Source organism: Artibeus jamaicensis, unplaced genomic scaffold, assembly GCF_021234435.1.
Source record: "Artibeus jamaicensis isolate MK-2021 breed Jamaican fruit bat unplaced genomic scaffold, CSHL_Jam_final contig_700, whole genome shotgun sequence".
In the NCBI taxonomy this organism is placed as follows: Eukaryota; Metazoa; Chordata; class Mammalia; order Chiroptera; family Phyllostomidae; genus Artibeus; species Artibeus jamaicensis.
This window is the reverse complement of record NW_026521930.1, coordinates 4,927,746-4,995,630: the sequence shown is the minus strand read 5'-3', so window position 1 is coordinate 4,995,630 and position 67,885 is coordinate 4,927,746. Positions and strand designations below refer to the sequence as shown.

The following is a 67,885-nucleotide window of genomic DNA, read 5'->3' as shown; positions in this document are numbered from 1 at the left end:
TGGGGATGACTGCCACTCTTCTGCACCCACACCTCCTCACATTGCCCTTTCAGCTTAGCCTAGCTTTCCTCCTCCTCAAGTTCAACCATCCTTCAAGGCCCTCCTTGAGTGCCACCTCTTCTGAAAAACCCTCTTGATTATGTCAACTCTCAGCACTTGGGTATTTTGCCCAGCTCTGAGGCATGTATGTGTCTTTGCCCACCTGTAGCAGCATACCAGTTTTGTGTGGATAAATGATCCCTTCCCTTTTTTGGTGGAACTGTCCATCATGTTGTCCACTGACCTCTGTCCTGGGTGGGACAAAAACCCCGACTGGGCCAATCAGCTCCTGTCTCCCTCCAGGGCAGATCTTGAGATGGGTGACAGAGAACTGCTAATGGACAACAGCCGGGAGCTCCTACTGGCCAGGCTCCCACGCTGCTCTGATCCCAGTTCAGGGCAAAACTGACTCTTCACCTTCTCCTTCAAGTCTCTGAATGCCCCTGAAACAGAGATAGTTAAGTTTACCAATTATTCCATTTGTCTCCTTACATTTCCCAGCCACCTGCAATTAAGGTAGACCATGTGACTAGTTCTGACAGATGATATTAGAGTGGAAATAACACGTGTCATTTTCAGGCTGAGGCAGTAAAAATCCCCGTGTAAACCTCCAATCTCTAGAGACCCCTGCGTGGTCATCGAGGAGGCTTCGTGTTCCTGGTTTTCAGGTGACGTGGATCCTCTGTAGGCAGAGTCCCCGAGTGAGTGCAGAGCGGAGCCTCTGCAGACCCACCTGCCACGTGTATGTAGCATGGCCGAGAAACAACGATTTGGAGGATGTTTATTACAGCACTGTAACCTGGCCTGTCCTGAATAACACATACCCAATACTCTTTCAATAAGCTTTTTTTTTTCTTGCTTAAATTACCCAGTGTTAGTTTTTTGCACATAAAATTGCTTAACTGATCAACTCTAACAGCACTTAGCCATTTCTTCTTATTGCATTTCCTAACATGTGTCTCTCTTATTTTTCATCAGCAGCTGAGAGACACCTGACTATTGGGACGATTAAGGTTTATCTTTGCATCCTATCACATTATAAGACTCTTAATAATTATTTGTTAGGATGAATGCAAAAAGAAATGAAAATGAAAAATTTGATGAGTCAACTAGATTTGATGAGTCAAGGTTGATGAGTCAACCTTGGTTTCTATATCAATTTTCAATTGAGAATTAATTAAGAGATCCTAAAATATGAATGTACCTTTGTTTTATGATTGATGGTGGCATATATTTATTTTCAATCATATTATAATCAGTTGTCATAACTTCGAAAATGTTATTGAATGCCAAAGGTAAAATACCTTTGAAACATCCAAACAACAGCAAAATTCAATGAGCTCTTAACTCCTGACAGACACTACATGTAGGGTGTTCAGTTTTTCCTCTTCTTGTCCTACCCCACTTCCATTCCTGACATTTAACATTGCATTGTAGAGAAATGAAGAAACAGCAATTTGGAAGTATTTACCTATTGTTCCTGAAGAAATTAATAAATTTCAAATCAGTAAAAAAAAGTGTTTTAGGAATCTGATGGACTAGTGAAGAAGAGCCATGGAGAAGAAGGGATCCTTCACTTTTGTCCATTTTAAAAGAAATATGTATAAAGTGAAAATGATTTACAACCTGCTCCCAGTGAAAGAGAGAGAGAGAGAATGTCTTTGTTGGAATAATCTTGAAGGTCATGGGACATCAGATATGTGAATAAATTTAAGTGTGTTCTAGATCTGCGCTTTTCAAAATGACGTGTGCACACAATTCACCTGGGGATCTTGTTAAAGTGCAGATTCTGCTGCAGGAGGTCAGGGTGGGGCTTCAGACTCACCTGATGCTGCTGATCCACAGATCACCCTTGGAAGAGCAGGTGTGGATGCTCCTTGTGTAATAAGAATCATCAATGCAAATCAAGAGCTCCTGACAGGCCTACTGAGGACCACACTGAATTTGGGTTTTGATTAAGTTACCCTGAATTCAACTGTTGATTGGTTTTCTTTAAGTCTGTTAGGACTTGACCACCACCTTTTATCTTATCTTGAAACCACTTCTTGGGTAACTTCACTATCTTTTTAGAAACTAGTCAGGAACACAAAAGCAGGCAAAACAGAGCCCCCCAAAGTGAAAAACGTATAACAAATTCTACACACCAAAATTTGTAGTAAAAAATGTTTTACTGATATTTAGCTTTATTTATTTATTGTTTTGCCCATTTTTTCCAACAAGACCGGCCATTTATTTGCTCAGGCCAGAGGTTGTTGATAGAAGGCAATGATAAGAAGAGATTAGGACTGCTGGTAGCTTGACAGAGGGGATAAAGACTATGAAAAGCTGAAGCTATAATTAAAATGAAAAACTTATCATAGCCTTGGGATAAAGGCATAAAGCCTGAAATTTAGAATTGTCCCCAAAGACATCCCTGTACTCATCAACTCATTCTTTAAGACAGCAGTAAGTATATATTTTAGGATTATTAGTACAGAAAATAGAAAAACTTTTGAAAATGTTGGTGCTTAAAGGGATACTCTAGTTCTATAGAAAACTCACTAATGTATAACAATTCTCTGATGATGCTGGATAAATATAGCCGTAAGTGTATCTCAATTTTATATAGCATCAATTTCCTTATATCTAAAATCTTTATAATCACAGAGTCAATTTATTTTAAAAATAATATTTCTTTTTAAAAAAGATTTTATTTGTTTATTTTTAGAAAGAAGGGAAGGGAGAAAGAGAGGGAAAGATACATCAGTGTGTGGTCATGTGGTCCCACCGGTGACCTGGCCCACAACCCAGGCATGTGCCTTGACTGGGAATTGAACTGGCAACCCTTTGGTTCACAGCCCGCACTCAATCCACTGAGTTACACTAGCCAAGGCAAAAAAAAAAAAAAAAAAGATATTTCTTATGATTATAAAATAAGACATGTTTCTGGAGATAGTTGAAAAACATAAAAAGGTAATAAGAAAAAAATTTACCTATAATTCCTCTAATCAGGAATATCCGTCAATATAATTTGGTATACGAGTCCCGTTTGGAAAAATTCCAGCCATCGTTAATATAACAAGAATAGTTCTGTGTGGCATCAACATAACCTGGCAGCCAAGGAGAGTGGATTGGAATGCCCATGTGAAAACAATGACGATGTCACTGTACTAGTCAGTGGGGGCAGTAGACTCCATTGAGTGAGCATATGTACTGTGTGGCTGTCCCATTCAAAATGACTGAGTGAGTAGAGCAATGAGTCAGCATCAAATTTTGCATTAGGCTTGAACATTGTTCTATGGAAACCATTCGGATAATTCAGCAAGCCACTCATGCATCATGTCTTGTGCAGAGTATCTCTGAGAAACAGATTTGGCACCCTGCAACTTCTGGCTTTGCCCAAAACTAAATCACCCTTGATAAGGAAGAGATTCCAGACCATGGATGACATTCAGGAAAACACAATCAGGAAACTGATGGTTACCGGGAGAACTGTGCAAGGTCCCAAGGCGCCTACTTTGAAGGGGACTGAGGCATCTTTATCCTTTGTACAATGTTTCTTGTATCTTGTATCTTCTTCAATAAATGTCTGTTTTTTATATTACATGGCTGGATACCTTCTGGATAGACCTTGTATATTCTTCTAGTTTTCTCGCTTTCTTAAGATATTGTGTTATGTTTTTTCCTCTAACCTCAGGCATTCTTTCAAAACATGATATTCAGTCTACACGATTCTGCAGAATTTTTACTTATTTCAGCCATTTTCCTGAAGCAATGGAGACATTTGAGCTTTTGCATTTTTTCCCTGAAAGGATCAAGGCCATGATGCACATCTTTGCACATTTACCTTTGTGAGCATCCCCGATCATTTCTGCAGACAGATTCCCAGAAGTGGAATCACCAGGTCAAGCAACATATGTCCAGGCTCTTGAAGAGCACAGCCACACCGCCAACTAGAAACACTGCATGGTCTACACTGCCTCTAGCAGTGCGCCTACTTCCCCATCCAGGGTCTGAGCCTCCCCTGGACTTTATAAGAATTGTTTTTAAGGATGACCTTTGGGCTTGTCACCATCCCTCTCAGATGAGGAATGAGTAGAGGGGAATCACTGTCCCTCTCTGCTCCACCAGCATATACCTATCAACTCCTCTGGATCAAACTGAAGATATAATAAATAAAAAAGCATGATTTCCATAATCAGCTTTATTTTTTTTCTTGTTTTACTCATTTTTTTGCCTTTTGCTTTATTATTATTTCCTTTCTCTGTTTTCTCATGTTTTGTTTTTTTTTTTTTACCTCAACACAAAATTAAATTTTGGGCTTCTTTTTTGTTTTATCATAAGTACACCAAAGCTTATAAATCCATTCTAATTATTGTTTTAGTTGGATCCTACAGGTTTTATTATGCAAGGCTTTTATTGTTATTCACTACTAAATATTTTATTTCCATATTGATTTTCTTTTTAAGCTATATGTATTTTTTAGTTTCTAAATGCATATTCTTTTTCTTTTAAAGAGTTTATTTATTTATTTTTTAGAAAGAAGGGATGGAAAGGAGAGAGAGAGGAAGAGAAACATTGATGTGAGAGAGAAACGTTGGTTGCCTCTCATACTCACCCTGACTGGGAACCGAACCTGCAAGCCAGATGTGTGCCTGACTGGGAATCAAACCTGCTGCCTTCCATTCTGGGCAATGACGCCCAACCAACCGAGCTACACCAGTGAGCGTGCACATTCTTTTTCTCTTAAAAATTTATCATACAACCTGTTAACATATAAAAGTGTAAAAATATAATGAATATCCAGGTAAGAAATAAAACTAGAACATATGCTTATAATTTATTTTATTTTTATTTAAGTCATAGATGTACAAGATAAACAAACATCCTGTCTTCCTGGCCTCTCCTCAGAAGTAACTGCAGTTACTAATTTAAGGTATGCTCTATGAATTTCACGGGGTTCTTTGGGGCTCCTTCTTGTTGTTGATTTTTAATTTTACCCCCTTGCGGTTCGTGAACTTGATCTATAATTCTTCAGAATTTATTGAGGCTTCCTTTGTGGCCAGGACATAGTCAATTTCTGTAAATGTTTCAAGTATGTTTGAAAAGAACAGATGTGCCGATATTCTTTTTCTAAAATACAGCCTGATCTCATCACTTCCTCCCTGAACTTCAATGATCTTCAGGTGAAAGACTGAATCCCCTGGCCTATTATTTGGTCCCAAGCTTCCTCTCTAGCCAAGACCTCAGCCAACCTCCCTATGTACAGAAAAATGTATGTCCATGTAGCTCTTGTCCCTTTTAGGGTCAACTTTCAGAAGAACATTTGAACTGTCAGAACTGATTTGTAGCAGACAGTCCAATGTCTGGCGCATCAAAGGTTCAAATAGAATCTCTCTGAGCCACCTGGAGATTGGGTTTTCTTCTGAGGGTGGAGTCTTGCTGAGACTGGACAGTTAGTCACCTTATAGTGGGTCGCTCCCTCATTGCCAATTCCAGTCTTCACTCTCTACTTTCTCTTCCTGAACCCAGTGCATCTCACTGAGACCTTTGGTTGCTGTGACCCTCCCTGCTAATTTCACTGTACATCTCCTTCCTATCTCTACCTGCCCATGTTGTCCAGTTGCCTTTGCCTTCTAGAGACAGCTGCATATGCCCAATCAAGATCTAATCCTGGTTGAATCCACACCGAGTTTCTGCTCTGAGGCCCCTGGGATAGACATGGAAGATCGTGGGGGAAATCAGGTAAGTGACTGTCTTCTCTATATACTTATGGTTTCAACCTTAGATGGAACCTCACTTTTTTCCTTCAGCATCTGTTTCAAACTTTTTGATCCCTCTCAAATCCCCAGCATCTCCCCAGCTCCTTTATTCAGCAGAATGATAGTTTGCTACTTTATGGAGAAAGTAGAATACATCGTGGGTAGGCCTTCATCTAGTCTTTTCCACCTCCTTTCCTCCTGTTTTGGAAGTGTGTCTCTTTAGGGTAAGGGTAGTCCTGTCTCCATATGCCTTTGACTCCATCCTCTCCTGTCTTCCCCGATTTTATCTATTGATTATTTCCTGTGCTCCTGAGTCTCCCCTTCCCAAACACTATCCTTTCTCAAAGTAATCAGCACTCCCTCAGCCTGCATGCATTAACTCCTCTTGGAGGCTGATGGGCTCTTATTGACCATTCAATTCTCAATTCGTGTGGCATGTTTCTTGGCCTCTTCAGAGCACTGACAGTCCTGACCACACCCTGCTTCTCAGAACTTTCTCCTACTTATCTACCTGTGACACCACTCAGTCTTAATCCCTTTGTCCTCTTTCTACTTTCTTGGCCCTTTGATCCAGAAATGTCAGGGTTCCAAGTGTTTTTTTATTCACGATCCTCCATTTTAATTTCTCTATATACCAGGAAAGCATGTTTCATCACAAAGGGATAGAGTTTCTACTAAGCTCTGAACAAGTGTGACCTTATTGTCCCTACATTGGTCCATTTATCAAGAGCAGTCAGATACCCCAGAGTTTTATGTGGAACCCCTCACTTTTAATATAATGATTTGAAACATATACCAAATTGTGCAGGGCAAACAAAACACAGATGGTCCTCCTTAGGGTTGTTCTCTTATTTGACTGCCCCAAGGCAGTTTATAAGGTACTTTATAAGCAATGGCAGCTCATACTTATCAAGGGCATGTATGTGCGAGACACTCTTCTAAGTGGTTTGCATGAGTGAACTCATTTAATATTAACAACAATATTACCAACAAAGTGCTAGTATTACCCCTGCTTTATAGATGAGCAGACTACAAGGGATGGCTTCAGTACTTTGTCCTGGGTCACACAGATACTTAGTTTAAGAACCAGGATTTAAATCCAGGTGGTTCAGCTCCGGAGTTCAAGCTTTTAAGCACTACACTCTATTGCTTTCTTCATTCAGCAGATCAGGAAACTAGGTCCTAGGAAGTTCTGAGGCTGTACAAGGTCACAGGACAGAAGTGGTAATTCGTGAAGTAGGGGTTTGAAGCCATCGCTACAGAGATAGGTACTTGCACTTTTGGCTGTTCCATATTAGCTACCCGTTTCCCCTGCTGAACTGCGACCAGTCTTCGGGTCTCAGACCAGGGACTGGAGTACAAATCTTTGTAGCCTGGGGACTCAAAATAGTCCATCCACTGAATTCTGTTAATAACTGCATTTACTTCTCACAACAATCCCTAGGCAGGACAGCAGCTACCATTCAATTAGCATTTCCTCATAAACACATTATTCACCTCATTTTACAGAAGAAACTGAGGCTCAGCGCCGCTCAGTGACTTGCTCAAGATCCGGCTACTAGTAAAGAACAGAGCCACGATTCTATTTGGGACATACACAACAGAGTCCTCATTCTTGGCCACGAGCTCACACTACCGTTTCTACAGATGGGGAAACTGAGGCCCGGGACAGGACAAGAGCTTGTGCCCACCGAATCGCGGCCACGGGGCTGGGGCACGGTGCATTCCTGCTTTTCCTCTTTTTGAATCGCGGGCTGTCACTTCTAGGCGGGACGCGGAGGGCGAGTTGCGCGGGGCGACGCGAGGCTGTCTTTTCCGCCTGGTGTGCGGAAGGAGGTGAGGGAAACGCCGAAGTCCGGACCCAATGGACGCGTCCTGTGGCACCATGACAACGGGGTGGGCGGGAGAACAGGAAGTACGTTTCCCAAAAGGCGGGACGAATTCTTCCACCCACCAATGGAAGCGCTGTGCCTACGTTCGCTCCGCCCGGAAGGAGGAGTTGATGCCGCTTTTCTGCGGACTCCACGGGCTGTGTAGCCTGCGCTTGGGCGTCGCGGTGGGTAATTCGGTCGCGCGCTGGCGAGGCTGATGGGGAAGGGCGAGGGTCGGTCCGAGAGGCGAGGGTTGACCGGAGGCTGGGTGGGGCCTGAGGTCGGCCCGCGCGCTGTGCCGGGTGTGGCGCTGGGGGTTCGGGGCCCCGGGGGTTTCTCATTTCCTGAAGGGGGAACTGAGGCCTAGAGAGGGACAGTAGAGGCAGATAGACCAGAACCTCGTCCCTCTCAACGAGACGTTTTAAAATCGTAATATTAGGTGAAAAAAAAAATACTTGTAATCACATTAGGTGAAAAAGCAAAACACAAAATATATCTGAACTGAATACGTAAAATCGGCTTTCGCCGAGCACCCCTCAGTTACTCTCGCTGTACTTTGTGCTCCTCTCCATTCTGTGTACCGAACTTCCTTGTACAAGTGTTCAGCTCCTTATTTTAAAGCCCCGAGGCAACTTGTGTTAAGAATCCCGAATTTCTCCGGTTATCGACAGGTGTTGTAGTACATATATTCTATGTCCTGTCATAAATTCAGCGCGGCTTGGGGCAGCGTCTGTCATCAAATACACTGATATTTTCTTAGCTAAATATGTTGTTTATTTACACCAAAGGGGATGAAGAAAACCTTAAATAGCCTGACCTTAGATCAGATCGAGTTTAAAAACATAAAAATTTGGTTTTCAGAAAAAAGTCTTGAGAAGTGCAGATAAGGGACCGGGATCATAATTTCGTTCACTCACATTTCTCACTGGAGGTTCCAGAGTTCCTGAACCGTGCTTTTGTATTGTAGTCTCCGGTTTCCATCACTAACTGGGCGGGTCACCTTGTGTCCTCTCAGCCTCAGTTTTCTCATCCCTAAAATGGAGTCAGTAATGCCTTCCTAGTAAGGGTCTGGTGAGGAGTAAATGAGACCCTGCACCCAAAGCACTGACACTATGTGGAGCACATGGTGCAGATGGTTATGATTGAGATTTACTTATTCCACAAACATTTCTTATTTTGAAATTATTTGGATAGGCAGTAGATGTCCATCGTTAACCTCCTCTACCCAAACCATCTTCACAGAGATCACTGATTTCTGTACAAAAACGAGCCTGTCTGTATCTCTTTCACCTGCACTTTCCTCCGTCTTTCCCCAAATTATAGCATTCTGTGCCATTCTATACTTCATTCTTTTTTTTTTTTTAAAGATTTTATTTATTTTCACAGAGAGGGGAAGGGAAGGAAAAAGAGAGGGAGAGAAACATCACTGTGTGGTTGGCCCCCCCCCCAGGCCCCTCACCTGGACCTGGCACACAACCCAGGCATGTGCCCCCTTTGGGAATTGAACCCATGACCCCTCAGCTCACAGGTGTGCGCTCAATTCATTGAGCCACACCAGCCGGGGTTATACTTCATTCTTATTAGCACTTATTTTGAATGTCACTTAACACATTTACATATTTTTCTTATCTATTAAGGTATGTAACATACCTATAAAATGTGTAAAATGTTAAGTTTGAAGAATGAAAATTAAATGAACATCTCCAACTTAAGAAATAGACTTTCATATCCTCAAAGTCCCCATTAAATCTTATTCTCCCTTCACCAAATATAACCACTGTCCTGAATATTGTTACTTCTCTCTTGTTTTTCTTTGTTTTTCCTGTTGAGGTATCTCTAATGAGTGCAATGCACAGTTTTGCTAGCTTTTGAATTTTATATAAGTGGGAACCTAATATACATTTTGTAGGAATTAACTTTTGTATATGACATGTATATTAGATGCCTCCATGTTGATGTGAGTAGCTCTGAATTTTGTGGTATGATTGATTATACATGCTTTAGGTATACACACATCCATCTTGTTTGGGACTCTCTGTGCTTCCCGAATTTGTATGTCTATTTCCTTCCCCAAGTTAGGGAAGTTTTCGTTCATTACTTTTTCAAATAGGTTTCCAATTGTTGCTCTTTCTCTTCTCCTTCTGGCACACCTATGATGTGAATGTTGGAATGCTTGAAGTTGTCCCAGAGGCTGCTTACATTATCCTTGATATTTTTCCATTCTTTTTCTTCTTGTTCTGACTGGTGATTTTGCTTCCTTATGTTCTAAATCATTGGTTTGATTCTCGGCCTCCTCCACTCTACCATTGTTTCTCTGGAAATTGTTCTTTATTTCAACTAGTGTATCTTTTGTTTCTGACCGGATCTTTTTTATGCTGTTGAGGTCCTCATTAAGTTCCTTGAGCATCCTTATAACCAGTGCTTTGAACTCTACCTCTGATACATTGCTTATCTCCATTTGTTTAGTTCTTTCTCTGGAGTTTTGATCTGTTCTTTCATTTGGGCCAGTTTCTTTGTCTCCCCATATCAGCAGCCTTGTGTTTGTTTCTACGTATTAGGTAGAGCTGCTTTGACTCCCTGTCTCGGTAGTATGGTCTCATGTAGTGGGTGTCCTGTAGGATCCAGTGGCACAGCCTCCCCTATAACCCAAGCTGGGTACTCAAGGTACACCTTTCATGTGGGCTGAGTATACCCTCCTTTTATAGTTGAGCCTTGGTTGCTGTTCGCAGGTCAGTGGGAGGGACTTACCCAGACCAGTCAGCTGCAAGGATTGGCTGTGACCACTGACCATGAAACTCCACCCTCTGTGAAGGAATAGCTGTGCAGGGGCAGGCTGGTGGTGCTCCAACATGGTCTGTAGCTGTCCACTGGGTGTGCTGGCCCTTGGGTTTCCCAGGTGGTGCAGGCCAAGATCAGCCCCCACCTGTGTCTTGCCCGTAGCCATCCTGCCTGAGTTATAAAGCAATCTGAGATGGCTGCTCCTTGTGCTGGGCTTGGAGATTTCCAGGTGAAGCTAAGCTGTGAATCCAGGCTGCTAGTTCTGGGCCTGGGGCTCACTGAGGCCAGCTGTTGCTTGTTTGAGAGGATGTAGGAAGTGGTCAAGCCTGGGCTAAGACCAGCCATTCATAAGGAAAAGCCACTGTTAACAGCTTGGGTGGATTGGTAAGTTGGGTGGGGCAGAGCCTCAGGGGATCTCCAGGGTGGGGCAAACAGTGTTAGGCTAATGAGTCTCAGATAAGGCACCTGCCTGCTGGTTCTTTGGCTCTGCAGGAAGTGGGGGAGGAGGGTTCAGAAAAGGAACAATGGCCTCTGCCCACCTTTCTGTCTGAGAGAAAGCTGTCCCCCAGTTCTTGCCTTGATGCCAGACCCTTCAGTTCCTCCCTGTCTGCCACTGGATTTAGGAAGTTGTGAAGCCTGGGCCAAGACCATCCATTCATATGGAAAAGCAGCTTGGGTGGGCCAGTAAGTTGGGTGGGGTGGGGTCTCTGGGCATCGCCAAGGCAGGTCAAACAGTGTTAGCCAGGTTGATGGATATTTAGATAAGGCACCAGTCTGCCAGATCTGTAGGGGGAGGGCACAGAAGAGGGACAATAGCTTCAGCTCTTTTTGATGCCAGATACCTCAGCCTCCTCTTACATTCCACTGGTGGCCCTCAAGCCTTCACCCTGGTGCCAGAATGCAGAGGGAGTGAGTATGAGTAGGTGAGTCCATGTGTGGGGTCTTCAAGAGGAACTGCTTGGCATTCTAGCAGTTCCTTCCACTGACTCAATCCCTGCTGATTTTTGTAGCCGGAAGTTGTGGGGACTTATCTTCCTGGCACTGGAACCCTGGGCTGGGGTCCTTGCTCCTGAGATATCCCTTCTGAGTTTTTATCCACATGGGTGTGGGACCAGCCTGTTTCACACCTGCACCCCTTCTAACAGTCTGGATGGATGTGGTTTATTTAATTCTGTAGTTGTCAGACTTCTATTCAACTCGATTTCTGTCAGTTCTGAGCAATAGTTATTTTATATTTTAGTTGTAATTTCTTTTTTTCAATATGTTTTATTGATTATGCCATTACAGTTGTCCTATTCCCCCCCTTCATTCCCCCTCCACCCTGCACACCCCTCCCCCACCATTTTCCCCCTTTCATTTATGTCCATGTATCACAGTTCTTTAGATTCTATATTTTCCATACTATTTTTGCCCTCCCCCCATCTGTTTTCTACCTACCATCTATGCTACTTATTCTCTGTACCTTCTCTCCCCTTCTCCTCTTCCCACTCCCCTGTTGCTAACCCTCCATGTGATCTCCTTTTCTATGGTTCTGCTCCTGATCTAGCTGTCCTCTTAGTTTGCTTTTGTTTTAGGTGTGGTTGTTAATAACTGTGAGTTTGCTGTCCTTTCACTGTTCATATTTTTATCTTCTTTTTCTTAGATAAGTCCCTTTAATATTTCATATAATAAGGGCTTGGTGATGATGAACTCCTTGAACTTGACCTTATCTGAGAAGCACTTTATCTGCCCTTCCATTCTAAATGAAAGCTTTGCTGGATAAATCAATCTTGGATGTAGGTCTTTGGATTTCATAACTTGGAATACCTCTTTCCAGCCCCTTCTTGCCTGAAAGGTCTCTTTTGAGAAATCAGCTGACAGTCTGATGGGAAGTCCTTTGTAGGTGACTTATCTCTTGCTTATCCCTTATCTCTTGCTGCTTTTAGGATTCTCTCCTTCATTTGAATCTTGGCTAATGTAATTATGATGTGCCTTGGTGTGTTCCTTCTTGGGTCCACCTTCTTTGGGACTCTCTGAGCTTCCTGGACTTCCTGGAAGTCTATTCCTTTGCCAGATTGGGGAAGTTCTCCTTTATTATTTGTTCAAATAAGTTTTCCACTGGTGGCTGTTCCTCTTACCCTTCTGGTACCCCTATAATTTGGATGTTGGAACGTTTAAAGATGTCTTGGAGGTTCCTAAGCTTCTCCTCATTTTTTTGAATTCTTGTTTCTTCCTTCTTTTCTGTTTGGTCATTTTTTTCTTCCTTCTGGTCCACCCACTTGATTTGAGCCCCAGTTTCCTTTCCATCACTATTGGTTTCCTGTGCATTTTTCTTCATTTCACTTACTGTAGCCTTCATTTTTTCATCTAATTTGCTACCAAAATCAGCCAGTTCTGTGAGGATCCTGATGACCAGTGTTTTGAACTGTGCATCTGAAAGTTTGGCTATCTCTTGGTCACTTAGAATTATTTGCTCTGGGGCTTTGAGCTGTTCTTCTTCTTGAGCCATAATGTTTTGGTCTGTTTGCACCTGTTACATATGAGGGCAGAGCCTTAGGTGTTCACCAGTGCGGGGCCACCCAAGTGGTTGGGTTGTCACGCTGTATGTGGGGACGGGGTCAGAGAGGGACAATGGTGTTTGTTCCACGATCGATCTCTCAGATTTCTGTCCCCTCTGCCGCTTCCCACAAGCAAATTGGGCCCTTGTGGTGTTGGTTCCTGGGTGTGTTGGCTTGTGTACCTTCCAGGACCCTGTAGGTCTCTCCAGCGAACTCTCCAGGCACCTGGATGCCAAAAGTCTTTCCAATTGGTGCTTTCAGGGTCTAATTCTTGTCGCTGGGGCCCTAGCCTGAGTGGTCTGTCTCACTCTTCGCTCCTTTGACTGGTTTATCTGAGTGTGAATGTGTGACTGTGGTCAGCCAGCTGCCTTGCACCCTCACTGGGTTTGCCCGTTGTGATCTCGTGCCTGATATCTGCCAACTGCCGCTTCATGGGTCGGTCTGGCCGATCTTTCCTGCCCGACCTGCTCTGCTGCTGACCCTGCCCCTCTTACCGGTCTGGCTGAATGGTTCGTTGTTGTCGGACTTCCGTACTGCTCAATTTTCTGTGTTTTGGCTGCGTTTTTGTTACTAAAACTTTGTTGTCTTTAAACTTGGTTGTGCAAGGAGGCATAGTGTTTCCACCTATGCCTCCATCTTGGCTGGAAGTCTTCATATTTTAGTTGTAATTTCATTGTGGTTTTGTGAAGAGGTGAACCATGTCTTCCTATGCCTACATCTTTATTAGAAGTCTGTTTTGGCACCTTATAAAAGTTTGCTTTGATCTGGCATTCCATTTCTTCAACATGCCAATTATGTATACATGTATAGACTTCAGCTTCTGAGTCCTCTATTCTGTTACATTGTTCTTACTTATCTACTTCTATACCAATATCATATTTTATTCATTACTCTAGCTTTGTAATAAGTTGGTATCTGGTTGGACAAGTCCTTCTGCCTTTATCTTTTCCAAAAATGTCTTTGCTGATTTGCTCTTTTGTTTTCTGTGTAAATTTTAGAATTATCTTTTCAGATCACACACAAGCACATGAAACCTGTTGGGAATTTGACTGGGACTGCATGGATTTAGTAGCACTGGATTAATTTGGATTTTTAAGTGGTTGTTTTCAACATTTTGTTCTTAAGTATTGTCTTTGCCATAAGTGTTTGTAGATCTCATTTAGTAGATAAAGGAATTTTCTTGTATTCCAAATTTAAGAGTTTTTAGTATGAATAACTTTGAACTTTTATCAACTGGGAGATGATCATATATATGCCTTTTCTTCTTTATTCTGTGAATATGGTGACTCACAATAATTAATTTTTCCCCCAGCTTGCTTGAGATATTGATGTGTAACATTATATTGATTTTCAAATGTTAATCATTGCTGGGGTAAACTCATGTTGGTCATTATGCCTCACTGTTTTTACACGGCCAGGTGTTGTTTAACATTTTGCTTATGGAGGACGATAGCAACTGTGTTCCTGGAAGATGCCAGCCTTTCGTTTTGCTTTCTTTTGAAGACTTTGTCAGGGTTTAGTGCCCAACTTATGTCAGTCTTATCAGATGAATTGGGTAGGGTTATTCTTTTCCCGTCTATGGGATATTTTGTATAACATTTGATATTATCTGTTCTTAGAATGTTTGGTAGGACTTCTTGATAAATCTATTGGGACCTGAAGTTTTCTTTGTGGGAAGATGGATTTCCCATAAAATGTCTTCAATAGTTGTATAACTTTTTAGATTTTCAAATAATTCTTTAGTCAATTTGAATGAATTTTTAATGACTTAACATATTTTTAAAACTTCAGACTGCTGTAAGTTGTTTATAATATCTTGTAAAAATGTTGTATCTGCAGTTAGTTTCCTTTTTTTATTCCAAGTTTTTATTTGTAAGTCCTTTCTCAGAAAATCTTGTCAGAGGTTTGTCACTTTAATTATGTTTTTTCAAGGAATAATTTTGGTTTTGTTGATCTCCTCAGGTATTCATTTCTTCCCATTAATTTCTGTTGTTTATCATTTACTTTCTTTGGATTTCATTTGCTGTTCTTTTAATAGCTTCTTTAGATGGCTGCCTTTCACGCCTCCCGCTTTTTCAAAAATACAAGCTAGTTGGAAAAAGACAAAACACCATATGATCTTACCTATAAGAGGACTCTAATGAACAGAATAAACTAACAAGCAAAAACAATTAGAGACATGGAAACAGGGACAGATGGACAGCCGCTGGGGTTAGGGGGGTGGTGGGGAGAAGGGGAAGGGACTAGTCAAAGACCATGGGTAACAAAGACCATGTATGAGGGATCCACGGACATGGACAGCAGTCAAAGACCATGTATGAGGGACCCACGGACATGGGTAACAAAGACCATGTATGAGTGACCCACAGACATGGACAGCAGTCAAAGACCATGTAGGAGGGACCCACGGACATGGACAGTGGTGTGGGGATGGCCCAGGGGAGTGGGGCAGTGGGGTGATGGGTGGGCTGGGTGGAGGAGGACAAAGGGGCAAACAATGGGCCGACTGTAACAGAACAAACAAGCATAAAAAGATCAATGAGGAAAATATGAAAAAAGATAAAAAATGGAAACATTTAATACTTTCAATATCCCTCTACTGTTTTAATTGCCTCATGCCAGTTTTTATGTATAATACTTTATTATTTTCTAATTTTCATTAATACTTCTTTAATAATAGATTAAAAATATGTTTCTTAAATTCTGAGCAGAGTTTTTCCTGTTATCTTTTTGTTTCTGGTGCCCAACTTTATTGCATTGTCGTCAGAGAACATGTTCTCTGTGAGAGCACTCCTTTGTTTTTCTGAGACTTGTTTCCTAGCCTAGTATGTGGCAATTTGCATAGTTGTTCTGGGTATATTTGAAGATTTTGTATTCTGTAGCAGTGCAGTGTTTTATGCATGTCCATGAGATTAAACTTTTTGCCATGTTGTACAAATCTTTTCTAATCTTACTGATTTTTAGTTCATTTTATTAACTATTGATAGAGATATGTTATAATCTCCCACTATGGTTCTGGATTTGTGTAAACATACAAAGACTACATAAACATCCTTGTAGTCTTGATCATTTTTGCCTTAACTGTTTTGAGTCTCTGTTATTAAGGTGCCTAAACATTTAAAATAGTTATATCTTATTGGATTTGAACCTTTCTTTTTCATTTTGTGGTGACCTTCTTAATCTCTAAGTAATGCTTTCTGCCATAGAGTCTACGAGTATTTTGTGTCATAGCCAGGCCAGCTCTCTTTTAGTTAGTTCACAGAGCATATATTTTTGTCTCCTTTTAATTTTTTTGTGTTCTTATATTTTAGAAGCAGCTCTTATATAGCTAGATTCTATTCATTATTCAATTTCACATTTTTTCATTATCGTTCAAACACAGTTGTCTCCATTTTCCTGCCACCACATTTTCTTGACCTACCCACTCCCACTACTTTCACATTTAAAAAATAATCTAGTCTTATAACCTAGCTATCTCCATAAAGATACTTTGTTTGGAGGGCCCAAGTCTCAAAAGTTTCTAGGATGAAAGTCCAAATTCTTTAGCCCCACATAGTCTGTCCTTGTGCCCAGAACAGTCACTGGACAGTAGTGAGTATTCAGTACATAAAAATGGAGTGGATAGAAGATACTCATCCTAGTGATAGGAAGTAAACTTGGCAGGACTTGACGCCTGGCCAGATCTGAGGGTGAGGGAGAGGACGGTCAGGTCTGTGGTGTCTGTATAACTGCTTGGACTGTGCCACCTAAACCAGAAGGTCTGCAAAGATGACCTGGGAGGAACAGGGTGGAGGATCCTGGAAGGAGAAGGAGACCAGTTTAGAATTTGTTGAGGTTGGGTTGCTGGCGAGATATTCTCAAGCAAATCTAGTACACAGAGAAACTGATCCTGAGACACCCCATCTTCCCATCTCTCAGGTCCAGCTGGTGACACTGTTGAAAAGAACAGAAACTAGCCTTTTTGTGCATCTCCTATGTGTCAGGTCCTTGGCAAACTTTTAGTAGTCATATCTTGTTTAAATTTACCTTATGCCTTAAATATAGTTATTATTATCCCCATGTTACACAACAGATGAAAAGACAGGTTTAGGAAGATTTAATATGTTAGCTAAAAATGTTTCTGTGCTGTATTTGTCTAGGTAACAGCCAATTTCTTGTCATATCATGGTATAACCTGAAGCGAATGTTAAAACCTCAGAATTCCAAGCCCCTCTGTCTTCACCTCCAGGAAAGAGGCCAGGGATGTGTATTTTTAATACACAGTTTAGGTGATTCTTACGATCAGGCAGGCTTAGCAAGAACTGGTTTCAAAGCCACCTGTCTACTTCTAAACCCATGTTCTTAGCTCCCTCACAGCCACTGGACCTCTGTGGCAGGAGCAGGTTTTTGATCAGGACCTATCTAATAGTTTTATCAGCTCTGATCTTCGTGCTCTGTGGGAAGATAGTGTTTAAGTAGAGAGCAGGAGATTTTAAATAACCCTGCAGTCCTACGATGTCAGTTTTATTAGTGGTTTGGGAGAAGAAAAGGAAACTAACATTTATTAAGTGTTTACTAGCAGTTCTGGAAGCAGTGAACGTTATTCTAATTTTTTAGTGAGAAAATGAGCCTCAGCTAAATTTATCCAAGACCACAGATCTAGTAAGTGGCTGAGCCAACTTTCAGACCCAGAACCATCTAATAGTGAAAGAAGCTAACACTTACTTGGTACTTAGTCTGTTACCAGGCTTTTATGTGTAATATCTCATTAAATCCTCATGGTAACTGTGTGGAGGATATCTCTGTTAGTATTCTGATACTACAGATCAGAAATTAAAATACACGGAGGTGGTGTTTCCCACTTTCATGCCCTAAGTGGGGGAGCAGGCTGTGAAAGCAGGTGTTCTGGCTGGCTCCAGAACCCACACTTCTCACCACTGCCCAGTGTGCTTTGACCAGCCCCTGACTTGTGTCCTTTTCAGTTATGTAGTATTCTGCATGATGACCTTGATTTTTAAAAACCATAACAGATTTACATTTGTTAATGCAAATGCACACAAAATCTAGAACATTGCTTTTGGTGTGCTCAGAGGTAACTTGATTTCATTTATTTGTTTTTTAGTTCCTTCACCATGCAGGGTAGCACAAGAAGAGTGGGCATCATGACTGACGTCCACCGGCGGTTCCTCCAGTTGCTGATGACTCATGGAGTGCTGGAGGAATGGGACATTAAGCGCTTGCAGAAGCATTGCTATAAGGTCCATGACTGTAAGTATCATTTCCCTGTCCCAGAATGCTCTGGTATTGTGTGATCAGGGACTAGTGACATTGGTATAATGTCATGTATCCAGTCAACCTGTACTCCTGACTTGGGCATTCAGGTCTCTCAAAACTCCTATCACCCCATCTTTATTATCTCATCTTTGACTTTTTTTTTTTGTTAAAGTAAATCTGACATTTAGTACAGTATTAGGTAAGCCTTGGCCTCTGAAGCAGTAGAGTCATGGTTCACACCAGGCCTCCAGCACCTTCTCCAGCCTGAGTTTTATCACCACTAAAATGAAGGTAATTAATTGTACTTGACACATACTGTGGTTCAGAGGGTTGAGAGACATGATATGTACAAAACACCTGACATAGAGAAGGTGCTTACTTGGCTATTGGTAGTCAGGGCAGCTTAGCATAGTGGATAAGGGCACAGCCTGGGAGTTGGCCATACCTGGAGGAAGTACCTTTCCTGCCCTGTACCGGCTGTAGGCATTTGGGACATCTTCTCAGTGGGTTGTTCAAAGGGGTTAAAAAGATAATACACATGGAGCACTTAGAGACAAGACTTGGTGCAATACTAAGTTTTTAGCAATTGGAGGTAGCAGTAAAGCAATGGGATCAATGTTGATAGACTGGTAAGATCAATATTGGTAGGGTCTTGTTGAGTTGAGTGTCAGTATGGGTAGATTTTGTTGAGTGAAAAAGTTTATAAATTGTACTTGTTGTATGGTGTCATCATGTTAAGTTTTTTGTAAAACTTAGTGGCTTTTATTGTTAGTGGATACGTACATCTGCATGTAAAAATATAAAGGTGGACTAGAAGGATATGCAACCCACTCATGAAGTGCTTTCCTTTGGGGAGAGGAGGAGAGAAGTAGGTCTGTCACCAGAAATCGACACTTTATTCTTCTTTGTTCTTTTATTGACAAAAAAGACTTGAGTCATTATTAGTTTAGTCTTATGGTTGTAACTTTTGATGAATGGGAATATAGTTTTTTTTATTCTGTGTTTTGTCTTCTTTGTCTATATTTTTAATTTTCAAAAGGAGAGTGGAAAAAACAGGTGAGCCAAGCTGAGAGGGTAAGGAAAGGTTTGGGAGTAGCCGGGTGAAGGGACGTGAGAAATGGTGCCAGGTCTGGAGAACTGCCATCCGTGGCATGAGGGATGTGTGCATCAGGTAGGAGAGAGTGAGTACAGAAACAAGTCTTGGTTTTCATGATATGCAGAAGGAGTGTGGGGAGGTGGTATGTTAGAGAAGAGAAAAGGAATGAGCCGCTGGTCCATTGAGGTGTTCTGTAGAGAATTCTGGAAGCTTTGGTGCACATCCACAAATAAAAGCTTGACAGGTTCTACAGTAAGGAAACCTGCTTACCTTTGTTAATCTTGGGTATCCAAACTTAATTGGCCTACAAATAACATACTTTGGGAAAACCTAGAAAAGAAAATGTGATGTGTGGGAAAAAAGAATAAGTCTTTTTGGTGTGTCATTTTATAAATCCTAAAGAACCCATAGTATATATACCATAGTAATGTTTTTTTTCTCTCTTAATTCTGTAGAAAGAGTAGACCTCCTGAAGGATTTGAAACAGGATGTGACATAATTAGTTTGGGGTCTCTCCTTCTGGTGAGAATGTACCTGCTCTGATTGCCCGCACTGTGGTGGACAGGGTCTTTGTTGAGAGCCTTCTTCATGGAAAGAGAATATTATACCTGTCAAGCTAGCTTCTCTTGCTCTTTAAAAGGCACAACAGGGCTTTAAACCTACCCCTTGGTATTGTCTAGGGATGGGCATAGCAGGCTTTTCTTAATCTTTTATCTACGTAACAATTCATTCCTTTTCCCTTTAGTGTCTTACGTACATGTGTGTCTGGGATGTGAGCTTTATTGATGGGGAAGTTTTGTAGCTCACTTCAAAGAGCCATACTAAGATTGAAAGTGTTTTTGCCTTTGCTTGACCTTTAAGTTGTTATGCTCTAATTTAGGAAAGTCCTGTAGAATGTGTCTAGGAATGGATTTATTCTCAAACTTTTATGTACCATTTCTGCACATCAAGATATAGCTATGGCTAGGGTAATCAGGATAGAACTGTTGTATGCTTTCTCCTATCCTGCATTAAAAAAAGCTTGTTCACAAGCATTATTCTTATATCAGAAGTTTTAAACAAGGAACAATGGAAAGAAATGATCTAAAATTAAGTAAATACTTACAAAATCCAATGTTATCAATCTCTTATCTTTTGAAGAGCTGCCCAGGAAAGGCCCCTTTACCAACGAGAAATATTTAGTTTCTAACAGAGTTAAAAACAAAGGAGTAATTGAAAGTGCAAGTTATGCTAACTGCCCTTTTATGTGGGGTTTATGCAGTTTATCAGAATACTTTCTGTTCTGGACTTTGCTTTGAGCTCTCTTCTTACTGTTACTAGGGGAAACAAATTCCCAAGTCTCTGGGCTAATGAATTTAGCTTTTGTTCTGATGTTCTGGTGGAAAGCCTTGGGTTTGGCCTTTCTGAATGGTTCCAGGACCTTTGTTCTTAGTGCCCCTTAGATTCTGTGTCAGGGTTTGGTATGTGAATGTGATTGTCCAGCGCAGCCTCCTGAGAATCTCATGGGTGCCAAATCTCTGTGCTGGGGGCTGGTGGCACAGAGGTAAAGCTTTTGCTTCATTTTGGGTCTTGTGCCTCATACAGATACAGACTCAGATGATTCCAGTAAAAGTTCCCTGATGGAAATAGGCACAGGAGGCCTATGGAGTGGAGGTTCAGGAGACTTGGATTTGAGGATTTCCACTTTGGACCAAGATGGAGTGACAGGGATCAGTTTACCTTCCGTGTGAAATGTTGGGTTGGCCAAAAAGTTCATTTCTTTTTTTCTGTAAGATGGCTCTAGTAGCACATAGTTGTCTTTAACTTCCTTCTAAACAATTTTCTTTGATTGTATTGTGACAGCTGTCATATCAGTGTGCATTTAAAAAAAACTTGTCAAAATTGGTGAATTTTTGTGTATCCATTTTAATATTGAAGATGGAAGAAAATACACAACATTTTGGCATATTCTGGTTTATTATTTCAAGAGGGAAAAACGCAACTAAAATGCAAAAAGATTTATGCAGTGTATGGAGAAGGTGCTGTGACTGCTGGAATGTCTCAAAGGTGGTTTGTGAAGTTTCATGCAGAAGTTTCTTGCTGGACGATGTTCCACAGTTGGGTAGACCAGTTGAAGTTGATAGCGATCGAATCAAGAAATTGAGAACAATCAACATTATACTATGCAGGAGATAGCCAACATACTCAGGATATCCAAATCAATAAAGTTATTGGTGAAAATGAAAAATGTGTCTTTTATTTTATGGAGAAAACCATATGGACTTTTGGCCAACCCAATAATTAAAAAATGGACAGAATATATGAAATACTGGACATTAGTCAGTGCAGAGCAGTGATTGTTTGACAGACAGGCAATGAGGGTTTTTTCCCTCTTGACACCAAATACTTCTTGTTTTTTCTTTTTCTTTTTTAAAAAGATTTTATTTATTTATTTTTAGAGAGAGGGGAAGGGAAGGAGAAAGATAGGGAGAGAAACATCAATGTGTAGTTGCCTCTCTTGTGCTGCCCCCCACTGGGGACCTGGCCCGAAACCCAGGCATGTGCCCTAACTGGGAATCAAACTGGTGACCCTTTGGTTCACGGGCTGGCACTCACCCGCTGAGCCATACCAGCCAGGGCACTTTTTGTTTTTCCTAATACCGCCTTTCCAATTCTCTGGACACCAAGCTTGATGTCTAGTAACTCAATTCAGTTTCAACACTGTCTGCCTGGTGTATCAGATCCCACAAGTTAAGGGGGCTCAATCACACAAGACTACTTCTATGACACCCTTCTCAGTTTCCATAATTTGCTAGAATGGCTCACAGTTACCAAGAAAAACCTCTACTTACCTCTGTGTGGCCTGATGCAGCAGGTGTTTCTTACAGAAAATTAAAGAGACCCTAAGGAGCAGGCCGTAAGTAAGATAAACAGGACCTTTGGGCTTAAAAAAAAGGACTAATCAACAACTATCTGCACAGTTTTAAAAGCCAACAGCTATTTCTGATAAAAACCCTTAGCAAAGTAGGAAAAGAAGGGAACTTCCTTAACCTGATAAAGGGGATCTATGTAAACATCATACTTAATTGTGAAAGACTTAAGCTTTCCCCTTAATAGTAGGGGCAAGACAAGAATGTCCATTCTTACCATTTTTGTTCTAACCAGTACACTTAGGCAAGAAACAAAAGGAAGAAGTAGCTCTTTCTTTTCAAAGACATGATCTTCCGTGTAGAAAGTCTGTTGGAGTTTTCACAAAACCCACCAGAATTGATAGGTAAGTTCAGTAAAGTTGAAGGTACAACATCCCACTTTTATCCACTTGTTTATCCACTTGTCTTTTGGTATTTCTTCCCTAAGTTCACTCATTCTTTAATGGTTGCCTACTTGCTGTGAGGGACTATTTATACTCCAACATTTTGTAATTAATTATGCTGTGTTGTTTTATTTTAACTTTTAGTGGGTTTTAAAATTATCTATTGTCCTAAGGACAAATTAGGTAAAAATCTAAAATTTTAGATTAAAAAAATTAAGATTTGAACCCTGGCTGGTGTGGCTCAGTGGATCGAGTGCCAGCCTGCGACCAAAGGGTCACTGGTTCGATTCCCAGTTAGGGCACATGTCACCAGTGGGGGGACACTTGAGAGGCAACCACACATTGGTGTTTCTCTCCCTCTGTTTCTCCTTCCCTTCCCCTTCTCTAAAAATAAATAAATAAAATCTTTTAAAAAATTAAGATTTGACATATTTTATTGAGCAGAATAAATCACATGATGTTCAGGCAACAAAACCATTAACTTGAATACATGTACCAAAAATGGATTAGTGAACACAGTATCAAAGGAACATTGGGGCTTGATAGATATTTTCTGTTTTGTCAAACTGTTATCTGCCTTCACCCTATCTTTGTTTTTCTCATGCTGACTTATGGGACTGTAGTGGCTTCGTTGTCTGGGCGCACACGTCAGGACACGTGCATACCAGTAGGCTGTGTGCATGCGTGGTGAGTCACAGTGATATTGTTGACATCTTGGGTTATTATTCCATCTTAGTATCTGTAGTTTTATTTATAAGTACCTTCTCTTTCCAGAGAGGACTCATTGATAATTAGAAACTGGCTCCAAATAATTTTCCTCCTACTTTTAATGATTTCATCACACATTTCTCCTCTTTGGCAATGATGAACTGTTAATAAGTTTACCACAGTCTGGGCCTGCTTGCCTTTCCTGTTAATCAAGGGGGATTAGGTCTCTGATAATAACCGAAAAGTGGCTTAAAATTAGCATGAAAACTAACATCTAAAATGTTACTTGGGAACTTCTGGTAAGATGGAGGTGTAGGTAAACACAGCTCACCTCCTCACACAACCACATCAAAATTACAACTAAAATATAGAACAACCGTCATTCAGAATCGTCAGAAATTGAGTTGAATGAAGGTCTGAGAACTACAGAACTGTAGAAACTGCATCCACTCAGATTGGTAGGAAATGGGCTGCTCCCGCATTTGCATGTGGTGGATAAAAATTTGGGAGGGTTATGTTGGGAGTGAGGAGTCCCAGCCCCACACCAGTACCCCAGCCCAGGGTTCCAGTGCCAGGAAGATAAGTCCCCATAACTTCTGCCTGCAAAAACTAAGGGAGATTGAGTTGTGGAATAAAATTCTAGAGTCCCAAGCAGTTCCTCTTAAAGAAGTTGCAAGTGGACTTACTCATACTCACTCCTTCTGAGCTCCAGCACTGGGGTAGCAGCTCGAAAGGCACCAGTGGCAGACAGGGAGGAACTGAAGTGTCTGGCATCAAGGCAAGAACTGGGGGACAGCTTTCTCTCAGACAGAAAGGTGGGCAGAGGCCATTGTTCCTTTTCTGAACCCTCCTCCCCACTTCCTGCAGAGCCAAAGAACCAGCAGGCAGGTGGTGCCTTATCTGAGACTCATTAGCCTAACACTGTTTGCCCCACCCTGGAGATCCCCTGAGGCTCTGCCCCACCCTACTTACCAATCCACCCAAGCTGTTAACAGTGGCTTTTCCTTATGAATGGCTGGTCTTAGCCCAGGCTTGACCACTTCTTACATCCTCTCAAACAAGCAACAGCTGGCCTCAATGAGCCCCCAGGCCCAGAACTAGCAGCCTGGATTCACAGCTTAGCTTCACCTGGAAATCTCCAAGCCCAGCACAAGGAGCAGCCATCTCAGATTGCTTTATAACTCAGGCAGGATGGCTACGGGCAAGACACAGGTGGGGGCTGATCTTGGCCTGCACCACCTGGGAAACCCAAGGGCCAGCACACCCAGTGGACAGCTACAGACCATGTTGGAGCACCACCAGCCTGCCCCTGCACAGCTATTCCTTCACAGAGGGTGGAGTTTCATGGTCAGTGGTCACAGCCAATCCTTGCAGCTGACTGGCCTGGGTAAGTTCCTCCCACTGACCTGCGAACAGCAACCAAGGCTCAACTATAAAAGGAGGGTATACTCGGCCCACATGAAAGGTGTACCTTGAGTACCCAGCTTGGGTTATAGGGGAGGCTGTGCCACTGGATCCTACAGGACACCCACTACATGAGACCATACTACCGAGACAGGGAGTCAAAGCAGCTCTACCTAATACGTAGAAACAAACACAGGGCTGCTGATATGGGGAGACAAAGAAACTGGCCCAAATGAAAGAACAGATCAAAACTCCAGAGAAAGAACTAAACAAATGGAGATAAGCAATGTATCAGAGGTAGAGTTCAAAGCACTGGTTATAAGGATGCTCAAGGAACTTAATGAGGACCTCAACAGCATAAAAAAGATCCGGTCAGAAACAAAAGATACACTAGTTGAAATAAAGAACAATTTCCAGAGAAACAATGGTAGAGTGGAGGAGGCCGAGAATCAAACCAATGATTTAGAACATAAGGAAGCAAAATCACCAGTCAGAACAAGAAGAAAAAGAATGGAAAAATATCAAGGATAATGTAAGCAGCCTGTGGGACAACTTCAAGCATTCCAACATTCACATCATAGGTGTGCCAGAAGGAGAAGAGAAAGAGCAACAATTGGAAACCTATTTGAAAAAGTAATGAACGAAAACTTCCCTAACTTGGGGAAGGAAATAGACATACAAATTCGGGAAGCACAGAGAGTCCCAAACAAGATGGATGCAAGGAGGCCCACCACTAGACACATCATAATTAAAATGCCAAAGGTTAAAGAGGAGAGAATCTTTAAAGCAGCAAGAGAAAAGCAGTTAGTTACCCACAGGGCAGTTCCCATAAGACTGCCAGCTGATTTTTCAAAAGAAACTTTGCAGGGAAGAAATACTCAAAGTCATGAAAAGCAGGGAGCGAAAGCCAAGACTACTCTACTGAGCAAAGATATTTAGAATCGAAGGGCAGATGAAGAGCTTTCCAGACAAGAAAAAAACTAAAGGAGTTCATCATCACCAAATAATTATTATATGAAATGTTAAAGGGCCTTATCTAAGAAAAAGAAGATCAAAACTATGAACAAGAAAATGGAAATACATATTTATGAACAGTTGAATGTAAAAACCAAACTAAGCTAACAAGAAGAACAGAGACATAATCATGGATAAGGAGAGTGTTTTGATGGTTGCCAGATGGGAGGGGGGTATGGGGAAATGGATGAAGAGGTGAGGGATTAAGAAGTACAAATTGGTAGTCACAGAATAGCCATAGGAATGTGAAGTACAGCATAGGTAATGGAGAAGCTAACGAACCTACGCATGAAGAAAGGTGTGGGGATTGCCTGAGGGAGTTGGGGGTGTTGGGTGGAGGTGGGCAAAGTGGGAAAAATTGGAACAACTTTAATGGCATAATGAATAAAATTAATTAAAAAATAAATTTTAACTTTATAAAATAAAATGTAACTTGGATTTCTCAAGATATGAAATTTTATAATAGGCAGTTGTCATAAGCTTAGTCAGGAATCTTGGGGTTTAGGAAGCTTTGTAGCCACAACAAGGGTAAAGTTGTGCTTTCACATATCTGGTTCCTGAAGGACTGGATGTGTCCCACCCCCAGCCTGCTCTTGATGACTTTTTGCAGTAGGAACCCAGGGTGGGCTGGTCCTCCCAACAGGGAGGTTATGCATGGGTAGGTCAGAGGACTGGGGATGAATACTTCAGTAGGAAGGAACTGGCAGGAACAGTGAAGCCATTTTTTGAAAGACACAGATTCAAATAAGGGATTTAGAAAAGTCCTTTTATAAAGGAAATCCTACCTACTTCACAGAAAAGTTGTGAGGGTTGAACAGGGGCATTTCTGTTCAGTAGCTGGCTGAGTACTTCCTGGTGAATGTTCAGTATGTACTACTACTTCCCCTTTTGTGCCCTTATCTGTGTCATCTAATTCCAGATCCTGTGGATGGGGTGTGGGTCGTGACTATCAGAAGATTCATAATGTTGTTAAATAGAGTGATATAGGAATGACTAGACCACAGGGCTGAAATTCTGGTGCTGGGATTTCCTAAAAAAATCCAGAAAGTGTGCTCAGCATTTCCAAGTGGAAGGAAAGGGCCAGTGCAGGTGTTGAGACGAGGGAGCTCTGCATGTGTGAGTCACAGTAGAAGGCCAGTGCGATCAGAGTGTTGGGGGCACAGTGGGAACCACACAGGAGTGTGGCAAAAGGTGACGGGAGCCACCAGTCAGTTGCTTGCAGGTGAGGTGTGTGTGTGTGTGGGGTGGGGGGGGGACCTGGCCTCGTTCTGGCTGCATGTGGAGCGCAGGTGTAGGGGCTAGAGTGGATGCTGGGAGACTGTAGGAGGCTGTTCCATACCCCCAGGTGAGGTGATAGGGCTCAGAAGAACTTAGGGAACTGGGGAAAAGAGGCTGGAGTCCTCTCCCCGACAGTACCACAGGCTGGCGGCACTCACCATTCAGCAACCTTTCCAAGGCCTGCTGAGAACAGGACACTGAGCCATGTCCTTCCTATAGAAAGCATGGAAATAAGTGAAGATCCCCTAAATGAGAACAGGCAAAGGCTATTTATACAGAACTTGCTGTAGCAGGGAGTCAGCTACTTTCACTTGGGATTTAGCAGAGACTTGAAGGCAGGCAGAGGAATGGGAAAGCTTTATAGTGGAAGAAATGGGAAGCTTCAGGTGTGCCCTGATTGGAGGCTTAGGGAAGCTGCATGTGGGCCACCTAGAAGCAGGACATCTGTGATTGGTTAAAGAGCATATTTGGTTATTTCTGGTTGGTCCTAAATTGGAAGGAAGGACAAAATTTGGGGAAACTGTGAGTCATTAATCAAATTTTGGTCATTTTGAGCTGATTATTACAGAAGTTATTTAACTTCCTGGATGGTTGCTAGACAGCCGTCTAACGTTTTACAAGTTTGACTTAGAGGTAGCTGGCTGGCTTCCTTGGCGGGTTACTGTAGATCTTGGGTTGGTTGCTAGGGCTTGTTGATGTAGAGTATGGGTCAGAGTCCTATTTTCATGTGTGGTCTACCCAGTATCTGTTAGTATATTCAGGCTCTCAGAATGAGTCTGACACAGTTGTTCCTTTGAGCTGTTTACAGTTCAGCCTGTGTGAGAAACCACAGCTACTTATCTGGTGGGTCAAGGAACAGAGTGGCCTCATTAGTTACCATGTCTAATTGGAACCTGAAAGTGTTAGCCCACATGGAATTTGAAAGGTGGTGGAATGTCAATGGTATCTAGCTTATAGGTACTTTGTTTGTCCTACAGTGTTTCTAATTAAAAAAAAAATTAAGTACCATGTTAAAAAAAAAGCCAACGAAGAGCTGAGTAGCTCTGCTTCTCCACTTCACCCACTGTGCCTGCTGTTGTCTGCCTCTGGGCTTCCTGGTTGGCCTCCAGGCATCTGATTTGGTGTCAGCTTTGCTCAGATGAAATCTCAGGGAGAGGAAATTTATACAACAGGGACAGAGTGATCTGCTTTGGTTTTAGGGCAGGCAGCCAGGGGATCCCCTGCAGATCCCCTCTATCAGCAACTTAATGTTCCCTGAGGCAGATGGCAGTGGGGGGCTCCCACTCATCTCAACGGGAGCTGGACCACCTGTGTTTGAAGGGTGAGACAAAAATGAAATGCACATTAACAGTATAAATAGAAAAGTTCTGCTGAAAGTGGTTTAGTTTTCTGTGATGACTCAGATTGGACTTCAGGACTTGTGCCTGCCTCTGTGCCTTCACGATGAAGAGGTGGCGCTGCTCTGTTGTTCACTGGAGTGCTGACCAGCGGACCTCTGATGAGAGGAGTGGCGATAGGTGTGTTTCCTGTGCATGTGGGGACAGTGTATGTCCCTGTCACCGTTCCAGTAGTGTTGTGGGTTTTAGGGCCTGTAGCTGAGATGCAGGAACTGTGACAAGTACTGTAAAGTAACTTTTATGCACTGTTGTTTGAATAAAGGTCAAAGAGTAGACTTTCTAACTGAAATAATCTCTTGAGTTTTTAAAATGATATCTTTATACTTGGAAATAGATCTTTGAGCAATAGATATGAAAACAGTCCATTATTAAAGCCTGGAGCCCTGAGCTAATCCATCTTGTCACAGGGCATTGTCATTTTTCTATTTTTGATTCAGACTCCTGAGGGTTAAGGGGTCAGGTTATATTTTTGTTGAGCACTGAAATATTTTTAAGCTTTTATTATGAAAAAAAGTAAAATAGAGAAAGTAGAGAGAATAATACAAGAGGCCCCAAGTACCCATCACCCAATTAAAATAACTCATGACTAATCTTATTTAATTTGTATTCTAACCTACTTATCCCCATATTATTTTAAAGTACCATATCTCTCTATGCACGATGTGCTCCCATGTATAATGTGCACCCATGATTTTGTATGCAATATACTCAGGGATATTATACCCATAGCATATAATCAGTATACCCATGTATAATATGCATCCTTATTTTTCCCTCAAAATGTGTGCATTTTTTTGGGCAAAAAGTGTGCATTATACATGGCAAAATACAGTAATTCTCAGACATCATTGCATATCTAAATAAGAATTTTCTTTTTTTTAAATGCATGCTCAAGTCCTTTTGTCACTGCACCAAACAAAAGCCCAGACATCTGATCTTTGGTCCAGACTTTGTCACTTATGGACCCTGTAATCTCGGCTAACTCCTTAACCTCTGTGATCCTTGGTGTCCTCTTGTAAAGAACACACTGTGCCACATCCTGGCTTACCTCTGTGCTTGTTCTTGAAGGTCTGATGAGATTTCGAGGAAGCAGGACTATAACACAGAGTGAATGATGTGCAGATGTAGAGAATTGCTTGTCTAACGCATGAAAGACAACTGTCCTCCGTGTTCTTCTCAGCATTGTTCACCAACCATACTTGGAAAATACCATTGTCACTCCCATCTTTTCACTCACATATCTGAATTTTGAGAGAACCATTTTCCCCTGGATATTGATACAAAAGCCACAGGCTGTAAAGTGATCCCTCACACACCTCTGCGGCCCACTGTCCTGCCCATGAGCCTTTTCCAGCTCTGGGGTCTGCTTTCTCAGGCCTGAGGTATCCCAGATCCCCTGTGATTCAGGGTCCTGGCTGCCCCATTGTTAGCCTCACATTCAGCAGGGCCCCCCAGCTAGCCCCATCAGATGAGAGGGCTGTCACAGGGAAAGTTGGCCCACAAGTGGTTTGGTCCCCTGGGGTCTTATTTTTTGCTGTTATTTCCTGTGCCTAAAAATAGCATTTCCTATCTGTGATGCCTAGTTTGGAACAAAGCTATTTGTTGTTCAGAAGTTAGGAGAGCAGACTTCCTGATTGCCTGCTGCCCAAGAATGCAATGAGCACTAGGTTCCAGTACCTATTCAAAACAGGGATCCTGACGAGTAAGAAGAGGTTGGTTGGTTGAACTAAAATTTTATTTAAAAAATTTTATTTTAAAGAAAATGAGATAAAATATGTAAGGGTGGGCCCTGGCTGGTGTAGCTCAGTGGATTGAGCGTGGGCCCCTGAACCAAAGGGTTGCTGGTTTAATTCCCAGTCAGGGCACATGCCTGGGTTGCAGGCCAGTTCCCAGTGGGGGACACATGAGAGGCAACCACACATTGACATTTTTCTCCCTCTCTCCCCCTCCCTTCCCTTCTCTCTAAAAATAAATAAATAAAATATATTTTTTAAAGATTTTATTTATTTATGTTTAGAGGGGAAGGGAAGGAGAGAGGGAGAGAAACATCAATGTATGGTTGCCTCTGGTACATTCCCTGCCTGGAACTGGCCTGCAACCCAGGCATGTGCCCTGACTGGGAATCAAACTGTGATCCTTTGGTTTGCAAGCCCTCACTCAGTCCACTGAGCTACACCAGCCAGGGAAAATAAACAAAATCTTTAAAAAAATGTACAAGAGTGGCCAGAAAACATCTCAGAATGAATTGAACCAATCCTTGGCCCTCAGAGGAGGAGTATCCCATTTTGTTCAGTGCTGCCCCAGCCTGTTGGCTGCCTGGAGTCCAGTTTTTTTTTTTTTTTTAAGATTTTATTTATTTATCTTAGAGGGGAAGGGAAGGAGAGAGGGAGAGAAACATCAATGTATGGTTGCCTTTCATGTGTCCCCTGCTGGGAATTGGCCTGCAGGGAACTGGTCTGCAACCTAGGCATGTGCCCTGACTGGGAATCGAACCGCGATTGTCTGGTTCGCAGGCCCGTGCTCAATCCACTGAGCTACACCAGCCAGGCCTGGAGTCCAGTTTTTTAATTGCTGCAATGGAAAGGCATTTCCTGCTGGAGAAAGCACTGTCCTATGCTTTCCTGGGTATTTGGCCTTTAGTTCAGCTCCTCCTTTAGCAGTGTTTGCTAAACCCCTGGGACCTGGGCAACGTGGGTGATTGATCAGGGCCACGGGAATGATGACTGTTGGCCTGGGCCCAGCTTCTGGTACGTGTCCTCTGAGTGCAGCCCTGTGTTTCACATTGCTTCTGGTGTCTTCACCAGGCACTGCCCAGATGCTTTCCGTCTTTCTCTGTAGTCTGAGTTCCTCTTTGTGATTCTGAAGCTGTAGTGCCTGGTTTAGAAGATGTAGATTGGGGTCTTACATAGGGAATGTTCTCAGAGAACACTGGCTCCACTCTATGGAGGCTGTGGCTGAGTGTCAGGAGCTTGGGATCTGGAGTTGGGTAGGCCTGGGCTCCGTTTCCAAGCTGGGAAATTTGGAGAAGTAATTTAATCTCTCCAGGCCTCTTGTATATAAAGAAGGTGTTAATAACTCACCTTATGGAGTTACTGTTCTTTCAGTGATGAGGTGAACCAAACTAATGAACAGTGCCCAGCACACATTAAGGTGAATTACAGCCACATACTTGCAGGCCTATTGTTTTTAGCCTAACAATAGAAACTTCACCACAGCCCACAAGACATGCCCAGGTATAGCCTGCTTACAAGTAGAGAAGACACGGGTGGCACCTAAGATCTCCAGACCCTTGCTTGGTTCAAATATGGTGCCACATGTTGTGGTTAGGGTGTCTCTTTGCTCTCTGAGAAGAGGCACAGGTGGTAGGCTCAGGGCCTTCTTCCTCACTTCCTATCGCCAGTCACCTCGTGTTACTGACTGCAGGTCAGTTGTGTCGAGGGGCCCAGACTCTGATCCAGCTCCACCTGCAAAAAAAACCCCTGATATTTTGGTACTACCATGAAGTTTGTAGTTTCTTCTCAATTGGTTTGGGATTCCGAAGGGAGAAGTGATGTTATTAATTAGTTCTCTGAAGTTCTTAACGTGGTAGAACCAAGACCAGAAATGAAATAGTTACCTCTGAATTGGGTGATCCAGTTTTTTTATCTCATACACTTTATCTTGAGTGTGGACGCATAGATTATTGGGTCCAAATGGATCCTCAGATGCTACTTTAGCCCTGTGTGTCCTTAAAGATTTGTAAACTTTAGCCTCTGGACCATGAGCTGAAGACACAGGGAGGGAGTGGGAAAGAGCAGTGAAAATTAGCTGATCTGAAGATGGTATTGGAAGCGCCAGTCTGGTGTAAGCTTGACACTTAATGGGCATGTTAGGAATCTTGTTAGTAAGCACGAGACCCCACCTATGGCCAACTTATAAGGGAAGATGTTGTCAGGCCAGTAGGAAAAGGGACTGACTGATGGCTAGGGGCCAGGCTGGGAACTGGCAGGAACCAAGGGGCACAAGGGCTCAAGAAGCACAGCTGTACCTCACAGCCAAAGCCGTATTTCCCCCAAAGTAGCTGGGCTGGAACCACTTCCAGCCCTTCCCTTTGCCCCTTGCTCAGATTGAGACCGTGTCTGACAGGTTGGGCACAGGTATTGAGTCCATTCCTTGCTGATCTGAGATCTGGCCCCTCAGCTTCCCGACCTCCAGTTCTTTGGATGTGGGAGTAATTATCCCACCAAAATCACACATGTAGGGAAAAGACAATTTAAAAACAACAAAAGAGCTAGTGTCTGGTTAGGGATGAAAATGGCTGCTGGGCAGCCACATGTCACCGGATGACTTCAGTAGTAGGGCAGCCAGGTTTGGTAACTAGAACATGGTGTGTTGGGGAAGGCAGTGCTTGAGCACTGTGGAGGACAGAGTGTGGGGGCCGCATCTAGTCAGGTCAGGGGAGGCCGGTGTAGGAGAGGAGATGTCCAGGATGCCAGAGGATTGGAGCCAGGGTGGTGGTAGAAGCAGGGTTGGAGGGACATGTCCTAGACACTCCTGGAGTTGGAGGTAAGGGATGGGTATTTGCCGGGCCCCCACAGAAAGGTGGGGCAGGCCTGGGCTGGAGCCCGCATGCCATTGGCCCCATGACACTGTGCTGCCTCTGTTGCCACCAGAAAGTTGGGTTGGTAGGGGAGTGTCACTGAACAAAAAAGAAGTTTATTCTCAGGTAATGATTAAAGCCTCTTATGGCACAGGGTGTCTATGACAAACACGTTTAGTGTCAGCAGTGAAGAGGGACATGGCCCTTGCAGGAAGCTTGTGTGATAGCAAAGAGTTAAGATCCAGGGAATGTGAGTAGATGGCTGATATCCGTAATAAGTGAGGACAGTAGTCAGAAGTGGGTTTTTTCCTTAAATGAAAATACAGTAAAAACTGTATTTTGAAATAGGAGGCTGGACAACAAAGCAGAGGTGGTGGGGAAAGAGGAAAGTGCAGGGTGCTTCATGTGCACAAGGTGTCTGGAAAGTCCGATGTATTAGAAAGCTTTTGATCTGCCCCCAGAGTGCACTTTTCTGAGTGACACCCAGGAGAGGCCTTTCAGTGGAAAATGTGAATGATCACTTTCAGAGAGAGGTAGGACTTGCCACTGTGTCATATTGGGTGGACAGGGGTGGTTTCTGTCTACAAAGAACCCTGTCACTCAGTCAGTGAGAGGTGGTTCTTGAGTGCCTGAGGTTCCCAGAGTTGTGTGCTTTGCAGGTGGAAGGTTTCCAGCAAGCTGAGGGCACAGGCTTATGCAGAAAAGCCAGGCCCACGCTGCAAAGAGATGTTCTGGGTGGCATAGAAGAGGAAGAGCGTTCAAAAGTGCTTTGCACTGGGGCCAGCAGAGAACCTTTTTTGGAAGAAAGTGCCATTAGAGTTGGCTTTCATAACTAGTAGGCAGAAAGGAGTGAGAAGGAGGGAGGCATTTCAGAAAGGAAGGACACGTGAGCAAAGCCACCGAGGCAGGAAACGTGGTTGTGTCACACTCCTCTGATCACAATTTTTCAGCAGGTGTGGCTAAATTTCACTGTCAGACTACTGTCATGATTTTTGTCCATCTCCTTTATGTGACCTATATGGCCTTGCTTTCCACTGCCACCAGTGTATGCAAGGAGCTTAGAAACACCCTTCTCTGTAAGAAGTTAAACACAGATAGAGTTTAAGTGTCCTGGGATGACCCCCCCTTGGTCATCAGCTTGGCAGATAAACTGCCAGGCCTTTTTCCTGCATTATATTGTTTTGTTGGTTTTATTATTGTTTTTTAACATGAGTGGTATATTTCTGGTTTTCTGCTGTTGTTTTCCTCAAAGTGATGTTTTTAAGGCACAGGTCTTTTGAAATCAGTTATTTAAATAAGTGAAAACAGTGATACATATTCTAGGTTTAAAAAAGTATCGCAGTACAAAAGGTACCAAGACAAAAGGTGACCCCGACCTTCCTCTGCTTCCATCTTGGAAAGGCTCCCATTGCCCCCAGAAGGAAGGTCATACATTCCCCCAGCCCACAGGGCCCTCTGCTATCTGGCTCCTGCTCCTGTTGCAGCCTCATCGGCTCTCCCGGTCCTTCCTCTCTCCCAGACTCTTGGCTGCCCCTGCAATTCTGGGTTGGGCGTCCCTGCCTCGGGCTCTGTATGTCCCCATCCTTTGATGGACTGTTGGGCCCCCGTCAGTGGCAGAGGCATCCTTATGGCCTCTGTGATGCGCTCTTCCTGTTGGCACTGTGGGGGTGGGACAGCCCCTCCACAGTTAGCACAGCTGCTGCTCATGTGCCTGGTGGTGTGATGCTGGGGTGCCAGCCCCTTCTCTGCATCTGGGAGGAGGATGCTAGTGCCTGCCCTGGAGGGCTGTTGGCAGGGTCGATGAATTATTGTGTGAAGAACGCTGGGAACAGGGCCTGTCCTGTCGGGAGTGCTCAGTATGAGCTGCTGTTTGTACCCCTAGCTGTTGTTCACCATTGCACCCCTGTGGCCGAGCGCAGGCTGTGAGTGTCCAATAAATGTTTGGGTGTCAATAATGGGAGGAAGGAAACAAGATATACAGGACACATTTATGAGGGTGTTCAGGGACGGAGGCTTCACGTGGGTAGCTGGGATAAGGTGGAGGAGTTGGGCTGCAGTGTTGTGTGCAGCAAGAATCAGCGGATTCTGGACACATGAGCGTGTACGAGGTGCTGCGTGTGTGAGGTGCTGTGTGGGGACGGTAATGGGGTGGCAGGGAGCTGTGTGGGAAAGCAGGCTGGTGCTGTGGGGAAAGGCAGAGAGACCACGACAGGCTCAGATGCCATTTCCTAGGGCCTTTCTACCTCATAGCACCCTTTGTCTCTCTGAATAGTCCGGGAGGAAAGGGGCCACATTCACCCAAGAGGGCAGGGACCTTTGCCCATTTCTGGCTTTGTTGTCCCTTTCGTTTTGATGGGAAACAAGTTACCTGTGTTTGATGAAGTGCCCCTCCCCCACCCTTCACATTTTCCTTGTTTATTTCCAGCCAATGCTCCTGTGGAGAAGTTGGAGGACTTCATCAACAACATTAACAGTGTCTTGGAGTCACTGTATATTGAGATAAAGAAAGGAGTCACTGAAGATGATGGGAGACCCATTTATGCACTGGTAAGTGCCTGACAGAGCCCTCTAGTGGGATTTGTGAGGAACTGGGACTGAGGCTGCTGCCCAGAGTCTTCACTGGGAAGGAGGGTGACCCACCTCGACAAGGGCTCTGACTTGACACAGGGGGACAGACACTGAGCCCTGCCTCCCTGGCCCAGCCCGCTTTCTGTGCTCATCAGGCCTCTGGGGTCTGTAGTCTCTGTAGCGCCCGGTACCTTTCCCAGGGTTGGGAGACCAGAACCTGTCCCTAGACTCTGGTGCTCAGTCCCTGTTTGACTGCACCCTACGCATGGAGGCATGTGTTTGAGTTTGTTTTTTTGTTGACAGTTTTCTCCAAGAAGGCACCCAAATGTTTGGAATATTAGCCTTAAAAGGGATAAAATGCTTTTTATTTGGAATGATACATAGGAGCTGTGAAAAGAAAATGTGTTGGGGACGCAAAGGATTGAAACCCGTTTGGGGTTGCCTGTTTTCAGATTTTCCCTCCCAGCTCGGGAACAAGGTGAAACAGGTGGGAGATGCTGACAAGACCCCCGTCCTTGGCTGAGGAACTGCCGTAGGCCAGTCAAAGGAGCTGAGGCTCATACTAGCCAGGCTCACACTGAGAGAGACTCCAGCCCAGGGTTAACCAAACTCTACCAGAGAAAAAGGGTCTGTGGAGTCAAGTATCCATGGAAATGCTGGTTTAAATATGTAGATCAGATTTCCTTACTGTGTTTCTCAGCGCTTTGTGCATTTGAAGCTTCATTAGTATGCAGACAAGTTTTCCAAATTTATCCGAGATTGGAAAATGTTGTACAACTCTGAAGTCCTCAAATCTCTGAGAATTAGTCATGTTGACTGAGCCTGTAATATGAGACTGGTTACCAGCCTGTCCCTGTGGCCCACAGTGCCTGAACATAGGTGCTCAGTGACTGACTGGCAAGGGGGTGAAATGAATTAACTGACAGTCGAAGGGCACAGCTGGACCATCATGCTGACTTATTTTTTAGGTGAATCTTGCAACGACTCCCATCTCCAAAATGGCCTCCGATTTTGCAGAGAATGAACTGGATCTGTTTAGAAAGGCTGTAAGTGATAGTTAACTTCCAACAGCTAAGCTTCTTATGGGAAACTTTTGCCTTCATTATTAGAAATGGAAACTACAGTCTTTGAGGATCACCACTGCTGCCCAAGAAAGCCCTTTGCAGGGGTATGTCAGTGAGCACCTCACCCAGAATTTATAGCTGCCCTGTGATGGATGGGGAGGTCACTGAGGCTGCCTGAGAAAGAAGGGCTCAGTCAAGTTTGACCCCTGACTGAGCACCCAGCCTTATGTGTGTGCAACGCAGGTGAACAAGTGTTACTGCAAGGTGCTGGCAGTGGGGTTCGGGACTGGCAGCAGGTGCATCACCTGGGAGCTTGCTAGGAAGGCCTCATCCCATCCCCACCCACACCCTTGAATGTAAGTCTGGGTTTTAACAAGGTGCCCGCTGATCCATTGGCACATTTACACTTGAGTGGTGCTGCTCTGCCTACCATGCTTTGGAGCTGCTCACTTAGCCCTCTTTTCATTCACCTGGCTGAGCACCTGGGTAAGACAGTGGTTCTCAGCCCGGATGCACAATATAATAACTGGGGAGGTAAAAGTAATTTTGACACTTGGCCTCACAACAGGTCTGTCAAATCCAGGTCTCTGAGGCCAGAGGCCTAGAGTCATTTCTCTAAGCCTCCTCTGGGGACAGTTAGCAGGCAGCCTGCAGAACCAGGCTCTGAGACGTCCGACACACCTCGTATGTGCCTGTCAGCCCGGCCCGGCCTGGGTCCTCGGTGCGTCTGCAGCTCCCAAGCTGGCTTGCTTCCCAGCCCACCCTGGCTCTGCTTTCCTGCCTTTCCTGGCTTCAGCTTGCCGGGCTGGCCTGGCCACCTTTGAGTAGGAGGGGTGCCGCTTCATTTACTCATTCATTCAGTTCTCAGCTTCTCCATCTTCAGGGAAGTAGAGACACAAGACGTGAGGTGACCTTCCTTGATTTGGGGGTATTGAGAGCATTTATTTGGGATGATGTTACAAGAGGGTTGAATTAGAAGGAGTGAACGTGTGTATGCTTTTTGATGCATGTGATTATATTGTTTTCCTGAGGATCATGCCAGTGTACAATTCTGCCTGTGATAAGAGTAGTTTTATTGCTCTTCTCCCTACCAGAATTGGTATTATTGCTTAAAACTTGTTTGCCAGTTTAATAAACAAATGTGATACCTGCTGTTTCTTCCAGTTGGAACTGATTATTGACTCAGAAACTGGCTTTGCCTCTTCCACAAATATTTTGAACCTGGTTGATCAACTTAAAGGCAAGAAGATGCGGAAGAAGGAAGCTGAGCAAGTGCTGCAGAAGTTTGTACAAAATAAATGGCTGATTGAGGTACTCTGTCTCATGGTGTCCCAGCTAGCTTGGATCATTTTTTAGAATTAACAGTAATTTTTCCTCCAGAACCATGTTGTGTCCAACCGATGTCTGTTGAGCCTTTCAGGTCCCTTCTGTGCTTCACTGCCCACAGTGACCTGCTAAGGGGGATTTGGAGTCTTCTCTGTCCTCACGGGATCTGTCCAGGGGGCCACAGGCAGTGGCAGAGCTAGGGGTTGTGCCCAGGTTTGCAGGCTCCAGGATCTGAGCCCTGGTCCATAGACCGAAGCAGTGTTGCACAGTGGTTAGGAGCACAGCTGTAGCGTCACAACTGAATCATGGTCTGCTGACCTCATGTTCTGCATCTGTAGGAGGAAAGTAATAGTTTCCTCCCCAGGGGTATGAAGGATGGGAACAAGTGGTATGTGTTAAGTGCCTGGAGATGGGCTCCCAGAGGAATAGCCTTCATTGCCATGGTCATTACTGTCACGATGAGGACCCATAGACAAACTCTTGGAGTGGAGTGTGTAAATCTGTGAAAGGACCGGATTGCAGGCTGAAGTTTTTAGACATCCCATGTCTCGTTCTGTTGACTGGAGCGGAACAGACATTTCTGATCTTTTTCCACAAAAGGCACCTGTGTTTCCAACAAACCCAAGCTGGACAGGCTCCGCTCTTGTCCAGTTTACCACAGCGCCGCCCCATCTGAGTGCTTGTATCTGTGCAGGACCTGCTCAGGGTGGCCCTCACTTCCCCACTTGGTGGTCAGCCCAAGTCTGCAGCTTGTGGCTGACATGATTTTTCACTTCCTTTTCAGGGACAGCGTGCCTGTGGTAGTCACAGTGACAGTGTTTTGAGTTACTGATCTCTTAGGGGATGGGCTGCCCCTGGCAGTCCGACTGCAAATGGTCAGCTTCTGAGGGACTTTCCTGATGGGAGGAAGATGTCTGGAGAGCGCATGGGTGGCAGGAGCTCCCAGTGAGTGCCAGGATCTCTGGGCACATTGTGGCCCAACATGTCCTTGGGTCCTCCTGGCCCCCCTGTGGTGACCAGGAACCCCTTACCTCTGTTTTTCAGCTGAACAAACCTCAGCTCTGTGGTCAGGGTGATGTCCCACACCCGGCAAGTGGCAGAGTCATATTTAGGCCCCAGTTTGGGTGACTGCAGCAATTGCTTTGTCACGGTCTTGCTTCCCCTCTGGGTGGATTTGGCAATAGAGAACATTGTTGGGTATTTGGACTATAACTGACCTCACTGTCCTAACTGTCCTTGGACCAAGCTCTTCAAGGCAGGGGCTTCGAATTCCTCGCATTGTACCTCGTCTCACCTGTGGTTACTTGGTAAATGCTGAATGGGTGACTGGGCAGATGGGTGCAGCTCCACAGGGATGGAATTAATTTAAAACTTAAAAAATGATACCAGGAATACTGATGTTCATGAAGAAACACATTGAAGCCATCTTTTATCTCACCTGTGAGGGCTACCCACTCCACGATCCAGGACACTCCCTGCACCCTGCCTTTTCCTAGGAGTTAGCACGCACATGCAGCCTGTGCTGACATTAGCATGTCACGGTTTCAGAGATTTGTGCCCAACTTTATCGTTGGGCTTGCTCTGTGCCCCAGCCCTTTGCTGCTCAGAGAGTCAGGGCATTAGGGGAAAGAACATACCTCTAGGGTCGGTGGACTTGAGCTTTGGGTCCAGGTTCCTGTCTTCTCTGCTGCCTCCTTAGAACAATGAAGACACTGGGGCCGCCTTCTTCAGGGCTGGCTCTGAGCTCCAGTGAGACAGTGGGCCGGAAGTTCTCTGGGCAGCCAAGTTGAGGGAACGCTGCAGAAGTGAGCGTGAGCCTCCTGCCACCCAGATCCCGTGCGACCCTTGTGAGGGTCCTCTTGTTGATTGTCCCTCAGCCTCACGTGTACGAAGGAGTAAATCGGTGGGGGCAGTGGGAGGCGCCTCCAGGTTCCTCCTGGGGCCTTTGCTGCTTGCCCCAACTTTTCGGGGTGGCTTCTCACCTCAGCTTGTTACCCGTCTGAAGACTGCAGATGTTGGTTGCTGTCAGGTGTTTTTTTCATGAGGCTTGCTTTCTAAACTGAGAGGTGAGGCGAGGGTTGCCCGGAGTTCTGTGGCACTTTGGAGGAACAGCTGGGGGCCTGTGGGGTGGGTGCAGGCTGGTCCTAGACCAGCCTTCCTGGGGGCAGCACTGATCAGAGGGACTGCGTCTGAGTCTGATCCTCGGCCTGTCACTAGTACACCTTATACAGACATGTATGTGTGGGCATGTTGCCCCAATGGCACTTCATGCATTATGCCAGGCAGCTCTAGTGCCTGGAGGGCCCTGCTCCTGTGCCCTGTGCAATAGTGTATCTAACATGAAGGTGCTGGGGTGGCTCTGTGGCCTCTCAGAGGCCCAGCGTGGGGGGTGGTCACATGCAAGGCATTGCTGTGAGGCCTGGGCACCCTGCCTGTCCCTCCCTGTGAAAGTCCAACAGGATTGAGTAGGATCATGAGTGAGAGGCACAGGGTACAGTTTCAGGCACATAGTAGATGTTTAGTAAATGTGGCATGAACCTGACTGTGAACTGGAACAAGATCTACTTAGTCTTCCCTCAGATGTTTATCATGGGTTGAATACTGGGCCATGTCAGTGCTGAGGACACAAGAGACAGCAAAGCGAGACCAGCTCATGACTGTCAGGGACTCATGGTCAGGTGAGGACCAGAAATTAGGCATCTCACTGAAATGTTGTACTTTACAGATAGAAAGCAACATGATTTTATTGTAACAAAGGAGCCTGTCCTCAACTGAGGATACAAGCAGAAGGCTGTGTAGGAGGCAGCTGGCCTTGAGGGTGGGAAAGATTACCCAAGGCTCAACAAGCAGCCTCTGCAAAGGCCCTGTGCCCCTCAGGGGACATGGTGTGCTCAAGGCCAGAATGTGCTGAGCACAGGATTGAGGGGCAGTGGGACACAGTGAGCCTGGGTGGTGGGCACACAGGGGACAGGTTCTTCAGCCTCAGAATGGGGGCAGCCCTGAAGGGTTAAGGCATAGAAGGACAAGGCTTGTTTGCCTTACAGAGATCGGGTTGCTGGAGAGGGCCACAGAAGGGCAGGAGTGGACTGAGCACAGTTAGGAGGTGAAGGTGGCCGGGGTGGTAGCTGTGGTGGACGTGGGCACCATAGGGATCTGGGAGCTCTGGCAAAAGGAAGAGCCACAGGACTATGCTCACAACACTTGAGAAGCACAGGGGCCCTGCCCACCCCGGCTGGCCTGACAGGCTGCGGTGCTGGATGCTTGTGCCCCCTACTCGCTCTTTTTGCTCCCTGCAGTCAGCTCTTTGGCTCTGATACTCTGCACCCATGTGTCCTGTCTCTCCTCTGGGTGGTCACTTGAGCCCGCTCTTGGTGGCCCGGGGTAGAGTGAATGCACTCTCTGGGCTGGGTCACACTAGCCCACCATTTCTTCAACACTACATGTGGGGATGGATGCAGGAGCCAGGGTGTGGGTGGTATTCAATGTCAGAAGTGGGAGAAATTGCTCTTGCTTATTGTAAAAATGAGAACGTAACAGAAGAAGCGCTTGGTGATAACTCAGGAGGCTTCAGTCTTCAGCGGCATCTCTGGGCAAGGCCCTTCCCTTTTTCCGGTCTGGGAAAGGCTCAGATGTAACAAATATAGTTAGCAGATTCACATCAGAGTTCATTGGTTGACTTTATGAATCAAATTTATAGTGTCTTTGGCGACGCCTCTGAACTGGGTCACCCTCAGCCCTCCTCTCCTGAAACTTGGTGACAGGGCAGCTGAGTTGTCTTTCCTTGGGGTTTCCCACATTTCCCGGCTGGCCCCACAACCAGTGCCACCACAGTGTGACTTGGGACCTGTCCCTGCCCTGTCCGGACCATTTCCAGCTCGGTCTGTAAAGTGATGAGGCTGAAAGTAATCTTGGGTTGTCCCTGTGGAGGACAGTGCTGGCCGTGCTGGGAGGCGCCTGGTTTGCTTTCGTGGAGGTGGGGGTTGTCTTGAGTTCACCCCTTGGGGAGACTGCCTCCCTTCCCAGCCTCAGTGTCCTCATTGTAGATGGGCTGGGACTGCCTCACACATGGGCTGCTGTGGGGATTCGCGACCCACATCTGTGAAAGCACAATGTTGGGGTTGGGGTTCCTCGATTTCCTTTCAGGTCTTTGCCTGTGTTCCCACTTGAGACTCTGCTGAGGGGCCAGCGTGGACATTTGTTGGATGTGTTGGTAAAAGCCTGCAGGGGTGAAGGTGTCCAGGCCTTTGCACCTTTTTGGGCCTTGGGATGTGGGAGTGCAAAGGGGACCGGGTACCTAGCAGGAAAGGGCCTGAGAGACTGCTGCCTCTGTTGTGTCCCTGCAGAAGGAAGGAGAGTTCACCCTGCACAGCCGGGCCATCCTGGAGATGGAGCAGCACATCCGGGAGACATACCCCGACTCTGTGAAGATCTGTAACATCTGCCACAGCCTCCTTGTCCAGGTACCACATGTGGGGGCTCTGTGGGTGCCTCAGAACTCTCTGGGGCCAGGCTTCTAGCACTGCGGTCACCTCTTCCGATGTAAGCCAGTAGGCCTGTCCTTGGAAGTGTCCGGGATGGCCACACAAGCACACTGCCTCTTCCCCTCCTGGCCTTGTGTTGTAGCCTGAGGGCTCTTGACTGTGTTTTTCTCCGGAAGGCTGTCAGCAGTCTGCTGTGCACCTGCGTTATCTTGGCGGATGTGTGGTGAGCATCTTTCTGTGTCAATTGCTGATTTCCAAAGTCATCAGTTTTTCACTGTGGACTTTTGTAGGGCTTTACAGCAGCTAGATGTTAGGGTTTTTTCTTTTTAACTTTTATCTTTTTGCAATGGTAACTACACTGTGATGAGTCTCTTTGCAACTATACTCCCCTGGGTGTCTGGTGATTGCTTCTTTTGGCTGAATTTCTGGAATTAGAATTTCTGGGTCAGAGAGTGTATGTGTCCTTTGTGTTTGAAATACATTGCCTAATGCCTTCTGAAAAGTTGTAGCTTGCCTTATGCCCACCTGCGGGATGAGAGTCCGCATGTGCAGGGAGTCCGAGTCGCAGGGTGGCCCTGATGCTCAGCTGGGCTTGGCCAGCTACCACTGCCTGCTCTGGCCTTTAGAGTCTGGTGCTTCATTTGTCAGGATGCTTTAATAAAACCCACTGCACCAAGGACTTTGGGGTTATTATCATGATTACATAGCCTGCTGGACAATGACTTTGGGGTTATTATCATGATTAATTTGGGGCTTGGAAGACAAAAATACATAGCCTGCTGGACAATTTTCTGAAGGTTTGTGAGCACGGAGGTGTGCACAAGGCTCCACAGCCATCGTCTTTCTTGTTTCAGGGTCAAAGCTGTGAGACCTGTGGGATTAGGATGCATTTACCTTGTGTGGCCAAATATTTCCAGTCGAATTCTGAGCCACGCTGCCCCCACTGTAACGACTACTGGCCCCATGAGATACCAGGTTGGTGTACCTGAGGTGCTGGTGGGCTCTCCTGGCCTGTGGGAGGGGCTGAGCTGGCAGAACTAAGCGCAGGGCCTGAGGACTGGTGCCTGGCACTGACGGAGCCCTGGGAGACGGGCTGCTCAGGCAAGGGCTTCGTGCATGTGGGGGTCAGCATCAGCAGGGCCTGAACCCCCATGTCGAAGCAGCTTCTGTAGTAAGTGAAGGCTGACTTGTTTGCACAGTTCAAAGGGCTCACTAGAACCCAGTAGAAATTCCAGCGCATGTGACACATGATGTAGACAAAGCTTCTCCCCAGCAGCAGTCAGGAGGGGGAATGAGAGTGGTATCCACAGCTCCCTCAGGGTTGTGCATCTGTAAACCAGGCTTGTTCTCCAGTCGTTGCAGGTGGGGAGGAGGGTTAGCAGTGAGGAATATTAGAAAGAGGACAGGGTCCTGGGGACGGAAGATATAGCTGTGAACATGAGCTGCTGAGTGCAACCAAGCCTGCCACTCAGTGTCTTCTTGGCCTTTTCTGTGTACAGAAGTCTTCGACCCTGAGAAGGAGAGGGAGGCTGGAATCTCCAAATCGAACAGAAAGTCCTTGCGATCCAGGCAGCACTAGCTGGTGTGCTGCTGCTGGCCCTGCTGGAAGAGAGATGCTAGAGTTTCACCTGAGTTACCTCCTCTCTGCTTTATTTTCACTTATTAGCAGGTTTCAAATAAAACTTACTGAGCAGTTGCTGGACAGCCTCCATCTGTGTTGTGCACCTGTCTGTGGGGGTTTCACATCATGGCTGTTCCTTCTCTCCTGGAGCTCACTGACAGTGGGACCCCTGGGGTTGGGTCCCATCGGGTGAAGGTATCAGAGCTCCTGCATAATTCTGGCCTGGGGTTGCTCACTGTGCTTGCTCAGGGTGACCTTGTCATCGATCTCTAGCTTGGTTACGTGTCTCACCAACACGGGCCAGCCTGACCTCCCCACAGTCTGGACTCTCCTTTGGCCCATGATGCATCTGGCCTGAATGGGCATGAGGCCAGCAGGCTGGGCTGAAGGTGTGCTCTCCTTACTGGGTCCTTCTGCCCTGGCTCAGTGACTGGCAGCCCTGCCCATCATCAGCTGCCCTAGCCGGAAGCTGGGGAGTCGGCCTGGATGCCTCCTCCTCCCTGGCCTCTGGCATCAAACCTGTCACCACACCTGCCAGGTGGCCCTCAACCCCACCACTGCTGCCCTGGGCGAGGTCCCTCCCCAGCCACCGCTCTGCACCAGCTCCTCATTGCTCCTGGCTCCAAACTGCCCACTTGCTCCATCTTTTCTACCCGAGACCTTCCCACGTACTAGTCAGCCCGGCACACCCCTACTAACCACCCTGGTAACTCCATTGACAAGGACTTGGATGTGGGCTCACATTCACGAGGCCAGGTGATGAGGCCCCTGTGCATCTCATGGCTTTTCCCTTTCCCTCGCTTCAGTGGGGCAGCACCCCTTCCAGGTTCTGAGTGCACTCCTCCTCCCTCTGAGCCTTTGCATTTTGTCCCTTTTGCTTGTACCTCCTTTCTCGTGTCCTGCCTGTGCCAGCTGCACCTGCCTCCTGTTAGGTCTTGGCTGTGCTGTTGCCATCTCCAGCTCCCAGTCTTCCATCTCTCTGCACTTCCTGGGGCAGCATACTTGCCACACTATTTTAATCCCGTCTCTCTCAGGACCCTTTTAGTTGTGACACGAAACCCAGCTCAAACTGGCTTAAACAAGGAAGGACTTGACTGGAGGGGAACCTTGGGGAGAGGCTTGATCTGATGGTTCCAGTGTCACTAGCATCCATACTTCTGTCTCTGCTCTGTTTTCAATGAGATGGCTACAAGCTTGGGGCCGACAAGATGGTTGCCTAGAAAACCCAGCCCTTCTTCCTGGTAGCAAAGTGGCTGCAATGCTTCCAACTTCACATGCCCATGCCCGGTGTTGGGAGGAGCAGGACAGGTCTGATGTAGTGGCTTCCCAACTTTGGCAAACATCCTCATGGCTTACAGCCCCAATGTGGATACTCACAGAGGTGGGACAGGATGGTCAAATTTGTGTTGCACATTAGCCCTGGGTCGGACCTTTAAGCCCTGGGTAGGGCAGCCCTGCCCAAACCACATTGCTGAGAGTGAGGAGGGTCTTTGCCCTGAGCAAACTGAAGATGCTGTTACCAGGCAGAGAGTGAATGAACTGTGGGCACTGAATGGGTGGGGTGGCCTCCATCTGTGAAGGCAGGGATGCTCTGCCTGCCCGGTTTACCTCTGTAAACCCAGTGTGGAGCAGGCACCTTGACGTGGTGAAGTTGACGCCTACTGGTGGGGGGCTTATTCACCCAGTTGCAGGTCCTGCATCTGGAGCTTATGCCAACCTCCCAGGCAGTGAGGAGACGGGAGCTTCCATAACCCAGCCGGGGGTCCTGCCCAGCCCTCAGAAGGCACCTACCAGCCCATGGGTAAAGGCCTGTGGGTGCTCACGACTGGGTGAGGGGTTCAGTCATGTGTCAGGCAGGCAACAGGAACCACCCTTAAGAATTTTTTGGAAGGAAATGAAGCTTGCGGAGGTGACAGGAAGGCAGGAGAACCAGTCTAGAAAAGACTGGGTGGTGAGACTCCTCAGTCACACGGCACTGCTGCCATTGTCATGAACCTCAGCTGTTTCATTCATCCTCCGAACTTGGCCTCAGGATGCAGTCCCAGCGGCAGGCTCCCTCCAAGATTGCTAGACTGCTCTCCCTGGGAAAGATGTCTCCCAAATGCAATGAATGAAGAAAGAACAGTCCAGGGGCTAAGAGCAAACCAACCCCCTGGACTAGGGGGCTTGGCAGCTCCTGTTTGTCTTGGCAGGTGGTCTTGATGTTCAAGGGGAGGCAAGTGCAGCTGATCCTTATTGTGACCCAGGGGACACTTTGCCATGGGGGATACCAGCTCTCCTGCTACTGGTGTCCATTGCACTGATACCAATGTGCACTTCCTGAAGACTCCTTAGCCTGGCCTGCCCAAAACCCTCATGCAAAACCCCAAGTCCTTGCCTGGTACTCCAGGCCATTATGGTAGCCTGGCACGTTCCCCACACAGCCTGCCCTCCACTGTTGACTTCCAGTGACATCACAACAGTTGCTCCGGGAGTTACCAGATGGTGACACTCACAGCTCTTTGGATTTCCTGCCTTCTCCCTTTCAGGATCTTCTCACAGAAACATGCCGAGCACATGTCTGCATGGTTTAGCTGTTACAGCCCCCGTCCCTGCCCCTCATTCTCCTGCACCTTCTGCTCCTACTGCACCTGCTCTTGGAGCTTCATCAAATCTCATGGCCATTTCTGGATTCCTGGTCATTCAGACTTCTTATTCAAATGTCGACTAGCTAATCATGTCCCCACCAACTCCTCCCCTTGTCACATTTTGTGACCTTGTTCTGTTGTCATCACACCACTTGTCTGCACTATCTTTTTACTGATTTCCTCACTGGGTCCCACCTCCAAGGTAGTGTGAACCACCACCAGATGCCCTCACCGACTCAGTGAATCTCCTATGGGTGGGCAACGGAGTCCTCACGCCAACACTTGTCCTTGGCTCTGGGAACTTTTGGCACTTTTATTCCGAGATGATTTCAGTCCACATTCCTCAGAGCTAAAGCCAGCCCTCTCTAGCTGGATTACTAGCAACGCTGGAGCCTTGCCCAGAAGGCACACAAAGATTTGATCTTCTGAGGTCTTCCCATCCAGTGAGCCTGACTTTAGGATCACACCACCTTCCAGGTGAACTGCTGTTCCTCCACAGCAGGTTGGAGCAGGACTGCAGCAGTTGGGAAGGCTGGGCCCCTGGTAGAAACCACAGCCTCCCCTCTCTGCCCCGCCACTGTGGAAGGGCTTCTCTGCAGCCTGCAGCCACCATGCCTCATTAGCATGTGAGGCTTGGTAGCATTTTCTTCATATGAAAAATTAGGTAACAGTGATACCAAGAGGGGAGTAAATAATCCCACAAGCAGTTGCTCCAAGCCCTTGACTCTTAAGTTCTAAACAGCTCTGATGTTTGCTGGTCCTCCATGCACACTGCCCACCTGTGCTCACTCACTGTAGTTCCACAGCCTCCCCACCACCAGCAGCTTTGTGTGTATTCCAAGCCTGCTCTGATTCCAAGATCTTTGTGCTAAAATTCAAATGCCATGGCCTGGTTACATTAGCAGCTAGTTTCAGCTTCTACCATCATCACTCTTTCACACATCCTTCTCCTAGTTACCCAGGGTAGCTGTGGGGGGTCAGAATTTACCCAGGGGTCCTGGCATGGAAGGATATGGACTTGACCAGCTGGGGTCATGTTCTCCGGAGAAGGCCTACCTGCAAGATGGAGAGTGAAGCCTGAGCCAAACCAGGAGGTGCTGGCAGGGAGGGAGAGAAGCCTGGCAGGGGAGGCCTGAGCTTCCTCCCGTAGCATTCCTGTACATTACGGAGCCAATGCATCTGCTTCGCTGCATTTCTGCGTAAATTACCCTGAGCTGGGTTTGTCACAACCAAGTGGGCCCTAGCCCGCCTGGCAGTCAGTCTACACAGCCTAGACTCTTGCTACCCCTTTAATTTTGTCCTATATCCCTGTCTTCCTGCAGTCCCCAAATGCATTGAGCTGCCCTCCACCTCTGGGCCCACACTCCACCTCCTGTGCATCCTTCCAGACCCACCTCTGGCCTTGATGTCCCTGCTCCAATTTTTTGTCCTCCATGTGACCATCTCACATGGCTCCCACCAGCCTCCAGCACCATGATTACTGCCAATGTGTTGGATTCTCCCTGCTTCCCCCAGATGTCCTACTCTTGTTCTCGGTGCCTCAAAGGCTGTCTGGCCCAGAGGTCTTGTGGGACTGAGCCCTTAACCTGTGGGATGTAACACTCTCCAGGTGGACAGTGTCAGAATTGAAGTAAATCATTTGACACCTAGCTGACATTGCAGAATTGCTTGCTGTGGACCCCACACATCTGGTGACCAGGTGTCAGCAGTATTCCAAGAGGATTTTGTGTGATGAAGACAATGGAGCTTTTCCCTTAACACCTGCTATTACAAGTGAAGCTGTGATGGTCACGTGTGTGTGTTTGACCAGCTCTGGTGTGTCCTTAGGGTGGGCATCCGTTAGCGGATCAGCAACCCACCCTGTGCATTTCTGCTGAGGTTCTGTTGAGCTAAACTGCCAGCAGGACATCTTACCCCCTCAGCGCTGCGTCTGAGTTTTAAAAACGGTGCTATAGGCTTCCAGCCAAGATGGAGGTGTAGGTGGAAACACTGTGCCTTCTCACACAACCAAGTTTAAAGACAACAAAGTTTTAGTACCAAAAATCAGCCAAAACACAGAAAACTGAACTGTATGGAAATCCAACAACAACGAACCATTCAGCCAGACCGGTAAGAGGGGTGGAGCCAGTGGTGGAGTGGGGTCGGACAGGAAAGAGCGCAAGCAGTGGCTGGGTGACTACGGTCACACATTTGCGCACAGATAAGCCAGGCAAAGGAGCGAGCAGTGAGACAGACTGCTCAGGCTAGGGCCCGAGCAATGGGAATTAGAGTCTGAAAGCACCAATTGGAAAGGCTTTTGAGGTCGAGGTGCCGGAAGAAGCTCCCAGGCTCACAAAGAGTTTGTTGGAGAGACCCACAGGGTCCTGGAGGGTGCACAGGTCCACACATCTGGGAACCAGCACCAGAAGGGCCCACTTTGCTCGTAAGAAGCAGCAGAGGGGACAGAATGCCCTTGCCCCTCTCTGACCCCGCCCCCACATACAGTGTCACAACCCAGCGAACTGGGTTGCCCTGCCCTGGTGAACACCTAAGGCTCTGCCCCTTATATGTAACAGGTGCGGACAGACCAAAACATTATGGCTCAAGAACAGCTCAAAGCCCTAGAGCCAATAAATCTAAGTGACCAAGAGATAGCTAATCTTTCAGATGCACAGTTCAAAACACTGGTGATCAGGATGCTCACAGAATTGGTTGATTTTAGTCACAAATTAAAGGAACAAATGAAGGCTAAACTAATTGAAATTAAGGGAAATGCACAGGAAACCAATAGTGATGGGAAGGAAACTGGGACTCAAATCAAGGGAGTGGACCAGAAGGAAGAAAAAAAATGACCAAACAGAAAAATATGAAGAAACAAGAATTCAAAAAAATGAGGAGAGGCTTAGGAACCTCCAGGACATCTTTAAACGCTCCAACATCCAAATTATAGGGGTACCAGAAGGGGAAGAGGAACAGCCACCAGTGGAAAACTTATTTGAACAAATAATAAAGGAGAACTTCCCCAATCTGGTAAAGGAAATAGACTTCCAGGAAGTCCAGGAAGCTCAGAGAGTCCCAAAGAAGTTGGACCCAAGGAGGAACACACCAAGGCACATCATCATTACATTAGCCAAGATTCAAATGAAGGAGAGAATCCTAGAAGCAGCAAGAGCTAAGGGGACAGTCACCTACAAAGGAGTCCCCATCAGACTGTCAGCTGATTTCTCAAAAGAGACCTTACAGGCAAGAAGGGGCTGGAAAGAGGTATTCCAAGTCATGAAATCCAAAGACCTACATCCAAGATTGCTCTATCCAGCAAAGCTTTCATTTAGAATGGAAGGGCAAATAAAGTACTTCTCAGATAAGACCAAATTCAAGGAGTTCACCATCACCAAGCCCTTATTATATGAAATGTTAAAGGGACTTACCTGAGAAGTTAAAAAAAGATGAACAGTGAAAGGACAGCAAACTCACAATTAACAACCACACCTAAAACAAAAGCAAACTAAGAGGACAGCTAGATCAGGAGCATAATCATAGAAATGAAGATCACATGGAGGGTTAGCAACAGGGGAGTGGGAGGAGGAGAAGGGGGGAGAAGGTACAGAGAATAAGTAGCATAGATGGTAGGTAGAAAATAGATAGGGGGAGGGCAAGAATAGTATGGGAAATATAGAATCTAAAGAACTTGTGACACATGGACATAAACTAAAGGGGGGAATGGTGAGGGAGGGGGTGGAAAGGGTGGAGGGGAATGAAAGGGGGAAATAGGACAACTGTATTGGCATAATCAATAAAATATATTTTAAAAATGGTGCTATAATTTAGTTGGTAGCTTTAACTGCCTATATTTGAGTATTAGTAAAATTGTACTTTTTTAAAGGTTTACAACAAGCTTTTAAAATTTCTTTTGACTGCTTTGGAACAGATTACTGTTTACCTCACGCCCTGGCGTGACAAATGTTGTCAAATCCACACAGGCTGCATAAATGTCACTAATCAGTGAGTCTCCCAGTAAGTAGGAGCCTGGGACGTTTTTGGTGTCAGCGGTTGGGATATGCTTGCCTCTCTTCAGTCGCGGGGCTGGGGAGCAGCAGGGGCTCTGCGCATGCTCCCCTTTCAAACCCTCTGTGATGAGGGGCAGTGCTGCCGTTTCACACGGACACACCTGCCCAAAGTCACGCGGCAGCGAAGCAACGGCGCTGGCTTTAAACCCAGGCAGCCAATGTCAGAGCACAGGCCGCCTGCCTGTTTCCCACACCCTTCGGGCCTCGCCATGCCCACCACTCACAGTGTGGCCTGGAATGCCCCTCGGGGCCTCCCCTGCCTGCCTCCGATGCACACAGCTGGCCCGGGCACTCCGCTGTGCCGGCCAGTGCCACAGCCTGGCCCCCGGTGAAGGCTTCTTCAGGACACAGGCTCAGGCAACTTGTCTCCAGATTCCAGGACCCAACGCCATGTGGGCACAGAGCAGGCCCCTCGTCCTGGCTAGGACCACCAGAAGCTGACTGAGAAACTCAAGTCCAGGGCTCGGACATAATGCCAGTATTTAACAGGGATGAACAGGATTTCTCCAGGAGACAGGACACAGGACAGGAATGGGGCCTCAGCAAACCCAGGGAACTTCTCCAAGTCAGGATTCTCCACGTCAACCTGAAAAAAGCAAGAGAAGCCATCTGCCTGGATTCCAGGAATGGAGTGGGGTGGGGGAGAGGCTGCAATGCCACACTGGGTCCCACCTGGCTTGTGTTATGAAGAAGGTGCGAATCATGAGGGTATAAAGCTTCTGACTCTTGTGGGGAATACAGCCGGATGTATTTCCTCCCGAGCACCTGGGAAGAGAGTGACCCTGTCGGCCAGCTGGCTGGTGACCGCACCCCCACTGCTGCCTCTATACCGACTGCAGGTCCCTGAGCCCACATCCTCCTTGCCTCTCTGAGCCTTCCCACACGCTGTTCCCTGTGCCCAGCCAGCCCCAACCCCACCGCACACATGCTTACAGTCCCAAGGTGTTTTTCCTCCAGACACATCATATATCACCAAGTTTGTTACTACAGCCAACAATTAATCCCTCGACTGTGACATCCACTGTTTAAGTGCCTTATGTGTATCAACTGTAATCCTCACAACAAGGAAGTGGTTTGTCACCCCACCTTACAGATGAAGACACTGGGGCCCAGTGAGGGGAAGTGAGCTGCCCAAGTTTACACAGCTGACAGGTGGAGACTCGGGGGTCCCCACCACGCAGCCTGCCTCTGCTCTGTGGCGTGGTCCACCTGCCTGGCAGCACATGTTCATTTGTTCAACTCTCTGCTTAGGAAAACACTGAGGTGGCTTTACAAGGCGCTGCTCCCTCTGCCTCTCTTCTGGGTCTCAGGAAAACCATCGAGGGGCCAAGGATCTGTTCCTCATTTGCAGAGAGGATTCTGGCAGGGACAAGCCATCCTGGTTCAGATGGAGAGCAGGCAGGGGGAGAGAGGGGGGCAGAGGCAGCCATGAGGACACTCGGCTCCCTCCCATCCCAAGGTGGGAGGTGGCGCTGGCCCTGCCCAGTGGGGGTGAGGTCTGGGGTCCAGAGGATGAGCTGGGTCATCCAGGAAGCACATCTGGAAGCAGCTCCCCCAATGCCCCCCCACTCCCACCAGGTCCAGCAGCACTTGTTTTCATTTGTGCCCATGGCCACCAGTGGTTCTCTCTGGTGTGTAAAGGTGGGCAATGTGGTGGGGGTGCGGGGCTGGGCCAGGATGGGGAGAAGGTCCGTGCTCTGCAGTGACTCCCACCTGCACCAGGAAGTTTTGCTGGGGGTCCTGATGAAGTGGGGAGACAGTGCCCGGGGGCCCAAACCAGGCATTGACGGTGATCTCTTCTTCCTCCCCGTCGCCCAGGCAGCAGTAGTCAGGGACGCCAATGTCCTGCTTCAGCTCCGGGATCTGTGGGCGGCAGAGCAGGCGGGGAAGGGTGAGACCGGGCCTGTGGGGCCCACCAGCCCAGAAGTTAAAGGACTACCTGACAGAAGGGCCAAATGTGCAATGTCCTCTTGTGCAGCAACACTGTATCCGCATGTTGCTAAACAGGAACTTAAAAATCAATTTAAAAATAAATATATAATACTAGAGAAAAGTTATCTTATTTTCAGACTTGTTTCCATGTCATATGCACTTTGTTTCCTTTTTAATAAAACTGATACAAGTACTTTGTATTTGTACTTAAAGATAAACCAGTTGAGCCCTGGCCAGGCAGCTTAGTTGGTTAGAGCATCATCTCAAAATACCAAGGTTGCGGGTTTGATCCCCGGTCAGGGTACATACAAAAAGCAACCAATGAATAAGTGGAACAACAAATCGATATTTCTCTCTCTCCAAGATTAATTAAAAAAGAAAAATAAAACAAACAAAATGATAAACCAGCTGGTAATTTTCTAGAGTTAATTATTTTACAAAATCAAAAATCAAATTAAGGAACAAACAAAAAAATGGGATTGACTATCAAATCTCTGGAGTTTCCAAATTTACTAATGGTAAAGCAATGACAACTGGCACGTGTTAAGTAAATTAATTATACAGTCCAAGAGACTAAGAAACCTACTTAAACTAACTCCTGTAAATAAGGATTAATGCACATAGTTCATACAAAATAATAAGGATCCCAATACGCAGGACAAAAATGAGATAATACATAAAAATGAATTCGATACAAGGTAAGGGTTCAGTCCCATTAGCAAAGGAGTGCAAATGAAATGCCGTCCTTTCCTGGATTCAAATTAGCAGAGGCTGAAACAGCGGTGATGCCCAGGGGTGGGAGGGGTGGGAGGACCGGTGGGAGGGGCACTCTCCTGCAGGGCCGCGGTGCATCGGGGGTGAAGCCGTGCGGATACAATGTGGGAGTGTGCACAAGTCTTCAGAAGTGTTCGCACTTCTCCACCCCAGATGGAAGTGGTCTTGCGCAGCCCTCCTCGCTGTGGAGGGCTGGAGCCCCTCAAGGAGGCTGATGTTCCAGCTCACAGAATGGGGGAGGCTGCACGAGAGAGCAGGCGCTGTCGGCTGCCAGCCCTGGGCAGTGTCAACGTGTGACATCTTTTCTGGTGTCCACGTGTCTGAAAAGGTGTACTTTGGGACTGCAAGCATTGTTTCCGCTCTAGTGCTTTTTTACCCTAGACCCTACCCACCCCCTCACCCAGTTTTGGGCCGAGGTGATCTGACATCTTTGTCTCAGGGGGAGGATGAACCAAGAGGACGCCTAAAATCGAAGAGTGGATTCTTGACTTCCTCCTTTGAAAAGCTGCGGTGGGTACAGATGTTTCAAAAGCCAGCGGGAACAGGCCAGACACAGAGACCATCTGATGAGACAGGCAGGCCAGCCCAGGTGTGTGCCCAGTGCAGTGAGGGGGAGGCCACCTCTTGGACGTTTTCCTTTCAAGTTCACTGACCATTTTATGCTCACAATCTGATTTATTTACCTTTATGGCTTTAACAGCTGTGATTCTTTTAGGGACCAGATTTAAGTTTCTATTTAATTTCTCAAAACCTCAGGGCCATTTGTTAGCACAGCAGGCAGTGTTGGAGGTTCAGGGTAGGGCAGGGCTGCGGTGCTCTTGGCCTCAGTTGGAAAGAACCAGCCAGTAGCTCAGAGAAGACACAACCCACCCAGAACAAACCCACTTCCTGACCTGACCTTCAGAGGGCAACTCGGTGCTGCACCTGCCAGAGCCAGCCTCCGGCCCCCACCTTAGGGTGTCTGGACCCCTCCTGTTTGGACACTCTCTGAATCCAGTGGCATTTTTCAAGCTTCAGAGGCATGAAAACAGGGTTGTAGGGGGCAACTGCCTCTGCTACTCTACTCAAGTATTTTCAGACTAAGCACCCACTGGGACGAAGGGATACCGACATGGAGACTGGCTATTCCTCCAGTAGCAGCTACTGTGAGTTCAGGATGCTAGTTAAGAAAGTACTGATCAAGCCCTGGCCAGGTAGCTCAGTTGGGTAGAGAGCTGTCCCAACATGCCAAGGTTGCTGGTTTGATCCCTGGTCAGGGCACATACAAGAATCAACCAATGAATACATAAACAAGTGGAACAACAAATCAATGTCTCTCTCTCAAAACTAACTAACTAAATAAAAATTAAAAAACAATCAAACAACAAAAATGGCTGGAATGTTCTCCTGCACGCAGTCTTGACAGATGCTGCCATTCTGTACTTGAGGTCTATCTCAAGCCTGTGTAGAAATACAGAAATGCTGTGTCCACTGCTTAGAGTAGAAGGCCCCTGGGTCTTCAAGCTCTGTGCAAGATCCGGAAAGACCTCTGGGAACCTCCTGCCAGGGCGTTGCACCGCACCTGGCCCTGCAGGGTGCTGCCTGGCTGATCGGTTCCCGATCACTGGGCTTTCCCAGGGACTGGTGGATGCAAGCAGAACAATGGCCAAGGTTTCAGAGACCCCAAGAGAAGAAAGGCTCCCACATGTGACCAAAAATTGATGTAGGACTCGTGTAGAAGCCAAAATATTGTAAAACATGGGGTCTCTGAGAGGAAAGTCAGTAGAGAGTTTTGGGCAAGAGGTTTTCAGTGGGAGCCACTGAGCTGCGAGTGGGCAGGGAAGGCCCGGAAAGCAGCGCGGAGGCCTGCCCACACCTTCTGCCCCGCGGCCCCATGACATTCCGTGCCCGGTTGCTCAGACTTTCCCCTAAGGCGCCCTCAACAGCAGAGATGAAAACACCTCTGGGGACCCCAGGTAAAGACTCTGGTGGCTCTGTAATAGGCAAAACATCTTCAAGATAATCACAAACTTTGCCTTCTAAAATGGCTTGCTTGTTCTGGTCACATGGATTGATGGGTCTTCCAGGGCAGGGAGCCAAATTTACTGGTGGCTTCCAAGTGCCCCTGGGAGGCTGTGCCCAGTGTGGCTGAGGTCAGGGAAAAGGCTGATCTCTGGGAATCACACAGCAAAGGCTGACCAATTAGAATCCTCCTTTTCTTCTTAGCAACAGAGTTCAGGAGGCAGAACCTCTAAGTCCTAATGTGGGAGGCCTGGTAAAGGAAGATACTGAAGCCCAGCCAGCCCCACGTGCCCACCCCTCCTGGAAGCTGCTGGCACAGCCCCATCTGAGCCTAGGATTACCCGCCCGCTCCAACCCTGGCCAGGACAGTCAGTGAGGGCAACCCCGGCCTCAGCAGTGGACACGGCAGATCTGGCAAGTGGGCCTAACTCATGCTTGGACTGGCTCTGCCTGGCCTCACTTCCTGCCAAGAGCTGCCCTCCCTGGGCACTGCTGCTGACCCCGAGTCTGAGTGTCTCTGGCCTGGCTGAGACCACACCAGCAGCCTCTCCTGGACTCCTCGGCTTCATCTAACGAGTTGGTTGACTCCCAAATCTAGGCTTCTTCTTTGATTGCTTACTTTCCCTTGACTTCTGCCCACCCACCAACGTCCAGTGCCAGCCTTTCCATCTCCATGGCATCAGCTATCTCTGGACCATTGCAGCTGCTTCCTCACGGTCCCCCTGCCACCACACCTGCCCACACTAAGTTCACCTCCAGAAAGTGGCCAGAGATGCTGGAAACATCACCCTCCGGTTTCCAATCTCATTCAGAAAACCACCTTCCTCACCCACCTACTTCTTGGGACTCCATCTGCTACTCCTGGCCCCTCACGTACTGGGCTCCAGCAATGCGGAACTTTTGTGCCCCCCTGAAGGTGAAAGTTCACTCCTGTTGCCCTCCTAGCCAGCTCGTCCCTTCTTACCTTCACACATGACTGGCCACTGCTCTTCTTCTGAGTCACTGCTCAAATGTGACCTTCTTGAGGCATTTTCCATGCCTTGAGGCATGTTTGGACTACCTGGTCCAAAGAGCCCTCTCTCCTGCCCAGCTGCCTTCTGTAAGGCCACCTCTTATCTTCCTTGAATCATTCATCACCATCTAATGTGTTGGTTTTCAGGCCCACTGGTCAGGGAGTGACTCTGCGTTCTTCAGCCCTGTACCCCAGGGCAGAGCCCAGCGCTGGGTGCACAGGGGCCTACGAAGCCCACTCCTGCCATGCCCCATGGCCCTGCTCCAGCTACACCCCGAATACTGAGTGAAGAGCTGAGTGAGGACTGGGGAAAGGGACTGGAGAGAGAGCCAAACTGCTCAATTATTTCCCCAGGACGAGGATTCCTCTGACTGCTCCAGTGTCCTAACTAGACAGCTCTGAAAACATGGGAGCACAATCTGATTCCTGCCACACTTTGTTCTTGTTTTGTTTGCATTTAAAAATAGTCTGTTTTTTCCTCATGATGAATGTCTAGTCACAGATAAGTTGGAGACTGCAGAAATGAGAAGGAAAAACCACTCACCACCCACATTTCTCCTGTCTTTAGCACAGCTAGGAGCATTCTTTACAGAGCCCCGCACCCTGGTTTTCTCACTTCCCACAGCCAGGCGGTCCCTGAGCTCCCAAGACTGCTTTGTGAGCTCTGCGTTTGGCGGTACAGAGCCCCGGTCACCTTGGGCCCAGTCACCAGGCCCTGGGGTGGAGCCTGCTTCGTTGAAAGCTCCAGCGATGCCAGTGCTGGCTGGGCCACACTCTGATGTCTGTTCATGGGGGCTGATTTGTGACAGAGAAAGAGCTAGAGCGGTACTTCTGCAATTTGTGCTTTGTCTCTCTGCTTGTCCCCAGTCACTGTCCCTCACAAGTTCCCCATCTGTCCCACTGGATTCTTCTGCAAACACCACCTTACTGGGAATCCTCCTACTAGAAACCTCACTAAGCTCCTCTCCCCATCACACTGGGATAAATCCCAGATAAATCCAAGTTCTTGGCCTGGCATTTAACATCCTCCCCAGCTTGGTCCCAGCTCCCATCTTTGCCTTCTCCTTGCTGTGATTCTGGACAAATCCCCTTAGGCTGGTCAACACCCCGCTGCGCACGGGTCTATCCCATTCGGCCCTCTGGGGCTCCTCTAGGGTGTGGGGTGGCGCTCACTGGGAGTGTCCTCTCGCCCAAGCCCCTTGCTCTTATTCTTCAACAAGTGTGTCCTGAGGACCTTTAATCTGGCCCACCAGGGCTGGGTACCCAGAGAATGGAATCTGGCCCCTGCCAGGAGCATGCACACCCAGGGGTGGGGAGACGGCCCTGCTGGGAGACATGTGCTCAGGGCAGATGTGGTCAGGGCAGCGCCAGGATTTCCCCAGAGCTCTGTTACAAGGAAGGCAGCGAACTCACTTCTTCTGGGTCAGGTCAGAGTCTGTCACCCTTGCCTGCCTGTTCTGACCACAGCTGGACTTCTGACTCACACCCCAGAGGTCACTCTGGTGCTTGTGGGCCCACCCCCACCCTCAGTCCTGGGGCCCCAGGCTCAGCAGGCCCAGCTCTCAGGCCTGGTGGCCTTCCCTGCTCTCCTGCTGCTGGCTGGTGAGGAGGGAGCCGGGCGATGCACAGAGTGCCACCCTGCTCACCACAGGGAGCAGCACCAGTGGGCGGCAAACAAGGCTGCTCTCCCTTTGCTGCCCTTTGGGGTCAGAGCCCAGGAAGGAGGAGGGGAGCCAAGAGAGAGAAGGCCAGAGGTGTGTGGTCTCAGACTTACCTGGTCAAAGAGCTGGTGCTGGGCCAGGTACCCGACGTCCTTTGGCTAATTCATGGGAGAAAAACCAGACACAGAAAGCCCGTTAGTGGTGATGGACACCTTCCAGGGGCTAGCTGGCTCTCAGCACCCACACGCTACTGCCCCAGGCCTGGACAGCCACCCGGAGGGCCCTCCTCTCCCACCCAGCAGCTAATGTGATCAACTCTCTGATGAGCAAGACTGCCGACTGGGGAGACTCAAGATCTGGTGCTGCCTCTGCCACAGAGGGTGCCTGGAGTCTGTCACCCTGTGATCCAGGGCTGAAGGGGCAGATTCACGCGTTAGATCACTTCTTTCTGCCAGTGGATGCCGCTAAGTAAGCATCATTAAGGTCACCCCTCCTGCCCTGGCCGTGGAGCTCAGTTGATTAGAGCATTGTCCCAATATGCCAAGGCTGAGGGTTATATATGCAGTTGGGGTACATACAAGAAGCAACCGATGGATGCATAAATAAGTGAAACAACAAATCAATACTTCTACTTCTCTGAAAATCAATTTAGAAAAAATCTCCCCTCCCGTGGTTGTCATGCCTAAGTCAGTCTCCCAAAGAAACTAGAACAGCTGCAGAAGCTCTTTATCGGAGGTTTGAGCTTTGAAACAACAGACGAGAGTCTGAGGAGCCGTGGTGAGCAACAGGGGTGCTCACGAACTGTGCGGCGATGAGATCCAAACATCGAGCGCTGCAGGGGCTCTGGGTTTGTCATGTTGCCCCCGTGGAGGAGGGGACGCAGTGGGGGGACGCCGTGGGGGACGCACTGGGGGACACAAGGTGGCTGGGAGAGCTGAGGAACCGGGGAGGGCTGTCTCAAGAGAAGATTCTCAAAGACCGGGCGCCCACTTCACTGTGAAAATTTTTGTCGGTGATATTAAAGAAGACACTGAAGAACAGCACCTAAGAGATTGTTTTGAACTGTGTGGGAAAAGTGAAGTGACTGAAATCACGAATGACCGAGGCAGCTGCAAAAAGGGAGGCTTCACTTTCGTAACCTTTGATGACCATGACTCTGTAGACAAGACTGTCGTTGAGAAATACCGTACTGTGAACGGCCACAGCTGTGAGGGAAGGAAAGCCCCTAGTGCTTCATCCAGCCAAGGAGGTCGAACTGGTGCTGGCAGCCTCAGAGGTGGTCGTGAAGGTGGTTCTGGTGGGAATGACAACTTTGGTCATGGACGGTCGAGGTGGCTTTGGTGGTAGCCGTGGTGGTGGGTGTGGTGGCAGTGGGGGTGGCTATCATGAACTTGGTAATGATGGAAGCAATCTGGGAGGTGGCGGAAGGTACCATGATTCTGGAGATCACAAAACCAATCAGCAAATTGTGGACCCATGAAAGGAGGAAACTTTGGAGGCAGATGCTCTGGCCCCCGTGGTGGCGGAGGCCAATACTCTACCAAACCACGAAACCCAGGTGGCTGTGGCGGTTCCAGCAGCAGCTGTGTCAGTGGCACGGGTTTTAATCGCTGCCAGGAAACAAGCTCAGCAGGAGAGGAGCCGAGAAGTGACAGGGCGGCTCCAGGTGACGGCAGATTGGTGGTCGGAGCCAAGCACAGGGGTGGCAGGGCCTCGCTGCCACAGAAGAGACGTGTTTTAGACAAGACTCATGTGAGTGGGCAAAAAACTTGAGGACTGTATTTGTGACTAATTGTATAGCACATTATTTTAGTTTCTGTGCTGTGGAAAGTGTAAAGCATTCCAACAAAGGGTTTTTAATGTAGTTCTCTTTTTCTTTTTGCACCCATGCTATTGATTGTTAAATGTAATAGTCTGATCATGACTCTGAATACATTATCTTTTTACTTTTCAAAAGAATACATAATACTTTTTAAAAATGTGCTGTGTAAAGTCAGCCTACTCTGAAGCCGCCTTGGTAAATCACCCCAACAGTGTGAAGTTGGAATTCCTTCAGGGTGATGCTAGGTTCCACCGGAAACTTGTTTACAGTCCACCTGGGCCAACAAGCCACTGTTTCCAGAAGCCCTGGTGCAGTGTAACGAACAGTTCCTGTGCTGTGACCTGGGGCTCACCATTAAAAGGGGCACCCGAGCAGAGTCATGGGGTTTGCTTGGTAAGTAATGACTGTTGGCACGTCCTAAGCAATATATCTAATTGAGTTATGGTGCCAGATGAAATGATAGATGGGAATAAAGCTTGGGTATTGTCCAGTATCATATATCATCAATAAACTATTTAACATCATCTTGGGAAAAAATGAAGGGGCTGTACACGTATAATACATTTTAAAAATAAACATGGAATCATACTATACATGACTCTGAAATCTGCTTTTTTCATTTAATGATACAGCAAAAACATCTCCAAGTCGCCACATGTGTGTCAGAGTCATTCTTCCGATTGGACGCACATTTTACGGACAGATACATACATGGTTATCAACGCACCTCTCCCCCTACTGGTGGGCAGTGGGGTTGCTCTGCCAGCGTTTCAATAAACAGTCTAATCTGGTCCTCTTATTTATGTGTGTCCAAAAGCAGAACATCTGGGTCAAGGAGTATGTGCATTTTAAATTTTCATAGCTTCTGCCAGGTTACTTTCCCCAATGTTAGATTATTTACACTCTTTCTGGCAATTAATCTTTGGAGATTATCATTTGGTGAAAACTCCTGCCACTCTGGTAGGTAAGAAGGTCTGTGCTTTCCACACAGGGCTCCATGGTGCTGAGGGCTGGACCCTGAGTCGGGAGGAGCCCGAGGGCCTCTGCAAGGACCAGTGGGCCTGGGAGGAGGGGTGCCCGACGCCGGCCTCCAACTCTCTGGGTGGGGCTGGTTTGGGTCTAACTGCTCTGAGGCTGATGCAGTGTTGAAGTTAAATAAGGCTCCTCCAAGATGCCTCAAAAATCTATCTTTCTATCTCTCTCCTTCATTCCCTCTTCTTTCCAACAAATGTTAAGAGTTTACAGAATGCCAGAGCCTGTGCTAAGGACTGTGCAGAGCCAGATCTGACATGGCCTCTGCCCTCCCAGACATCCTGGTCAGAGGACATTAACTGCTGACAGTAGCTGACAGCTAGGTACCCTGTGCTTATTAGCTTTGTGTGTTATTCTCACAATGACCCTATGAAGCATCAGTAACTCCTGACTAATTAACCCCAACCAACCCTAACTAACCAGAAGTTAGGACACTGAAGATCTGAGAGGTTAAGTAACCAGCCAAGGACACAGAGCAAGCAAGGGCCAGTGCAGGATCCAGTGCTGTCCGGCCTGACTCCAAAGTGCCCATCCCACCTGCTCCACAAAATGCCTCAGGCTTCTTCCCATCCCAGCAGAGTGAGACAGCAGGGATCTCTGAGCTGGGTTTATGTTTACGAGCAGAAGGGACATGGCAACATGGGGCATCTCTAGTCCACGGCTCCCATTTCCAGGTCCCAGGTGACAGCAAATTGAGCAGAGGTGGGGGAGGGAGGAGTGCAGGAGAAACAGAGAAAGACACCTGAGAGCACTGATGGAGGAACCCACAGCTCAGGGAACTGCACCGAGTACCTGTGCAGGGGCCTGGAACTTCAGGAGTGCAAGAGATGGGGTCAGGAAGGGTAATGGGGTGGTCCCTCAGGGGTTCGGTCACAATGTTAAGAAGGCTGACAGAAGAAACTGTTAGCTCCCATGGTCACTGACCTGGACCCATTTACTGCAGCGGATCCATGACCAAATCTGGTCAGAGCTTTACAGAGTCGAGGTGCAGGCGGCAGGCCGTCGTGAGTGTGTGGAAGAACTGCAAAGCACGGATGCTAACTTCCACACCTCATGAAAGACCCTGCCCACCACAGATGCTGCATGGGTAACCTTCCCCTAGAGGGTCTGTGCACCCACTTCCAGGCTCCCTTTGTTCCCAGCCAGTAGGGATGGTTCAGGTACTGCAGGCAGACAATCTACATTCTCTGCCACCCAGTGTCAGGAGAGGAAACCACCCCAGGCCCTCACTGTTGAGAATCTGAAATGATAAAAATGATATAGCTGCTTTGGAAAACAGTTTGGGAGTTCCTCAAAAGGTTAAACACAGAGCTACCACATGAAGTTACCAGCAAAATCACTTAGTATATACCTAAAAGAAACAAACATTTGTCCACACAAAAACTTGTACAGAATGTTCACAGTAGTATCGTTCATACCAGGCAAAAGAGCACACAACTCAAATGGCCTTAAACAGATCAATGGATGAACAAAATGAGGTCTACCCATAAAATGGAATATTACTCAGCCGTAACGGGGGTAAAGTACAATACTGATAAACGCCACAACACGTACGAACTTGAAAACATGATACTCAGTGACAGAAGCCAGACACAGGAGGCCACAGATTAGGTGATTCCATTTATATCAAACGCCCAGAAATGGCCAATCCATAGAGACAGTAAGAAGCTCAGTAGTTGCCTGGGGAAGGCAGTGAGGTGTGAGTAGTACTTAGTTTAAGGTTTCTTTTGGGGTGATGAAAATGTTCTGGAATTACATAGTAGTGACAGTTGCATAATCTCAGAATATATTCAAGAGCACTGAAATGTACAACAACAAAAAAGTTTCTGAAATGAGTCCCTCACACCACGTCCGCCTACCTGTCTGCCCAGCAGCCTGCCTTCCTGGCACTGGCCAGCCTACTGACCAAGAAGACTCTTAAAGACTGACTACTCCAAAACCTTCCAGTGTGATCCATGGAGGTTATTTGCCCAAATGTAATGTGTTCGCCCGTTGTAACTCTAAGGAGAAAGGAATCACAATGACATACCTCATTCAGGATGTACCTGCTGATGAACTCACTGACCGTCATGAGTCTCTGGGACCAATCCTCATCTGTGTACCTGGAGCCAACTTCCACCGGGACTGTGCGGCAGCCAGCAATCTCCTGGATATACTCCAAACTATTAGAAAAATGTGCATCATCATTTCATCAGTATTGCTAGTGCTTGCTGGGCACTCTGCTACCCATGCTCTATGTGGTCTCTTTCTTCATCACAAAGTCTCACGAAGTGGAGACTACGTTATCCCCCACCTTACTGATGAGGCAACTCAGGCACCGGGAGGTGAGGTTCCTAGCCCACCTGGTGCTGGGCAGCTTGGTAGACAGACCCAGTACATCTCTTCTGCTACAGTTCTGGCTGGAGGCCCTATTCTCCCGCTTGCCAAGGGCCTTCTCTCTTTGCCGGCCCTGTCACTGTGCTGAGTAGGTGGCTGACAGTGCAGGGGTTGCCGAAGTGCCTGGGTTCTCAACTCTGAAGGCCCGGCACTGACTCCGGACCCTGCCTGTTATAGTCTGAGGGATCTCCAGCAAGTTTCTTAACCTCTCTGAGCATTTGTTGGCCACTGCAAAATGGTATTGGTGAGGGCCTGTCCCATAGGAACCAGGGAGGATAAAGACAGAGAAAACGTGGCAAGTGCCTAACCTTGGCACCTGGTATTTAGTAAGACATGTAACACACCTGATACACAGTAAAACACATATTGCACATTTGCTGGGATGATGGCGCCTGCAGTCAGAATTCCTCCTCAGTTTTAGTGGAAGCCACTCCCCCCACAAGGCTACCACTGTAAGACAGGCTTCCTTGGAGATCACCACTCCTTTCCAAAATTATGCACAGCTACTGCATCATGGCCACTCACCAGCTGCCTGATCTGACCTGTCTCTCCTGAGTCTGAGGTGGAACTAACTAGAAGCAGGTGTGAGGAGAAAGCAAACACAAGAGCCCACGGGCCCCCTAAAGAAGGGCACGTGGCCATCTCTTGGGGTTTTTTCTGCTCTGAAGCGTCAGGGCCCCTGAGAGAGTACACAGAATTCCTAAGATCTTATAAAACTGCATAATAGACTTAATACTGGCCTGTCCCTGAAGCCCTCATTAAAAATGGCTTAGGGCGAGCAAGTGGAAGGAGGTAAGAGTCTTAGATCTGGTGTAGATCCAGAGCACTGGCTGCCAGTTCTTTTTCCTTGGCCACCCACCCCAGGGATTGGTAGTGATGTGTCCAGGGGTTGTGTTTAGTTGGGGAGTGGTGGGGGGAGAGTACAAGGAGTCTTTGGGGATGCTAAAACGGGAGGGAGAACCTCTGGCTTTCAGCAGCCACCCACCTCCACTTCTTCATGCATGGCCAGTGGTCGGCCACGCCTTCTAAAATCACAGGCCTCTGTGGAACCAAATGATGTTCCCTGAAATACTGGAGGGATGGACAGTGAAGCCGGGGAACTGCTTCTTCTGACCTTATATCTGGAATCGAAGCGTGGCCATTCCTGGCTTTCTGTTTAAAATCAGAACAAAGCAAAATGGTAACCACAAAGGAAAGGCAACACTTGAGACATTCTAGGAATTTGTATTAATGGTAGAAAAGCTTAGATGTCTTTAATTACAAAGATACTTAACATTTATTATCATTATTACTGACTGCGCTACTACTACTGTTTACTTCTCTTCAGAGCAAGATATTTTTTTCTTTACCAGATCATTTCAAATGTTTGTTCAATTATAAAAGCAGTATGTTACTTTCACAGAAATACTGCAGTTGAGGAAAACTTAGTATCCCGCACTCCACCACCGGACATACAGTATTCCTTCTCATTCCCAAGTTCCTTTCCCACCTTCTCATAGACACATCCCCGGCCCATGGGCAGTAATACTCATGATGAATAAACGACTCTACCTCTCCCATCCAATAATTTAACTGTAGCAGTTTCTCTGTTACCACCCGTCCTTGCAATGACTCAAGACTGGTGGCACCACAATTTACTTAACCATTCTCAACTGACTGACCTGAGTAAGTTACTGTGTCTGAGCTTCAGTTTCCTTGTCTGTGAAACTACTGGGAGACAAGCTCTCAAGTACAGTACTGACCCCCTGGCATGTATGTGTCAGGACCCTCTGCCCCCAGTGCTGGACCCCAAACCAGTCCTCGACATCTGCAGCACTGGCAGCTAACATCCTTACCTGCAGGCGATGTGCTAGGTCGCATACCTGTCTTTCCCTTCTCTGTCACACCCTCTATCTCTTATGCTCACGTATCCCTTATTGAAGAAGCCCTCCCTGACCACCTTCCATGAAGCTGCTTCCCCCAGCCTTTTACAGCCCCACTAGACGGTAAGTGAAGGATAGGGTCTGGGCCCTTCTGTACCATCACCTAGCAGCTGGCACATTTGGGCCACTGCTGGTGCTCAATAAAGCTGCTGAGCAAACCCCCTCTCACAAGCAAGAAAACAGAGTGGACGTGGAGGGGCTACTGCACTGACTCACAGGCAGTGGACGGCAGTGTGGGAACTTGAGCCCAGGCAGGCTGGCTCCAGAGCCTGAGCTCTCAGCCCGGTAGCTATGTCCACTGTCCGACACCACCCACCTTGAGTACCACCCTGGGCACAAAGCCTGCTCCCTATGCCCCTGGGACAGACTTAGCATAGGAAAGGGAACAGGTATTTGTCCCCTGATCTCCATATCTGCCCTGCCCTCTGTTAGGTCAATCAACGCACCATGTCCTTAGCTTCATGGGACCCTGGGTAACACTGGGTATTGTGCAAAATCTCACTTGATGATTTCATAGCTATAAATGACTGCCTGTTTTTGCATTTTTTTAAAAACCAAAGATGAGGTTGAACATTTTCTCACACCTCTTTATCTGTTTCCTCCTTGTGGGGTTCGAAGCCTTCTCAGCAAACCATGCTCAGTGACTGAGGGTGTGCTTTGCCACGTGCACTTAAATTCCGGTAGGAACATGTGCAAGGATGTAAGGGCAGGACTGATCAATCGCATGCACAGGAGAGAGCTGGTTGTGGCGCCTCACCCGAACGCAGCAGTGCGGAGGCAGAGCTGCCGGAAATGTGGGTGATAGTGCAACCAGCTGTCCAGGAAAGGTCACCGCCTCTACCATCCCTCTGAGCTGCCTCTCTCAGGAACAACAACGCTGCCACCCTTCCTCTCCCCTGAACGGGTACTGCTTCTGCAGAAATGGGAGGAAAAAACTGAGAAAACAGATGGAGCTGTTCCACTTCCAAATCAATGGGGACACTATTTTCAGCCAGAGAGGTCAGCATGCTGAGCACTCACTTCAGGAAAGAGATGACTTGTTACTTCTAGAAAAACAGGGCTGCTGGATGACATTGGGTGTGGTCACTGACAATCCCACCAAGATACCTTTGTGCCAGGCTGCTCCTGGGTTGGGCCTTGGGCAGGCCTTTTTCCAGACAGCAGGTGTGACTGAAGGACGGCAGCGGCTTTACTGAGGATGTCCCCAAGGATGGCTGCCCCCATCAGCAGGCCCATGTCACAGACCTTCAGGGCTGTAGCCACGCTGGCAGTGTCCCCAGGTGTTTCACAAAGACACATGGTTTTCAGAAGGCAGCTGAAGGAATAAACCCGACGCCAGTCTTTGCCCACGTCCCGCCACACCCCAGTATTGAGTTTCTCCCAGGAGTAGTCAAGGAGTGCCTCGCTAGTCTGCAGACACTCGCTCCTTCTGCCCTCATAGAAGAGGTTGGTGGCTTGCTGCAACAGAATGAGCACACTCCTATGCACACTGTCACTGAGGTCCAACTTCAGTTCTTCTTTAGTGCGGGGCAGCAGTGCCCTGAGGGCCTCCTGGAGAGGCCCCGTTCCCGGCCGGGCGTCTCGGGTGCTGTCTTCGGCCATCAGGTGCACTTGCCAGCTTAGTCTGAGGGCTGGTGGTGTAAGAAATAAAAGTTATAGCGAAACACCATGATGGACAATTGAATCTATGCAATTTTATTTTGATAGCATAAAACTGGGGTTAAAAAAACCCTAGACCTCTGATGACATCCAGTGGCCAAAATGTGTACTGAAATTTAAAAAATATATATATAGAGAGAGGGAGATTATGGACAGACTCGGTCCCCTATAGGTTCCTACAGCTGTCCTTTGTAACACAGGTCTCACTTGTGATGATTCTTTAGCAGTGGTCTTCTCTGCTATGAAGGCAGGGCCCCACCTGTCTGGGGTCGCCACTGCCTTCGGGGACTGGCACAACAGTAGGCATGCAGTGGGCACAAGGTAAGTATTTGTTCGTAGAGGAACATGTACAGTCCTTGTCTGGAATACTTCCCACATCCCTCCTCTGTGGCAAACGCCTGTCCCATGTTTCGGCTGCCCTTCCGTGATCCCCTGTGTGAAGCCTGCTAAACTCTCTGACAGCGTTTTGTGTTCTAAAAGCCCCTGAGCTCCTTTTATAGCAGTTGCCACAATGTGCCACAAGTGCCTGCTTACGGTACACGTTTCTCTCCCCAGTACTAGCCCGTGAGCTCTTCCAGGGTGAGAACATTTCTCCACATATCCCTGGAGCCCCCAAGCAGTCTGGCTCACAGTAGGTACTCAGTTAAGGCTATTAAAAAAATGAGATCCTAGTGTACATAGAAAATCCTGTAGACTCTACCAAAAAACTACTCCACCTAGTAAATGAATTTGACAAAACAGCAGGATACAAAGTCAATATTCAGAAATCAAAGGCATGTTGGTACACCAATAATGAAATATTAGAAACAGAAATCAGGGAAAAAAAATCCCATTTGATATAGCAACAAGAAAAATAAAGTACCTAGGAATAAAGCTAACCAAGGAGGTAAAAGACCTGTATGCAGAAAACTACACAACACTGAAGAAAGAAATCAAGGAAGACACAAACAAATGGAAACATGTATCATGTTCAT

The 67,885-nt window shown here is 46.9% G+C and overlaps 2 protein-coding genes across 9 annotated transcripts in view; one reads left to right on the top strand and one right to left on the bottom strand.

Annotated features, from left to right (window-relative positions):
* Nucleotides 1–7,766: 7,766 nt before the first annotated feature.
* On the top strand, nt 7,767–44,252 carry NSMCE1 (NSE1 homolog, SMC5-SMC6 complex component). Of its 3 annotated transcripts, XM_037132048.2 has the most exons (9): nt 7,767–7,836; nt 18,068–18,213; nt 35,413–35,534; nt 36,524–36,601; nt 37,784–37,930; nt 42,289–42,405; nt 42,603–42,649; nt 43,281–43,401; nt 43,926–44,252. In XM_037132048.2, the coding sequence occupies exons 2-9, from the start codon at nt 18,078–18,080 to the stop codon at nt 44,238–44,240; spliced, it is 1,083 nt and encodes a 360-aa protein (XP_036987943.1). In that variant the 5' UTR covers nt 7,767–7,836; nt 18,068–18,077; the 3' UTR covers nt 44,241–44,252. The 3 variants fall into 3 exon arrangements, with proteins under 3 accessions (XP_036987943.1, XP_036987944.1, XP_036987945.1); XM_037132049.2 differs by lacking the exon at nt 36,524–36,601; XM_037132050.2 differs by lacking the exon at nt 42,603–42,649 and having other exon boundaries at nt 43,926–44,122.
* A 3,176-nt stretch (nt 44,253–47,428) lies between these two features.
* KDM8 (lysine demethylase 8) overlaps nt 47,429–67,885 on the bottom strand; it is a 24,595-nt gene continuing 4,138 nt past the window's right edge. For 2 of the 6 annotated variants that reach the window (XM_053671646.1, XM_053671645.1), the window contains exons 2-8: nt 66,360–66,883; nt 64,316–64,482; nt 62,984–63,116; nt 58,214–58,258; nt 52,434–52,583; nt 51,393–51,485; nt 47,436–51,306 (exon numbers count right to left, since the gene is read on the bottom strand). In XM_053671646.1, coding sequence (XP_053527621.1) covers nt 51,142–51,306; nt 51,393–51,485; nt 52,434–52,583; nt 58,214–58,258; nt 62,984–63,116; nt 64,316–64,482; nt 66,360–66,854 — 1,248 coding nt within the window. In that variant the 5' untranslated portion in view covers nt 66,855–66,883 and the 3' untranslated portion in view covers nt 47,436–51,141. Of the gene's footprint in view, nt 51,307–51,392; nt 51,486–52,433; nt 52,584–58,213; nt 58,259–62,983; nt 63,117–64,315; nt 64,483–66,359; nt 66,884–67,885 lie in introns of all 6 variants that reach the window. The other 4 variants (XM_053671642.1, XM_037132045.2, XM_053671644.1 and 1 more) reach the window with 4 other exon arrangements.

What these genes read in the sequence shown, in the direction of transcription:
- NSMCE1 (XM_037132048.2), top strand. Translation starts at nt 18,078, where the DNA reads ATGCAGGGTAGCACAAGAAGAGTGGGCATCATGACTGACGTCCACCGG. An exon ending in GGAGACCCATTTATGCACTG is followed by an intron (nt 35,535 to 36,523) that starts GTAAGTGCCTGA and finishes CTTATTTTTTAG; the next exon opens with GTGAATCTTGCAACGACTCC. An exon ending in GCCACAGCCTCCTTGTCCAG is followed by an intron (nt 42,406 to 42,602) that starts GTACCACATGTG and finishes TTTCTCCGGAAG; the next exon opens with GCTGTCAGCAGTCTGCTGTG.